At 44.3% G+C, this 70,235-nt stretch overlaps 3 protein-coding genes and 1 non-coding gene across 4 annotated transcripts in view; 1 reads left to right on the top strand and 3 right to left on the bottom strand.

Annotated features, from left to right (window-relative positions):
• Positions 1-13,847, top strand: part of Col9a2 (collagen type IX alpha 2 chain) — a 16,054-nt gene extending 2,207 nt beyond the window's left edge. The window contains exons 3-32 of the mRNA XM_029476399.2: positions 452-487; positions 574-636; positions 1,794-1,847; positions 1,959-1,994; positions 2,092-2,115; positions 2,388-2,441; positions 2,768-2,821; positions 2,926-2,973; positions 3,090-3,146; positions 3,231-3,284; positions 3,575-3,628; positions 4,025-4,078; positions 4,170-4,223; positions 4,329-4,382; positions 8,144-8,197; positions 8,555-8,608; positions 8,834-8,887; positions 9,694-9,738; positions 10,119-10,172; positions 10,447-10,500; positions 10,706-10,759; positions 10,836-10,907; positions 11,061-11,096; positions 11,236-11,280; positions 11,386-11,418; positions 11,547-11,693; positions 11,930-11,984; positions 12,261-12,449; positions 12,744-12,821; positions 13,081-13,847. Coding sequence (XP_029332259.2) covers positions 452-487; positions 574-636; positions 1,794-1,847; positions 1,959-1,994; positions 2,092-2,115; positions 2,388-2,441; positions 2,768-2,821; positions 2,926-2,973; positions 3,090-3,146; positions 3,231-3,284; positions 3,575-3,628; positions 4,025-4,078; positions 4,170-4,223; positions 4,329-4,382; positions 8,144-8,197; positions 8,555-8,608; positions 8,834-8,887; positions 9,694-9,738; positions 10,119-10,172; positions 10,447-10,500; positions 10,706-10,759; positions 10,836-10,907; positions 11,061-11,096; positions 11,236-11,280; positions 11,386-11,418; positions 11,547-11,693; positions 11,930-11,984; positions 12,261-12,449; positions 12,744-12,821; positions 13,081-13,280 — 1,920 coding nt within the window. The 3' untranslated portion in view covers positions 13,281-13,847. The remainder of the gene's footprint in view (positions 1-451; positions 488-573; positions 637-1,793; positions 1,848-1,958; positions 1,995-2,091; positions 2,116-2,387; positions 2,442-2,767; positions 2,822-2,925; positions 2,974-3,089; positions 3,147-3,230; positions 3,285-3,574; positions 3,629-4,024; positions 4,079-4,169; positions 4,224-4,328; positions 4,383-8,143; positions 8,198-8,554; positions 8,609-8,833; positions 8,888-9,693; positions 9,739-10,118; positions 10,173-10,446; positions 10,501-10,705; positions 10,760-10,835; positions 10,908-11,060; positions 11,097-11,235; positions 11,281-11,385; positions 11,419-11,546; positions 11,694-11,929; positions 11,985-12,260; positions 12,450-12,743; positions 12,822-13,080) is intronic.
• Positions 13,848-17,604: 3,757 nt separating this feature from the next.
• Zmpste24 (zinc metallopeptidase STE24) lies at positions 17,605-56,766 on the bottom strand. The gene is made up of 10 exons (XM_021160898.3): positions 56,398-56,766; positions 54,228-54,374; positions 45,749-45,835; positions 41,717-41,833; positions 41,221-41,373; positions 39,399-39,540; positions 32,668-32,852; positions 27,172-27,276; positions 24,636-24,779; positions 17,605-19,595 (listed from the first exon to the last, which is right to left on the bottom strand). The coding sequence occupies exons 1-10, from the start codon at positions 56,518-56,520 to the stop codon at positions 19,371-19,373; spliced, it is 1,428 nt and encodes a 475-aa protein (XP_021016557.1). The 5' UTR covers positions 56,521-56,766; the 3' UTR covers positions 17,605-19,370.
• On the bottom strand, positions 42,392-42,556 carry LOC115030942 (U1 spliceosomal RNA). The gene has a single exon (XR_003836539.1). It is a non-coding gene; the product is annotated as a U1 spliceosomal RNA (small nuclear RNA).
• Positions 56,767-62,259: 5,493 nt separating the features above from the next.
• Positions 62,260-66,486, bottom strand: Tmco2 (transmembrane and coiled-coil domains 2). The gene is made up of 2 exons (XM_021161446.2): positions 66,161-66,486; positions 62,260-62,658 (listed from the first exon to the last, which is right to left on the bottom strand). The coding sequence occupies exons 1-2, from the start codon at positions 66,404-66,406 to the stop codon at positions 62,341-62,343; spliced, it is 564 nt and encodes a 187-aa protein (XP_021017105.1). The 5' UTR covers positions 66,407-66,486; the 3' UTR covers positions 62,260-62,340.
• Positions 66,487-70,235: the final 3,749 nt, after the last annotated feature.

The following is a 70,235-nucleotide window of genomic DNA, read 5'->3' as shown; positions in this document are numbered from 1 at the left end:
ATTTATTTATTTATTTATTTTTGTCATTTGCTTTATTTCTCCCGGTTAACCAGAAGCCCAGGGACTTCACAGCATACCTAGAATCTACTTGATTAAATGCCCCTCTCAGCTGGCTGGATTGGTGTTGATGCACTTTTATTTTGTTTTGTTTTAATTTAGTTTAATTTAATGTAGATGAGGTCTCTTTATGTAACCCTGGCTGTCCTGAAATTTGCTGTTAGACTAGGCTGGCCTTGAACTTACAGATTTATATATACCTCTAGAGGCTTCCTGAGTTCTGGAACTGAAGGCCTGCGTACAGCTGAATTTTGTTTTGAGCAAAGGGAGCTGTTTTTTAAAAAGTGCCAAGTTTCAGCACAAAAGAGAGAGGAGAAAGCTCTTTGGGACCACCCAGCCAGGCTTGTCCACACAATCTCTTAGGGAAGCATGTCTCACGGCTTGTGTCTTGCAGGGTGACAAGGGGCCTCCAGGTAAAGTTGGTCCTCCGGTGAGTACTTTTTTTTTTCTTTGATCTTTGATGGTTCTGCTACTTTCTCTCCTCTGACTAACATCTGTTCTGCTTCTAATTTCAAGGGATCCAAAGGAGAGCCTGGCAAACCTGGTCCAGATGGTCCAGATGGGAAACCTGGCATTGATGTGAGTACCCCAGGCTGGGGAGAGTCTGATTCTGCCTTTGTTCACACATGTTCTGGTCAGAAGGGTAGCAAGATGTCGGCTCTATAGCCAGTCAGGCCTCTTCATTTGATACAACTGTGACCTCACTCTTGTCTCATATCTACCCTGTTGGAAGCCTTGGATATCCGGCAGCTAGGAGCCAGAGTGAGGCAGGTGTGGGTGGAGACTTAGACTCACATTTCTGGCCTCTAGGAATTATACTGCCTTTCTGTGGCCTGTCCACATCCCTCCCACCCCCCACCCCCAGCTGTCACCCCAAACCCATTGCTTTGCTTTTCCATCTGCAGCTCTGGCACAGCTGGGGGGGGGGTGCGCACCTTTACAGGGTTCCCGAGGACCTCGAAGCCACACATTCCTGAGGACAGTTTTAGGGAGGTGGGGCTGGTTAATTAATGGGAGTACTCCTCACCCACACCCCGCTGAGATTGTAAAGCTCACTGCCTCTTTCCTGAGAGGTGTGTGTTCATTCATTTGCAAATAAGAAAATGAAGGCTTTCTGGAGTTACGAAGAGCAGCCACCAGAGCACCTCACCAGTCCAGATTCTTGTCTTCAGTACCTAGACTCCAACTATGAGGAGTGAGGCTGAGCTCGCAGGTGTTTGAGTCTTCATTTCTAGTCTCTCAAAGGAGGGCAATTGCCTTGAGACCAGAGCTCTGTGGCAGCGGGACAGCATCACATTTGGGCACATCTGTAATTTCAGTACTCAGGGGGAGGGAAGGAGTCAGAAGTTCAAAGTCACCCTCGGGTACTCATTGAACTGGGAGCTACCACCTCAACAACACAACAAAAGGATAATTGCAAGGCATGGTGACACATGCCTTTAATCCCAGGATGGATCTCTTTGAGTTTGAGGCCAGCCTGGTCTATATAACAAGATCCAAGGCTAGCCTAGGCTGGACATAATGAGACTCGGTCTTAAAAAATAAATAAATAAAAAGAATAATTGTTTTGCCTGCCTCCCAAGATTCCTAAGTAAACCAGAGAAAGAGAACTAGGAAGGTATGGTCCCCAGGCCTTCATCCGGTGTGGAAGCCTAAGGACTCCCCTAGACTTGCCTTGCCCTGTGTGTTAAGGGCAGGCTGCACCTCAATGATCCTACCGTCTCTCTCTTCCCCAGGGTTTAATGGGAGCCAAGGGAGAGCCTGGTCCCATGGGGACCCCTGGAGTCAAGGTGCGTGCTCACTGAAGACACACTAAGGCCAGAGCTTGGAGGAGCTACAGTAGAGGGAAGTATGGATTCTAGAAGGCTCTAGCCTCTGACTTCTCTCTGTTACTCCTGCAGGGCCAGCCAGGGCTCCCAGGGCCCCCTGGCCTGCCGGTGAGTGCCATGCACAAGGGGGTGGAGAGGCCCTCTAGGGGTTGGGAGGACTTGCAGAGGGGAGCCATTAATCTGATTTCCTCTTTCTCCGTCACAGGGCCCTGGTTTTGCTGGACCTCCCGTAAGTTCTGAGGGCGCGGGGCAGGGTACTCAGAGACTGGGGAAAGAGGGCAGTCCTCATCATGAGAAATGACCAGCATGCTGTGTTGGTGTCAAGAGTGGGCCAGTATGAGTCTGGAATAGTCTGGTCCTTACAGCCTCATAAGCGCTGTCTGCTGGGAGTTGTTTAAGTAGTCACAGTGAAGAAGAGACTTTTGGTACCTGTCCCTACCTTCCCATCTAAGGTGGCTGACCTTGTGAGGCATCTGGGACAGCCATCTCTTTGCCTCACAGGGACCACCTGGACCTGTTGGCCTCCCTGGTGAGATTGGAACCCCAGGCCCCAAGGTGAGCCCCTGTCACCCTTTAACTCTGCCCCTTGCGGTGCACACCTAAGCTGGCAGTCTGGGTCAGGCTTTCTAGGAGTTTCCGGCCCACGAAGAACTCTTCCAGGCTTGGGGCAGAACCTCTCCTGCTGAACCCGGGATTGTGGCAAGTCTTCCTGGGAGGCTTAGGCTGGTGCTGCCTGCCAGTTTCCTGGATCTCCTTACGGTGGCAGCTTTCTGGGGGTGCCCTAAAGGGTGGTGTGGATGGGACAGTGCTAGGAAGTGGGGGGAAGAGAAAGGATAAACGAGGTCCCAGCAGGATGAAATTTGGGCTCTTCTTGCCTCCAGGGGGATCCAGGACCAGAGGGACCATCAGGGCCCCCAGGGCCCCCTGGGAAACCAGTAAGTGTCTTCACCTCTCTTGAATTGGCTATGTGTTCCTGAGGAAGTGGCTTGCTGTGGGGATGGATCAGGTCAGGTCTCATCCTTATCACATCTCCTCTCAGGGCCGACCAGGAACCATCCAGGGCTTGGAAGGGAGTGCGGATTTCTTGGTGAGAAATGGGGTCTGGAGAAATTGACAGGGGTTTTCCGTGAGAGATGGGGAAGTACTGCTCAGCTGGCCTTGACCAGCAAGAAACCTCAAGGCCTTATAGGATTTTCTTTCCAGTGTCCAACCAACTGTCCAGCTGGTGTGAAGGGTCCTCAGGGTTTGCAAGGAGTGAAGGTAAAAGGGTGGCTTTTCCCGGTGGGAGGGTAGAGCAGGCACTTGGAGGGAGCCTGGGGCTGATGAATCCACTCTTCCTTTTAGGGTCATCCAGGCAAACGGGGGATTCTGGGTGATCCTGGTCGCCAGGGGAAGCCAGTGAGTATGAGAACTAAGGGCCAGGGATGAGGATAAGGATTAAAGGGAGACAATCCTACAGAGATCTGCCTTCTTCTTCATCCCTTCCTCTGTCCTTATGGGTTCAAGGGGTCAGATCCCTGAGCTGAGGGGCAGGAGGCCACTGGGTCTCTTATTGAGTCCCTTTTTCATGTGCTGTGGGACTTTGTGGTTTCTAGTTGACCATTTTTGGTTGTCTGTGTTGGAAAGGTTGTTGATATCTGTTTGTCTTGTGTTCTCCTGTTAGTCTGACTGCTCTTCCTTGCTCTTAGGGTCCCAAGGGAGATGTGGGTGCCTCTGGAGAGCAAGGCATCCCTGGACCACCGGTAAGAAGCACCCCACTATCATGCCCCCTGTCATCTTGGGAGCCCTTTAATGCAACCATTCACCCGCTTTGGCCTCTAACTTCTAAAGATATCAGTGTCTGGCTGGGGTACTTGGATCGGTTGAAAGACAGGCTGGCTGTAGGAATAAAGAGGACAGGACCAAGGCTGCCCACCAGAAGGCCAGGTTAAGGTCCAGGCTTGCCACTGTTTCTTTAAATGCTCTCTTTCCTCTCTACATCTGAGCAGCTTTGTACTGTTCAGGAGATAGGGACACTGCCCATTTTAAAGGAGCATCGTGAGAGGGGTGGGATCAGAAAAGGCATAAGTGAGTTGGGCCTCGCAGCTGTCTCCACCACCATTTGTTTGTTTGTTTGTTTGTTTGTTTGTTTTTGATAGGGCCCCCAAGGCATCAGGGGCTACCCAGGCATGGCAGGACCCAAGGGAGAGATGGTGAGTCTGTGGGGGCTGTGAAGGAGTTGCTGTGGCTTCTGGGATCTGAAGTCCATATAGGACTGATCTGCAATCTTTTCCTCTTCCCCAGGGTCCTCGTGGCTATAAAGGCATGGTGGGCTCCATTGGGGCTGCAGGGCCACGGGTAAGCCTGCTTCTGTCTCTAGGCCCTACACTGGAGGTCTATGGCTTCAAACTGGGTGCTGGTCTTCATGGGCTCATGTGACTTGGGCTCTTGTCTTCATTCCAGGGTGAAGAAGGCCCAAGAGGGCCACCAGGCCGAACCGGTGAGAAGGGGGATGTGGTAAGTTCTCAGGCACCCCTTATCTGAACAGACCCCCTGAAGAGTACTGGAAAGGGATTGTCTCCATCCAAGGCTGGTGTGTGTGTGTGTGTGTGTGTGTGTGTGTGTGTGTGTACACTGGCATTTATATATGTGCTTGTCAGTCTGGATGGGGGTGACTTCTGGGTATGGGGGTGTTCTCATGGTCTGTGGTGAAAACCCAGTCATTTTGCTATGTTCAGACTTCACAAGAAGCCTTAGGATCCAATCTTGTAGCCACTGGGGTCAGAAAATGAAAGTCTAACAAATTAACTATGGAACTAATGGAATTTGGTCTGGATCCAAAGACATCTCTAAGAGTTGCTTAACTCTCTCTCTCCCTTCCTCCCCTTCTTCCTCCCTTTCTTTCTTTCTTTCTTTCTTTCTTTCTTTCTTTCTTTCTTTCTTTCTTTCTTTCTTTCTTTCTTTCTTTCTTCCTTTCTTCCTTCCTTCCTTCCTTCCTTCCTTCCTTCCTTCCTTTCTTCCTTTCTTCCTTTCTTCCTTCCTTCCTTCCTTCCTTCCTTCCTTTCTTTCTTTCTTTCTTTCTTTCTTTCTTTCTTTCTTTCTTTCTTTCTTTCTTTCTTTCCTCTCTCTCTCTCTCTCTCTCTCTCTCTCTCTCTCTCTCTCTCTCTCTCTCTCCTCTCTTTCTCTCATCTTTTTTTTCCATAGCCCCTTTTTCTGAGCAGGGTCTGTGTTTATTTGTTTTGAGACAGGGTCTCTTTCTGTAGACCAGGCTGTCCTTTAACTCAGAGAGATCTCTTTTCCTCTGCCTCTCAAGTGCTGGAATTGAAGGCATGTGCCACCACTCCTGTCTTTCTGAGGAGTTTTTAAATCACCGAAAACGGAGCAAAGGGTTCTTGGCTTGGGATTTGGGAATAGATGCCTGGGGACCGGAAGCCATTTTCTTCACCAGGCACAGCAAGTTGCCCTATTCCAGTAAATAACCCCACCTCTGCGCATACAAAGCAACCCTAATTAAAATGAGTTTTATTAAACTCGGATCATACCCATACACATAAAGGGGTGGTGGTAGTGACCTGAGTTCAGTTCCTGGAATCCACCTAACTAAAGGTGGAAAGAAGGAGAGAACCAATTCCACAAAGCTGTCTTCTGATTTCCACGCAAGTACTATAGCATTTGCATGTTCCACAACACACACACACCTACACACACACACACCTACACACACACCTACACACACATACACCACCACCACCACCATCATTGTCACCACCATCATCACAACAACAACAACACATACCCACCAAACAAACAAAAAGACCTGGGATTAAGAGGGGAACTCATTGGGAAGATGAGGTTCAGTAGGAGTGGGAGAGGGATGAGAGTGAGTGACAGGAATTACAAATGACCCAAAATATGTTATATACATGAATGAAATTGCCAGAGAAAATTTTAATTAAAAATATATGAGCAGAACATTAGTAGTGCACATTTTAAATCCCAGAACTTGGAAAGCAGAGACAGGTGGATCTTTGTGAGTTCAAGGCCAACCTGGTCAACATAAAGAGTTCCAGGCCACTTCAGGCTACACATTAAGGCCATGTGGGATAGGGATGGAGAGATGGCTCAGCAGTTAAGAACACTTGTTGCTCTTCCAGAGGACTTGGGTTCGACTCTCAGCACACACAAAGCAGCTCACAGCTCCAGTGCTAGGCGACCCGGTCTTCCTCTGGCCTCCTTGGGCATTTTGCTTACATGTGGTACAAATTTGCCTTTGTATTTAGAGAGATGGAGGTCATTTGTGTCCTTAGACATTGTGATTTCTGTGGAAAGCCCGAGAAGAGTGGGTTTAACAGAACAGTATCCACATTCCTGTGGCACTGCAATGTTAATTGGTATGTCCCAGTTGAAGGACAATTTGACAATGTATATAAGATTCAATTGTGCATCATTATCATATTTGTCAAATGTAATAAAATTCTATTTTAATTTTATTTTTAAAAACTTTTGTACTTAGCCAGATGATGGTGGCAACCCTCACTTTTAATCCTAGGAGGTAGAAATAAATAGGCAGATCTCTGTGAGTTTGAGGCCAGCCTAGTCTATAGAGTTAGTTCCAAGACAAACCCTGTCTTGAAAACCGAAAACCAAACCAAACCAAAAATTTATACACCTGTAGTCTTGTCTGTCGTGCAACTTGATATGTAAACCTGGCAGGCCTTGAACCCACAGAGTCACTTGCCTCTGCCTCCTCCTGAGTGCTGGTATTAAAGGCATGTACCACTACATGTAGCCCAGCATATTTAATTAAAATTTAAAATTTATTATTACTACTGTGTGTGCTTAGTACGTACATGCCTCAGCATGCATACAGGAGCCAGAGGACAACATAGCAGGAATCAGTGCTCTCCTTCCACCTGTGGATTCTGGAAAACAAGCTCAGGTTATCAGGCTTAAATGGCAAATATTTTTCCCCACTGAGCAATCTCACCAGCTCTTACATTTGGGCAAAATGACATATGTAAAGGTAATTTTTGTGTCACTGGTTATAGCATTGATAGACTATACAAGTCACTATGTATCATAAGAAGATATTTCCTAATATGGTAAACCATTGAAGGGCTCTTCAATGTCATGGGTAACCTCTAAGGTTGTTAAGTAGTGGGGTGGGGGATAATTGATGTAGAGCAGATATTCATGCTATGTTAACAGAATGAAAAAAAAAAAAGACTGCTGATTTGCCTGTGTTACAAACCGCCCCCCAAGCTGAAAGTTCAGTTAACTGTATTTCAGTGCAAGTTTAAAAACAGAAGAGTAGAGAGACTGCTACAGAGAATCCCATATGGCTGTCTCATAGGTTCCAGGTTAGACATTTGTCACACGACTGACTCCTTTACTGGCCTGTCCCACAAACACACCTCTTTCTCCATCCCATAGTCCCACAGTTCTTCACTAGATTACTGCTTGGTTTCTTCTTTCCTTTCTTCCTCTCTCTCTCTCTCTTCCTTTCATTCTTTTTTGTTTGTTTTGGTTTTTGGATGCAGGGTTTCTCTGTGTAGCTAGGCAGTCCTGGAACTCTTTCTGTAGATCAGGCTGGCCTGGAACGTAGAGATCCACCAGCCCCTGCTTCCCGGCTCTGACATTTTCAGAGATACTTGGCTCATCTCATTTGCCTCCACACACTTCCTCATAGATCATTATTATCGGAACTGGAGAAAGAGGGCTGGAGAGATGGCTCAGAGGGTAAAGGCACCCACCACCAGGATTGAGAGTCCGCATGGTGGAAAGAGAGAACTGATTCCTGAAAGCTGCCCTCTGACCTTCACAAGCATGCCCACAGGAATAAACAATTAAAAAGAAAACTATGATGGGTGCAGTTATCTTTAGCATCACCAAGTAGCTAATATGTCTATAGCTTATTCTAGTTTTCCCCAAACTATCTTCATAGCTCTTATTCAAATCAAGACACCCTCCCCCCTGCCCAATATGAAGCCCACCCATCACTCTTGGTAACTGTTTCTCTACCCGAATAACCGCTGTCTGTGAATGCCTGGGGCTTCCAGGAACCACTGCGCTGCCCTCCCAACCCAGATACTTAGTGACGATCTGGACACCCTTCCCTTAGCATCAGACCACAGGTCTTGTGCGAGTCCCAGTCAGCCTCTGAGTCTGGCCCATGCCACCAGGACTCTGGGACCATTGCCTCAGCTGTGCCTTCCTCTCTCCACAGTCAGTTAAGCTCAGCAATTCTAAAGGTGACTTCCTCTCTCTCTACTTTGCAGGGGAGCCAAGGTGCCCGAGGACCCCAGGGGATAACAGGCCCAAAGGGAATAACCGTAAGTGTTCAGAGTCCAGGCCTTGGCCCTGGTCACTTTATCTGCATCCCTACATGGAGAGGAAGCTGGGAATCTGCAGTGGGCTGCTGGCTCTGTAACCTGACAGTTTTACAGTCTGAGAGTATCTTCACCTGCAAGTGTGGAATCATGTGGAGGGACAATGGGAAGCTTGAACAATCTTAGCGGTCATCCACACACCGAGGAAGGGTGTGGCTTGTCCTTCTTAACCCTGTCCCCCGTGGGCTGGTGCTTCCCGAGATGCTCGGAGCCTCTCTGCTTGTACACTGTGGCTGCCACAGAGACTCACGTCACAGGTCTTCCCATCGTAAGACTCCCTTGAACTTTATTCCTGAGCAGGGTCCACCAGGCATTGATGGCAAGGATGGGACCCCAGGCATTCCTGGCATGAAGGTAAGAGTAGGGAGCACTCATGGGGGTGGGGGTGGTCAGGCCTGTTCCTCCTCAGGCCTTTGAGCCCTGTCACACCAATCCTAGAGGCTTTAGAACCAGTGGCTCTCAGTCTGTTTCCAGCAGGTCTTCTTGCTCCTGGATCTCTTTCTCTGCTGCACTTAGGTGAGAGCCATGAGATCTCAGGCTGGGGTTCTAATCTCTGTTTCTGGTTGTTTGTCTCTCTAGGGCAGTGCAGGACAAGTGGGACGGCCAGGAAGCCCAGGCCACCAGGGCTTAGCGGTAAGTGTCAGCGGAAGCCACCGAGGCTGCCCACGGGCAAGTTGATCCTCCAGCGCTTCGGCGAGCCAGCCACTTGTTGTCTCCCTCTCTGTGGGGGTGTGAGAGGCTGATGAGGTAAAAATTACACCCGAGCTCTGGCCCTGTCACTATATCATCTTGCCATCATCTGTACAGCGCCTAGCTTGGGTAGGCAGCCTCAACACTGGACAGTTATTTTAGTCTTCTCTTTGGTTGTTACACATCCTCTACATTGGCTAGGTGGAATGTAACCATTTCTGTGTTAATCCCTTCAGACTCCCCAGTGCCTCTATGAAATTCACTCAGTTTAGCCATCCAGTAGTTATTGGTTACTTGAGGTACATAATAATGAGAAAACAGTTTAAAAAGGGGGAGCTGCAATCTTTGACCTCACTAGCTCATCTTGGCATTCAGTGTCCACCACAATTTGAGCTCAGCCTGTCACCCCTACCCCACATTTCTGGAGTGAGGCCTGTGAGTGCTCACCCTTCTCCTCTCTGAGGGCATGGACCGGCCACAGCTTGCTTCTCTGTGCATGTGGAGACTTGTGTTTACTGTGTGTCACTCTTTCCTCATGAACATGGACACTGATAGACAGGTCATTGTCTCAAGCCCACTCTTCCAACAGCAAACTTGGAAAGTCAGCCAAGTTCATGATACCATGGCTGGACCTTTGGTTGTTTAGTTCCCATGATGGGGAGAAAATCTGGACTGGGCACGGAGGCAACATAGCAAGTACACCCATCTCCTTGTGCCAGGGCAGAAATCAATACCAACTTTTCTTTTAGGGTGTGCCGGGTCAGCCTGGAACAAAAGGAGGTCCTGGAGACAAGGTGAGGAGGCTCCCCTTTGCCAGGAGAATTTGTTCTGTCTCAATAAGGGGAGATCAGGGAGTGAGAAATGAGACATGGCTTAAGGATTGTGAGGCCCAGTGCTTTCTTGACACAAGCCCCTTAGGCCAAACCACCTTCTGCTACCATGCTGCCCATGATCCTGGCTTAGTAAAAACAGGATGTGGGCTGGAATCCAGAGAAGAAACAAACCTAGGAAAAGCAAAGGAACCCAGAGGATTTGATTAAGAACATCCCCTCCGCCCTCCTGGCACTCTTCCCTGCTTATTTGGTTGTAGACTTTGTTGAGGTTCCTAGGTCTACATGAGGCTAAGGATGACCAGCAGCTATCAGATTGACAAGAGAACTGTGTTTTCCTGCAGGGTGAACCAGGCCAGCAGGGCTTGCCGGGAGTCTCTGGTCCCCCTGGGAAAGAAGTGAGTAGCCCCCTCTACTTTCCCAGGAGGGCTTTGGTCCGTCTAGGTCTGAGTCTATGACATTAGTGTGGGGCCAGGGTGAAGCTGAGGGATGAAGCCCAAGCCTGGGAAGTGTCTTGAGTTTGTCTCACTCTCTCTAGCAAGTTCTTTCTGTTTTCTAGGCCAGCCTCCTTAATTGAAGCCAATTAGCTGGTCCAAGGGTGGGTAAGACTGAGCCAGGGGTAGGAAGAAGGGTCCCACCAGGCCTGCTGCTTACCCTCCTTTCTCCTCCCAGGGGGAGCCAGGGCCTCGAGGAGAAATTGGTCCACAGGGCATCATGGGACAGAAGGTAAATGGTCTCTCCCTAGGGACCCTTGTCAGCAGCTGGATCCTCTCTGACAAGGCCTCAAATGAATGTCCGTAACAAAGAGTAATAAGAAGGACTCCTGCTGGTGACAGCCAGCATGGACAGCACTTATCCTGCTAGAGTCCTGCCTCATGTAAAAGGCTGGCCCTGCTGAGAGCCCAGGGGTGACCTCCACTTTCCATTTCAGGGCGACCAGGGTGAGAGGGGGCCAGTGGGACAGCCAGGCCCTCAAGGACGACAGGTGAGCACAGCTGAGGGGAACAGTGGGCTCACAACTGCATTCCTTGTTTGTTTTACTCCATTTTTTCCCTCCTCAGGGCCCCAAAGGAGAGCAGGGCCCTCCAGGAATTCCAGGACCCCAAGGCTTGCCAGGCATCAAAGGAGATAAGGTGCTGTAGGAGGCTGGAAAACACCCGGGAAAAGGGCCCAAATCTGGGCTGCTTGCTGTAGGCCATGGGATTGGGTTAGACCAGAAGAAACTGGGAGCTAGAGGAGCTCCCTTCTTGGAAAGGACATTTCACTACACCTCAATCTTTTTCCAGGGTTCCCCAGGGAAGACCGGGCCCCGAGGCGGAGTGGTGAGTACCAGAGCCCCTAGTCCTGCTCGCAGGCATTCATTGAGTGCCTGGGGCCTCGGGTCTGTCCACACTCGCAGACCCTGAGTCCCGCGTTGTTGCTATCACTGCTGGCTCTTGACACAAAGTTCTCTTTCTGCAGGGTGACCCGGGGGTGGCCGGCCTCCCGGGAGAGAAAGGAGAGAAGGTAAGCAGGGCACCTGAGCGGGACAGGAGTGTGGGGTATCTGTGGGGCCTGGGTTCCTCCTCCGCATCCTGACTCCTCCTCTTCCTCCTCCTCCTCTGTTTTCAGGGCCAGTCAGGCGAGCCAGGGCTTAAGGGACAGGTGAGCTTGCCCCCCCCCCCCTCCGAAAAGGATGCTTTCCTCTTTCTGGCTCCGCCCTCTCCCCGCCCCCCCTTCCCTACTGTCCCCTTCCTTCAGAAGCCTTCTCAGTTCACACCGTCCCCTGGCAGCAAGGAGTCCGTGGAGAGACCGGCTACCCCGGCCCCAGCGGAGATGCCGGTGCCCCAGGAGTGCAGGGCTATCCCGGGCTCCCGGGGCCCCGAGGACTGGTGGGAGATCGAGGCGTGCCAGGACAACCCGGGAGACAGGGTGTGGTGGTGAGTGGACCCCCAGGGACAGGGGATTCTAGAGGAAGGGCATCTTCTTGGGGTTACGGAATAGTACATAAAGCGGGGAGTTCCCAGAGGTGTCTTGGCTTCTCGGAGATTGGCCTCAGATCGAGAATAGGTGTGACACATGCCCAAAAATGCTGGATGAAGATGAGAACCAGAGGGTGGGAGTGGTTGGTCTTGGCAGCCAGAGCTTCTTCCTGAATTGTATCCTCTGCTCTCAGGGCCGAGCTGCCAGTGACCAGCACATCGTGGATGTGGTGCTGAAGATGATTCAAGGTGAGGAGAGGACTGCAGTTCCTCCTCATAGCCCACTTCAGTACCCAGTTATCCTTCACCAGCCTTTTCATGTGTCTTTGCTTGAGAGTCTGGAGTCCCTGGTGTGCATTCCAGCTCTGCCTCCTCAGACACCGTGGGACCTTGGGTAGACTTTCATAAAACAGGGCCTAGGGACGGGGAAGCTCAATGCGGGGCTTTTCTGTCTACATTCGTATGGCCAGGATGCACTGTCTTCTCTAGGCTCATCTTAGACCCTTCTTCGCCTCTTCCTTTCAGAGCAACTTGCCGAGGTAGCTGTGAGTGCCAAGCGAGAAGCCCTGGGTGCAGCAGGGATGGTGGGCCTTCCAGGACCTCCTGGGCCCCCTGGATATCCAGGCAAACAGGGACCCAATGGGCATCCCGGCCCCCGAGGCATTCCTGGCATCGTGGGAGCAGTGGGTCAGATTGGCAACACTGGACCCAAGGGTGAGTGCTCCACTGGCACTGGAGCTAAATAAAGCTGGGCAAGGGGGAATTGAGTCAAGGGCAGCTTGGTACATAGTAAATGCCAGTTATGTATTGGACAATTTCCTATAATAAACCTTATCTGATACAGAACCTCCCAAATTTTATCTGGATCTCCCTTTATCTAACCAGTCCTCCATGGTCATTCCCAACCTTCTCCAATAGTATACTTCCACAGTAGATGTTTTTGGAACAAAATAAATAGCGGGAGAAAGACTTGTCAGTTTAGGAAAAGACACTCCTTTTTGTCTGCAGGAAAGCGTGGAGAGAAGGGGGATCGAGGAGAAATGGGTCGTGGCCATCCAGGGATGCCTGGGCCCCCAGGGATCCCAGGTAACAAACACCTTGGTCCTGTCCAGCCACCCTTCTGTCTCAGCTTGGGGATGAATGATCCATGGACATCCGGGTTTTCTTCGTGGAAGCCTGGCATTCAGCCAAGCTGGAGGTGTCTCTGGGGAGGGTCTGGTTGGGAGCTGGCAGTTGGGACTCTTGAGTCGGGCAGTGTCTGAGTCTTTCTTCCATGACATTTGTGGTCTAGTTTTCCTTGCCTTAACAATTTTCTGGCAGTCCTTATCCTATTCTCTCCTTACAGGTCTTCCTGGCCGGCCTGGCCAGGCAATCAATGGCAAGGATGGGGACCGAGGATCTCCAGGGGCTCCAGGAGAGGCTGGGAGACCTGGCCGGCCAGGCCCAGTGGGGCTACCAGGTTTCTGTGAGCCTGCCGCATGCCTGGGAGCTTCAGCCTATACCTCTGCTCGCCTCACAGAGCCTGGGTCCATCAAGGGGCCATGAGCAACCAGCCAGGACAGAGCCTATTAGTGTTTAGGGTCACTTCTGAGTGGACATGTACTCCAGACCCAGGAGGCTAGATTTCTCAGGATCTTGTCTGGAAACCCAAGATCCAGGGGTTCTGAAGACACGTTCAGTGAGGGAGGGGTTGGGGGAGGGAGAGCATGGGAGTAAAGGTGAGGCCAACAGAGCAAGTATTGGAGAGCCACCCCTCCCAAGGGAAGAGGGTAGCTTCTCTTCCTGGAGTACCAACTACCCCTCACCCAGGCCATTCAGCACTGGGCCATCCCACCCTCGGGGCAGGGGGACTGAGGCTTCTGGTGGTCCTTACCCTATTCTTATTCTCTGGACTTATTTTTATTGGGTGTCTATTGGGGGAGAATACCCTGAGGTGGCAGTTCTTAGGCCAGCCCTGTTATTGCCTCTGTCTCCCATCCCAGTATTTAAACATCCATCTTCCCTGTTTCCCAGTCCCTTTTGCCCATACCACTCTGGCCTTGTGTAAATAAAAGTTCCTAAGTTGGTTACAAAGTGACTTCTTGTGGATGAGGCTGGGTCTCCACTGCTTGGGCAAAGTGGCTGAGGGCCAAAGGGGAGGGCAAGTCTGGATCCTCCATCTGGGTACATCTAAGTTGTGAGCACTAGGGTCCTTAGCCTGCTTGAGACACTTCTGTAGTAAGAACCTGAGAGTCGGAGCAGGGTTTTGATTCACTGTGTAACTTTGGGCAAACTACTTATGCCATCTGTCCAGTGGTGACAAGAGCTTAGCCATGTCATATTTATAGAAGTATGCCATACCCCCTGGGTTGCCTGCACTCTCTTTCCCATTCTCTCCCTTTCTCTACTTCCTTTATCCCTTCATTCCTTTTCTGACTCATGTAGTCAGGGTCTCATGGTCTTAGACTGGCCTAGAACTATAGCTGAGGGTGACCTTGAACTTCTGAATCTCTGCCTTTTGCAGCTACTACAGCTGTGTATCACTACATCCTTTTCATGCCACTGGAGGCCAAACCCAGTGCTTCATGCATTGCCTATTAGGCAAGTACTTTACCAACTAAGCCACACCCCCAGCTCTACACACTCCAATCCCCGGACTGTCTCAGCGGCCTGTGGGTTATTTCTGCAACAGCAGCAGGCAGTGGAAGATTGGAAGCTGGGGCTGTTGCCTTTCAGGGGCTCCTCGGGGTGGGGCTGGGGTATGAAACCCTAAGGGACTCAGATCTGGTCTGTATAACCTGGCCCACTATTCTATTGGCTAGCCAGGAGCTTTTGAAATGAGATGATATCCGAGTCAGGGTTAGTACTGCTATGATGAAACACCATGGCCAAAGCATTCTGGGAAGCAAAGGTTGGTTTGGCTTAAGCTTCCACATTGGAGCTCATCATCAAGATAAATCAGGACAGGAATCAACAGAGTAGGAACCTGGGGACAGGAGCTGATGCAGAGGTCATGGAAGAGTGTTGCTCACTGGCTTGCAAGTTCCCCCATGCTAGCTCAGCCTATTTCCTTAATGGGTTGGGCCTCCCTATATCAATCATGAATTAAGAAAATGCTTTACAAGGCTTGCTTACTATGGAAACATTTTCTCAATTGAGGCTCCCTCCTCTCTTACGATTCTAGCTTGTGTTGCCCCCAAATAAAGTGCTCGGCATCCTGCCCCCTCATGGAGGCACACAGCACTGCAGCCCAAAGCTCAGCATCCTCACCCTCCCTCTTCTCTCAACACACATTTACTATCAGGGATTTAACAAGCCAGGGTCAGCCAGAAATATTAGGTATAGTACTTTAGAGCTTTGGCCAATCCTGTTATGACACCCCAGCGCCCACAGAGGGTCCCTGGTGTGTGGCTGTCAAAGAGTCCTTGGAATACAGAGGATTCAGGGCCTAGTGAAGGGATGGAAGAGAGCCTCCCTGGCCCTGAGCGTGTGCTCGGGTATCCACAGGGCATGGTGGCAGCAGTGGCTCTCTCTTAGACACTGGACCCCATATTTGGTCTGGTGCCTGGAACCCTGGGCTGAGAGAGCTGACTCCTCCTTGATGTCTCATGTGCTGGCTTAGGAGCCCTTTCCTGGTCCTCTCGGTGGCTTAGGGAGACAGGACACACTGGATGGCTTCAATGACAAAAGAAGCTGATGGTTCACCAGTCACACCCTGTCACACCTCATCTCCGAGTAAGGCATTTGAAAGGGGGTTAACTCCTAGGGTCCAGTGGTCTCTGCCTTTGTGGTTTCCTGGTGGGTGGGTTTTATTCTAATCACGTCAATGTTATCCCTGAGTCTCCCATACACTTCTCTGAATGCAATCTGGTGGTCTGGCCCCAGTCCATCCTACCCCAGCTATAGTACTCCCTGGGCTGTCCCAGCATGCTGTGCTACACACATGCTGTGCCTGCTGCTTGTACTCTACCAACTGTACTCACTCCAGCACCTTGCTTCCTTCCTGACATGTCAGACACCCCTTTCTGTTTCTCCTTTGTGCTTCTGTTTGACCCAATACATCAGAAATATCAACTCCACAAAGGAAGGGACTTGGCCTCTCTCCTTCACTGCTGTTTCTCAGCACTGCCTGCTACACAGCAGGTACTCAGTATTTGTCAAACAAGTAAAAAATATGTTCAGGACACAAAGAAACAAGACTACTAATTATCAAACTAGGAAGGAAGAGACTTGATTTCAACCTCCGTATGACTGTGTGTTCTGATGGCTCAAGAGTCCCAGTGGTTCTCTGCACCATGAGCAGGATGCTGCCCCCTCCATGACTGAATCTTGAGCAGCCAAAATGACATGAGAATATTGCAATAGAGCACTTGCCTAGTTTGAGTAAGGCCCTGGATATGGTTCCCAGTAAAATACACCGAAAGAGAGACGGGGGGAGGGGGGATGGAGAGGAGGAGAGGGGGGGGGGGAGAGGGAGAGAGGGAGAGAGATAGATTTACTAGAAAGGACATTACAGCTAGGTAGTTCAGCTGCCCAGAGATTTAGCATGGATCCTCCAGGTCATACCTTGCAGTGCCTCTCCAATTATCACTCCAGGGAGCACCAAGATTTCTTGCCACAAGGGTGAGAAGATTCTTCCAACCACCCACTTCTAACACAGAAGTAAGGGCAATCCTGTAAAACTAAGCCACATCATGCCCTAAGCTTTAATGGCCCTACCACACCAAGTAAAAGTCTAAATCTCCCCATCCTTGAAGTATCGAGGGTCAAACCAAGGACCTTGTGCACCCTAGGCAAGTACTCTATCTAGTTGAGCCACGTCTCAGCCCCCAAGGCCTGAATTCTCATAGTGGCACATAAGGCCCAGTAAAGCCTGTCCTTTCTGCTTCATCTCCCAATCCCTCTAGCACTTACCATTCCCACCCTCTAGCCATCTGGTGCTGCTCTCTTGTTTCAAAGCCTTTATTCCTATAGTTCCCTTTCCTAAGATGCCCTCTGATACCTACTGTACTGTCACTGGGATGGATACACACACACACACACACACACACACACACACACACACATATATATACGTATATGTGTGTGTGTATATCTTCTAAATTAGGAATAGTGGGAGAGTAACAGTAATTAACACAACAGTTCTGAAAATATATTGTATGTAGGGTTTTCACTGTGGCTCAGTTTATAAGAGTGCTTGTTTAGCATGAGCAAGGCTCTGGTTTCAGTGCCAAGCATCACATAAATGTGGTAGCACATGCTGGCCTGTAATCCCAGCACTCATGGAGACAGGAAGATAAAGGTTATCCTCAACTACCCAGTAGGTTTGAGGCCAGCCTGGGATACATAAGATCATATCTTATGAGGAAGCTTCTCTCCAGCAACTTGACAAAGGTTATTAGTATTTCTGCCAACAGCCAGAGAGAAAAACTACCGGGAGTGGGGACTACTGTACCTTACTTACTGTTACTAGAAATTGAGGATCAGAGGTGAGCTCCAACTCCAACAGGGCAGTTATCTGCTCACTGGTATAGGCAATCCTGGTTTTGTGGGCTTCAGAATCCACAGGGGTATCTCCCAGTTGATCTGGATGACAGAGGAGGCAGAGGGCAGCCCGAACAATAAAAAGCAAGCCCCAGACAATTTGAGGTTGCAGCAATGGAGAAAGAATAATTCCAAATGTTGCTTCTGAGGGAACATCAGCAAGAACTGGTGATGCACATGCTGGAGAGGCAGGAGGCAGCCATGAGTGGTGTTGGTACTGGTGCTGACCCCATCCAAACTCAGGGCCGTTCGTTCACAGGTCCATAGGTGGCACTGTTTCTGTAGGTGATCAACACATCTGGGAAATGTATGACGCACAAATCACATCAAACCCAACACCAGGACGTAAATCTGCATTGGCAATTTTTAATGTCTCACTTGTGCAGAACTGAAATATGTTTTTAAAGGCACAGAAGGAAGGAAAGGCAGTTATCTGAGCATGAAGTCACAGGAAAGGGTGCTGGAGAGAAACCGTGGGCTGTTCTGCGTAGCTGTAGGAAATAAACAATGCAGTGCTGAGTGTGAGCTGACGCTACTATGGTCCATGTGAAGGCATCGCAGATGCCTTGTCACTTGTCAGCAGAGCGCAGATGCCATAGTGTACAGTCGATTACACTGTGGACTGAATGCCCAGGAGGCGCTCGCTACCAGTGACTGGGAGTGGCAGGCGCAGCAGGACTCTCACTCAGGACGTGGACAGACATTTGAAGCAGTCAAGCATATACCTTTTCCCACTGGAAATCTTTTATGACGCTTTCTCTGCAAGTAAACATCTGCCTGCCTACCAAGAATTATAATTTTTAAAAAATGGAATCTGGTCTAATTATGATTTGTGAATAAAAAATTACAAAAATAAAAGCAGAGACTTCTGTCCTTGAAAAAAGATAGAAAACTATATTTTCCTGTAATAAGAGAATCATGAATATTTCACCTTTATGTCTTTTCAAATGTTATCTCCTCTTTTTTTTTAATATTCTACCATAATTAACATTGGGAGATGTATACAATATGGCAATTTCAGCTGAGTAAAAGGATATACTATTATTTACTGGGAAAAAAATGAATGAGAAAAGGCTAGTTTACTCATAATAAGACCGGTGGAAGGAAGGGTAAAAACCGAGATGGACTTTTACTCTACCACCTTTGAGACCCCTCATTATATAGTCCTGGCTGGCCTGGAACTTGCTATGTAGACCAGGCTTGGCCTCAGCTCACAGGTCCATCTGCTTCTGCCTCAGTTGCTGAGATTAAATGTAAGTGCTACCAAGCCTGGTTTAAAATTAAGACCTTCTTAAAAGCAAACCCAAAGTCAATGATTTAAAAGGTTTCTAATCTCAAGCACTATTGACAACTCCTAAGCGGTATGTGGCGGCTCACAACTGCAATCCCAACATTAGGAAGACTGAGGCAGGAGGCCTAATACAGGTTCTCGGCCACCTTGTGCTAAAGAATGAGTTTGGGGCCAGCAAGGACTAGAGTGAGATCTTATGTTAGGGAAAAAAAAAAGGAAAGGAGGAAGGAGGGAGGGAATTCCTGATTGGTGTGGCAAGAAAGAGAACAGAATGCTTTGTAACTACAACAGTACAGCATGCCTAACAACTCATTTCAGTAGCATTAGCCTTACTAATTTTTACTTTTCTTTCTTATTTAAAACACTGATTGGCTGGGCTAAATTATAACAACACGCAGGTAAGAACAAATTCCATGTAGGTACAGCGCAATGGTTTGGGACCACTCTGTTTCTGCTTTGCAAAAAGTGCTTGGGGGTGATGCTTCCACCTTTGAACATACGACCTAAAACCCGCTGTGCAGATTCCACATAGTGCAGAAATAGAACAAGTTGTGCATTTCCTTAAATCATTTTACAAATTGATGATAAATCAGATACTAGATAAAACTATGCTTTAAAAATATTAAGCCTCAAAATTTTATCCAGTGTTTTAAGAAATGGATTATTAAAATCATTTTTGAAATGAGATAGTAAATGTATTTAAATCTGGACTTTTATGTACGTAATCATTTTTCTTAAAAAAATTAAAAACATCAAGAGCCGGAACATGCTGCCAGGACAGAAATAACCAGAAGAGTATCCAGTCATGGGACCTGAGTGGCTCAGTCTTGTTTTGCGTTTTTCAGAGCCTGAAGCCTCTCTAGAAGCGGAGGGTGTGAATAGTGCCATGTTGAAAACAGCCAGTCAGAAACTGGGAATCCCAGGTTATCTTTGTTCAGCTTGATCAAAGCAGAATATAAGTCTTTAGCCTTCCCAAGTTTCTTGGCAAAAGCATCAGCTTGAAATTCAAATCTGCGGCTCAGGACTGTTAGGCAGAAAGACAGAACCTGCAGAAGGAGATCAAAGGTTTTAGTTACCTGGTGCCTTTGCTATCATGTGAGTCTTCATGAGCCTGGCTGTGGAGGAAGGCTGGTCAGGACATGAAGAAGGCAAGTCAAATCTAGGAGACAACAGCTTAGGGACTCAAGGTGGGGGGCTATCAAACTGAGCTTCCTTCACTCCAAGCTTCAGACCAGACACAGGTATAGAGCTTATTAAAAAGGAGTTTCACATGCTCCTTAAGAACCTCTCTATTCTGCCGGACAGGTCAGGAGGGAGACGCTCAAAGGACTGGACAGTTTTCCAGAGGCCCCAGGGCTGGAGGTTAGTGCTGAACAAGGGTGACTCTGAAGCCAGTGCACACCACCATCTCAGTCAGAGCTGTGCTCACTTTCGGTCTCTGATATGCTTTGTCTGTTTTTCTAAGACTGGGTTTCATACAACCCAGGCCGGCCTCAAACTCCTCATCCTTTGGCCCCCATCCCAAGTGCTAGTTAGGATCATAGGAATCCACTACCTCATCTGGAGTTCTTTTTCAGATATTTATTTATTTTGTATTTGTATTTTGCCTGGTGTCCAAAGAGGTCAGAAGTGGGCTTTATGATCCCTTTGACTTGGAGTTATATTATAGATGGTTGAGTCATCATGTAGATGCTGGGAAATGAACCCAGGTCCTCTGCAAGGCCAGTGAGTGCTCTTTACCACTGAGCCATCTTTCCAGCCCACAGAATCACTCTTAATATTCTTGATCATCTATCTATCTCTAATAAGTCTTCTCTGAGCTATAAAAAATATGACAAAGCCTCTGATAATAGTTTCAAGTTTGGTTTTGTTACGGCCATGGTCTTCCTATGTAGCTGGCCTCACACCCGTGATCCTCCTACTTCAGCCTCCCACATCAGAACTGTTCTCCAAGTGGCTCCTACAACATCTCAGAGTCAGTTCATAATTTCTAAAGACCATTATGAGAGGGAAGCTTTTCCCGGGAAAAATATATATTCTGGGGGATTAAGAAGTTTTTGTATCAACACTCGGGGGGAAGAGGCAAGTGGATTTCTGAGTTTGAGGCCAGCCCGGTCTACAGAGCAAGTTCTAGAACAGCCCCAAGACTACATAGAGAAACCTTGTCCTAAAAAACTGAAAGAAAAAAAAAAAACTGACAAAAATTTTCTTTTTTGCTTTTGCTTTTGGGGACTGGGGAGATGGCTCTGTGGGTAAAGTACTTACTGCGTGAGCCTGAGGGCCCAAATTTGAATTGGTGGCTAAATGTGTATCAGAAGCCCCAGTGCTAAGGAGTGGGGAGATGGGGTAGTTCTCAGGGGCTTGCTGGGCAGCCAGGTTCAGTGACATAGGAAGATTCCCGGTGTGAATGTCTGGCCTTGGAGAGCAACAGAGGAAGGCATCCAATGTTACCTCCTGGTCTCCACAGGCACACACATGGGTAAGCATTCTTATGCATAGAGCTCACTGTCTGTCTCTCTCTGCCACTAACAAATACTAGTTTCCTAATAAAGTTTGTGAGTCTGTTACCATCCAATTCTGCATGAAATTTCTTTCAAATCTTGAATGTACATTTTGATTTGGCTATCTGAGCCACATGAGGTGGACTGTACCTGTCACTCCAGCTACTGGGAGGGTGAGGCAGGAGTCGGAGGCCAGCCTTATTACAAGATAGTGAGACCCTATGTCACGAAAGGAAAGAAGGGAAGGGGAGAAAGGCAACCCCTACCCTAACCTTCATTCACTGGCTCTAATAACCTTATCTCAATGTTCCCCCAGCACATGTGAGGACCTAGGTTCAGTTTTTAGAACTATAAAAAACAAGCCCCTCAAACAAACATACAATCCCTCATTCTTGTCCTTCACCTCCTGTAAGTACCCTAGTCAACCAGCCTTTGATTTTTGCTCTAATACATAAATACACTAAATGACTAATCATCTGTTCTATTGTAAGTTTCCAATAATTTTAAAGAATTTATTCTAATTATGTGTATGCATGCAGCGTGGGCATGGGTTACATGACTATAGGTGTCTGCAGATGGGACTTCCGGAGCTGGAGTCACAGGCAGTGCCTGACGTGAGTTCTAGGAAGAGCAGCACTGACTCTGAAACACTGAGCTAGCCCTCCAGTTGTTTTGAAAGGGCAATCCAAGGACAGCATCTCTCCTGTTAGGCCCCTTAAACTCTGACACTGCTTACAAGACATGCCGGCTAAAATAAGCAGTGCCTCTGAAATAGATCTCCCAGGCAACTCAAAGCGTAAAAATCAGCCGTTAGTACATCTGTGCACTAATCACATTCCAAACCACTCTAATACTACGTTTATCTCAGCATTTGTGAAGTGAATTCAACTAGTGAGTAAGGAGACAAAACAAAACAAATCCTCTGAGTGGCCCAAGTAGACAACAAGCCCTCAGCCCTCTTCCCTGCTTCTGTGGCACTGTCCTCCCAGCCCTCAGCTCTCCTCCCTGCTTCTGCGGCTCTCCTCTACTTCAGCTGGAGCTCCCCTGTAAGCTGGGCTGCCAGTTAAAGAAAACTAAACATGGACTAATGAGGAAGCACAGTGATATTATTAGCCCAAAGGGGTAAGAAAAATATTAGTTAAATAAAACTATTAAAATGCAAGGTGCTCGAGGACTATTTATGACTATGTATGTGCAGTGATTTTACCGAATCTGAGATAAACAAAAGCATTCTGTATTATGTTTTTTTTTTTAATTGTTGCTGCTGCTGATAGTTTTTGAGACAGGGTTTCTCTATGTGGTTCTGGCTGTCCTGGAACTCACTCTAAACCAGGCTGGCCTCAAACGCAGAGATCCACTTGCCTCTGCCTCCCAAGCACTGGGATTAAAGGGTACACCATCACCACCTGGCTCTGAACCATGTTTAAGCAGTAAACTGCATAATGCATTTTATACGTTCCTCAAAAGTTAAAAAGTGTATTTTTAGGGGCTGGAGAGCTAGCTCAGCAGTTAACAGTACATGCTGCTCTGCCAGGGGATGCAGGCTGGATTCCCAGCAGCCATGTCAGGTGGCTCACAGCTGCCTATACCTACAGTTTTAGGAGAATTCACTAACTCTGGCCTCTGCATTCCATGCACGTACCATACACAAACATCATACACATAGTTTAAAATAATAAAAATAAATCTTAAAACCAAAAAACCAATAATTTAATGTCTATAATTTAGAAATAATAAATACAGGTTCTCTGTTACATTTAGTTCTGTGGTGTTGTGGATAGCCCTGGGGCTAATTATATTCGCTGTTAACTCTGTTCTCCTGTGAGTGGTTGTGAATAAGGAATGAGTCAGCACTCAGGTGATTTCCTGTAAACCTGCTTCCTATAAACCTTAATTTGTAAAATAAAGGAGAGCTGATGATTGGGCTGAAAAAAGGGAAGGTGGAGCAGAAAGTGGGAGAAAGAAGGAGAAAATGGAAGAGTGAGAAGACGCAGAGGAGGAGGAAGAAGAAAAGCATAACAGAAGCACACGGCCTGGAGAAACCGCAAGTCCTAAGGGGTCTCATAGATGTGGAAGATGGTAGTATATGGTAGATCTGCCCAATCTAGGCGCACAGCGTGTAATCATATTAACTGAGTCGTGATTTCATTGCTGGGGCATATTTGGGAGGAGATTTACTGCAACACTGTGGACATCACTTTACAGCTATTTCCCTTATAACTTTTACTCTAGAGCAGCCGTTCTCAACCTGTGGATCTTTTTGGGGTCAAATATTTTTGGGGTCAAACAACCATTTCACAGAAGTCTCATATCAGATATTCTGCAAATCATGTATTTATAATTCATAACAGTAGCAAAATTACAGTCACAAAGTAGCAACAAAAACAATTTTATGGTTGGATGTCACAACATAAAGGAACTGTATTAAAGGGTCACAGCATTAGGAAGGTTGAGAACCAAGTCTTTAGAACCTGTCTCAAGGATGAATGGAGGTTCCTCAAGATCACCAATATTATTTCTTGGTTTCATCTGGAAGCCTTAGCAAATGCCAAGAGATTCTGCTCTGAAATATAGTCTCATGAACATGTCTTATCATGAAAGGAAATAAAGCTTGAGACCTGTGATGCATGTAATGTATGTCAAATAGCCCAAAGAGTTGTTTGTGAGCTTTGAAACCTGGGGCTGAGAACATAGCAGAACAGGCCAGGACATGCCCGGGCAGGCCCGTCGTCACATGTCCTGACTGGCCTGGTGCCTCCCTATCTCCCACCCTTCTGACAGTCTGTTGATGTTTAAATGGACCAATCATGTAAAACCACGCCAATTCCTCCCCCCAGCCCCACCCCTTTTCTATAAAAGTCCCTAGCTTCCAAGCCTCGGGGTCGAAACCACTGTCTCCTGCGTGAGATACGTTTCAACCCAGAGCTCGCCATTATGGCTCCACCATGTGGTCAACACCTCTGTCTCCTGCGGGAGATATGTGTCGGCCTGGAGCTCCGTCATTAAACTACCTCATGCTTTTACATCAAGGTGGCCATCTGTTCGTGATTCTTGGGTGCACGCCGAATCGAGAATTGAGTGGGGGTTTCCCCACTAGGTTCTTTCAATCACACGTGCTCCTGATTAGCTCCTAAGCTCACTAGTGAAATACCCACTTTTGGCTTAGTGGGTCCTGGAAGGAACTTTAGAGTTGCTGTGAACAATCAGAGGAACACTGTCACATAGCCCTTTCCAGTCTAGCTGTCACCTATTCAGTTATAATTTGTCTTGTTCTCTCACACACAGATTTCTCACACCCACACTGGTGACCACATGGCTGAGCTCCAGCTACTGCAGCTCTGAGGTACACAACAAGGTTTTGATTGCTAGGCGCCACCTCTCTCATTTTATCTCCTGAAAGTGTTGTGAGCACTCAGCTCCTTCAGTTACTTCCTCTCAGGTTTCCCTGCTACTTGTATACTGTCCAATCTGTCAGTGAGGAACTAGAAGATTATAGAACTTTATTTTTTTACACTACCCCAAAGAGTCTAGATTTGAAACAGGCAAAAACCATATTATATGGTAGTTTTAAAAAGCATACATTACCTCATTGTAAGGTGAGAAAATAAACTGAAAGATGATCAAGAGTCCGATCAGAGTGGGTTGGCTGTCATAAAAACCAAAGGCGGCAAAAAGTTCCCTTCGACCAATTAATACAGCAAACAAGAAAAAACATAGGAAAGAATTCATCTAGAAAAGAGGGCACAACACTGTATGTTACCAGGATGCTAAGCAAGCCTGTAGTGCATTTTCTTGATTGATGTGGGAGGGCCCAGCTCTATGGATGTTGCCACCCCTGGGCAGGTGGTTCTGGATTGTATAAGAAAGCAGGCTAAGCAAGCCATGAGGATCGAGGCAGTAAGCAATGTTCCTTTATGTATTAGAGGTTCTCAACTTAATATTGCAACCCTTTAATATATTTACTTCCTCATGTTGTGGTGATCCCCAACAGTAAAATTATTTTGTTGCTACTTTATAACTATAATTTTGCTACTGTTATAAGTTGTAATGTAAGTATCTGATATGCAGGATATCTGATATGGGACCCCCAAAGGTGTCAAGATCCACAGGCTGAGAACCATTGCAGGCAGATATATATATATGAGAGAAACACAACTTCCCAGGTTGCTTTTGGTCATGGCATTTTATCACTGCAATAGAAACCATAACTAAGGTTCAGAGGGTCTTGCTAGGTAGCCCATGCTGGCCTCACAATCACAATCCTTCTGCCTCAGGTAGGAGGCATTCAAAACATACACTTTTAATCTTTTTTTTTTTTTTTTTTTTGAGACAGGGTTTCTCTGTATAGCCCTGGCTGTCCTGGAACTCACTCGGTAGACCAGGCTGGCCTTGAACTCAGAAATCCACCTGCCTCTGCCTCCCAAGTGCTGGGATTACAGGCACGTGCCACCACTCCCTGGCTTCACATTTTTAATCTTAAAATTTTATATATAACACATATAATAACATGTTATGCTAGCACCAGCTGAAGTGCCAAAATGCCTGCCATGGAAGAAGATTTTAGTGCTGGAGAGAGAGCTCAGCAGGTAAAAGCACTGGCTACTCTTGCAAAGAATTTGGGTTCAGTTCCCAGCACCAATATCATGTGGCTTAGAACCATCTTTAAGTACAGCTTCAGGGGATCCTATGCCTCTGGCTTCTGTGGGCACCTGCCCTCAAGTACACATATCCATATACAGACATACAGACCTTCACTTGAAAAATAATCACAACAACAAAATGTTTTTAAAAATTTTATCTTACAAACAAGTCTTTTAAAACCTTTAAAAAGTAGATAAAAATATACAGAAACCATGCAGTGGTGGCACACATTTTTAATCCCAGCACTCAAGAGGCAAAGGCCAATAAGACCTCTGAGTTTGAGGCCAGTCTGGTCTACAAAGTGAGTTAAAATGTCTGTGTCTTTGCAGCAGTGTGTATGCCATGGTAAGCATGTGGAGGTCGGAAGGACAACCTGCAGGAGTCAGTTCTTGCCTTCTAACAGGTGGGCCCCAGGGATCAATCTAATATTGTCAGACTTGGTGGCAAGTGCCTTTGTATGCTGAACAATCTCACCAAGTTTAAGAAGCATTTTAATGTACAGCTTGCCTGGTTCTGTTCCTCTGGTTTCACACTCACATATCTGAGCAGCTCTGGGAGTAAGAGCAATGATGGTAACAGCAGTGAACGCTAACATGTACTCACCATGCTCCTGGGACATCCCAAACTCTGGCAGGCCTATCTACATATGTCTTAACCAGCACTATGCTGTATGATTCAATGAAGAATGGAGGCAGAGAGAAATTAAGGGATTGCCTCAGACCACTCAGGGAACCTCAAAGAGAAGCCAGGTAGCTTAGCCTCAAAGTTGTGATCCTCCTGCCTCAGCTTCCTGAATGGATTACAAGGCTGTAACACGCTCCTGGCTTGAGGTTTGTCTTAACCCATCATTATATAATAGCTCGGGCCTGGCATGCTGTATGTACTTACTTAGCTTTTCTTTTTATATAGCTCAGTCTGGCCTGGACATTGCTGCATAGCTCAAAACAGCCTTCAGCTTCTAACATTTTTTTACTTATCTTGTTTATGCTTATGTGTGTGCACAAGAACACATGCCACAGTGCAAGAACAGAGGGTCAGAGGACAGATTAAGGGAGTTGGTTCTTCCTTCCATCATGTGAGTCCTGGGGGTCAAACTTAGGCTTGGTAGCAAGTACCTTCAACTCTTAGGCCAGTTTGTCAGCCCCATCAACCTGAGATCTTTCTGCCTGGGCCTCCTGAGCTCTTAAGATTACAGGTGGGCAGGGTGGTGGTGACACATTTCTGAGTTTGAGGCCAGCCTGGTCTACATAGTGAGTTCCAGGACAGCTGGGGCTATATGGAAAAACCCTGTCTTAAAAAAACCAAACCAAACCAAAACAACAACAACAAAAAGATTACAGATGGTAGGTAAAGGCAGAAGGATCAAGAGTTTAAGGTCATCCTTGGCTACATAGTGAACACCAGGCCAGTTTCAACTACATGAGACACCGTCTCAAACAAAACAAAACAAAATAAAATAAAACTGTCATGCCAAACTTACCTGACTAATAATGATATTTTTTACTGTGTGTCCCAACTTCCAGTGCCCCAGTTCATGGCCAAGCACAGCCAGTACCTCCTCATTTTTACATCCTTGTTTCTTATTCTGAATCAAAGAAAACAGGAAAACTGATTAGTAACCTTTAATTCATTTATATCTTTAGCCTTGACCCATCTAATTAAACACCAGACTTTAGTATAGAACTTTGCATAACAGAGCATTCACCCATGTGAGATATTTTGTTATGTCCCAACAACAGAAATATAAACAAGACAGGCTCCAGCTTCACTAAGTTTAATTCCCTAGACTAACTTAGATTGGGTAAAAGAAAAATTGGAAAAAGCATAAATCTTTATCAATAAGATAAGGGTTAAACAAATCATAATGAAACGACTTGGCAGCCACATCCTAAACCCCTTAGAAACCTCATCCTCCAAGTTTGTTTGGACATAGAAACCGATGGTGATCATGATGAGATCAAGTAACAGTTATGTATACATCCATTGGATATGCTGACAGGAAGCACAGCACGGTATTAGGAGCAGTCGACTGTATCAATGATAGATAACAGTGACTTGACTATGTATTCATTAGTTAGTTAATTAATTAATTAATTAAATTATTTATTTATCTCTGGCCTGGAACTCACTCTGAAGACTAGGTTGGCCTCGAACTCAGAGATCCACTTGCCTCTGCCTTTGAAGTGCTGAGATTAAAGGTTTGCACCACCATCACCTGACAGCTTGACTACTTTATACCTTTCCTATTTTGCAAATGTCTACAAATATGCACTTCTCACTCAGGACTCAAAAACACACCAGTAATGGCAATTTAAAAATAGAGCCCCAGGAAGCTCAGAGGTTAAGAGCACTGACTGCTCTTCCAGAAGTCTTGAGTTCAATTCTCAGCAGCCACATGGTGGCTCACAACCATCTGTAATGGGATCAGATGCCCTCTTCTGTTGTGTCTGAAGACAGCTACAGTGTACTCATCATATATATCTTAAAAAAAAAAAAAAAAAAAGAGCCTTAGGAGTAGGGACATAGAGAGCCTGATGGTTGAACACTCGTCTAATGTGTACAAGGGTATGGTTCTAATTCCCAGCACAACAACAACAACAAAAATAGGGCAGGACATCGGAGGGACAAATTTTAGGCACACATTTAATCCCAGCACTTGGGAGGCGGAGGCAGGCAGATTTCTGAGTTTGAGGCCAGCCTGGTCTACAAAGTGAGTTCCAGGACAGCCAGGGCTACACAGAGAAACCCTGTCTCAAAAAAAAAAAAAACCAAAACACAACAAAACAAAAAGCTGGTTAGGATAGCTCATGCATATGTTAACACTCAAGAGCTTGAAGCAGAGGGTCCCAAATTTGAAGCCTGACTAGGCTGTATAGCAAGGTCCACACCAATATGGGCCACATACATCATTCTACTGTCGTGTGTGTGTGTGTGTGTGTACATATTCACATGCTTGTGGTGCATGTGAATGTGCAGGTGTGCATCTTAGCCTTGAGACAAGTTCTCACACAGAAGCTCAGTTTTGGCTGTCAGTAGGACCTGCCTGTCTCCATGCCTGGCTGTTTACAAGGGTGCCAGGGATTCGGATTCAGGGCCTCAAGTTTGTAGAACAACTCTTACCCACTGGGACATCTTCCCAGTCATTCAATATTGTCTTCAACCAATCAACCAACCAACCGACCAATCCACCCACCCACCCACCCACCCACGGGCTGACCCATTTGTTGCTCTTAAAGAGGGCCCAGGTTTGATTCCCAGCACACACATGGTGACTCAAAAATCCTACATAATTCCAGTTCCAGGATATCTGATCCCCTCTTCTGCCCTCTCCAGGTACCAACCATGCACATAGTGCATTCATACATGTAGGCAAAACACACATAAACACACACACACACACACACACACACACACACGCATGAATAAGATAAAACAAAACAAACCAACCAATCAAACTAAGAGGGCTTTCTGCTCTTCTAGAGAATTTGGGTTTGGTTCTCGATATCCATGTCAGGTGGCTCAAAATTGCCTCTAAGTCTGGCTGCAGAGGACCCAGACACTTTGCTCTGGACTATGCACTTACCCACACACAACACTCATACACATAACAATAAATTAGTCCTTTAAAAATTCAAGGGCACTGGGCTGGTCTGGAGAGATGGCTCAGTGTTAAAGGCACTGGATAGTCTTTCAATTCCCAGCACTCAGATGGCAGCTCACAACTGTCTGTAACTTCAGTTCCAGGATATCTGACACCCTTACACAGACATACATGCAGGCAAACCATCAATATCCATAAAATAATAAATAATTTCTTAAAACAAATCAGAGGCACTAACCCCTTTACCATATTATTTAATCCTTGCACAGAAATTGTCTCATCTAGATATTCATAACAGGTACAGGCCCCTTACCAGATCATCCCTTTAAAATGAAAATAAATACTCAAATGACAATCATTATTTTCCAGAGCTTAAAAGAAAAAGCACAAGAGATTTCATGGGCATTTTAACTTCAGCTCAGAACTCTGAACGGCGAGCATCTTGGAATTACCATTTCTCAAACACAAGAGAACTTGCACTATTCTGATTCTGCCCCACTCCCATCCAAGGACTGGAGGGGTTTTGGTTGTAATATGTGAGTGCATAAAAGAAGTGTCACTGAACGGTCCATCCTTTTGTCTCAGCTCCAAACCTTTTCTCTGTAACTCCTTCCATGGGTATTTTGTTCCCTATTCAAAGAAGGAATGAAGTATCCACGTGTTGGTCTTCCTCCTTCTTGATTTTCTTGTGTTTTGCAAATTGTATCTTGGGTATTCTAAGTTTCTGGGCTAATATCCACTCATCAGTGAGTGGATATCAAGTAAATTCTTTGTGATTGGATTACCTCACTCAGGATGATATCCTCCAGATACATCCATTTGCCTAAGAATTTCATAAATTCATTGTTTTTAATAGCTGAGTAGTACTCCATTGAGTAAATGTACCACATTTTCTGTATCCATTCCTCCACTCGGGGATCCATCCCATAATCAGCCACCAAATGCAGACACTATTGCATATGCCAGCAAGATTTTGCTGAAAGGACCCTGATATAGCTGTCTCTTGTGAGGCTATGCCAGTGCCTGGCAAATACAGAAGTGGATGCTCACAGTCATCTATTGGATGGAACACAGAGCCCCCAATGGAGGAGCTGGAGAAAGTACCCAAGGAGCTGAAGGGGTCTGCAACCCTATAGGAGGAACAACAATATGAACTAACCAGTACCCCCAGAGCTCATGTCTCTAGCTGCATATGAAGCAGAAGAGAGAGGCCCTTGGTCTTGCAAACTTTATATGCCCCAGTACAGGGGAACGCCAGGGCCAAGAAATGGGAGTGGGTGGGTAGGGGAGCAGGGCGAGGGGAGGGTATAGGGGTCTTTCAGGATAGCATTTGAAATGTAAATGAAGAAAATATCTAATAGACAATTGAAAAAAAAAAAAAGTAGTGTCACCAGTTTCAAGTGGAGATAAGCCATAGAGGCTGCCAAACATCACAACAAAGTACTATCCAGTCCAATAATGCCAAGGTTGAAAAAACACTGCCAGCCTTACTTTTGCCTGAAGGGATCAGAAGTTCAGAAAGCTTAAATCACTTGTCCAGAGCTATGTAGCTGGTGAGTGGATAGGGATTTATAATCGTCTCACATGGGAACAGATGAAGGGCATATGCAATCCCACATATAATTAACTAGGGGTTATTTCTGAAGACTATTGTTATTATTTCTTGCTATCCCCTCCTCATCCATTTATATTATATTTTAAATTTTATTAGTCAGCATTAGCTGACCTCATCCAGCAATGCTTTTAGATTTTCAGGTCCAATTTAAGAAAAGTTTTCTTGGGGCTGGATGTGGTGGCACAGGCCTTTAATACCAGCACTTAAAGGCAGAGACAGGTGGATCTCTGAGTTTGAGGCCAGCCTCATCTATACAGTGAGTTTCTGGGCACCCAGGGCTATGTATAGAGAACCTGTCTTAAAAATAAACAAACAAATGAATAAACAGGAAAGTTTTCTTGGGCTGGTGAGACAACTCAATGGGTTAAAAAGGTCTTTACCCAAAAGTCTGGAGATCTGAGTTTAGTCCCTGGAACTCAAGAAAAGGTGGAAGCAGAGAATCAGTGCTCTCTGATCTCTAGACATGTGTTATGGTATACACATATGCACTCATTCATAAAATAAATCTAAAAAAAAGTTAGACTCCTCTTCTAACCCCAGTGCTTTCCTGAGTGCTGGATTAGAGGTGTGACCCATCGTGACTTGTGTCTTGTACATGCTAGGCAAGCACTTTACCAACAGAGCTACATTCCTATTCCCTACTTTTGTATACTTTTGACAGCCCTGGCACGTTCTCCGTAGACCAGGCTAGCCTCAAATCACTTGTTTCTGCCTCTTGGGTACTGCAATTAAATTAAAGGTATGCACCACCTTCCCTGACTACTTTTATATTTTTAATGCGAAGCAAAATAGTTCAGTAGAAAGCATATATTTCATAAGTGATAAAAGCAAATAAAACCGATTCAATTACATAATGTACCCAAGGATCCTCACTGACTAAATGACAGGATCAGGTCTTGACTCTGTCCACTGCCAAAGTAAAGCCAGGAAAGCCTATTAACTGGTATGCCTCAGTTACACAAAAGCTAAATGTTTATCTCCTTTGTCTGCAGAAATTCTTTGATCATAAACATAAAAGGAATATGGGCCAATGAGATGGGTCATTGGGTAAAGGTCAGGGATAACAGGCCCCCAGACCTGAACACAACGGACTCCATAAAACTTAGCACATAGACAGCACCACTGGCCAAAAAATGAAAACAAAGGCCTGATCCATCAAAGTCCACAGTTGTGGGAAGTCTCTAAATGTACTAACCTTGCTTTTTTGCTTCTGTAGTTTCACTTGTCACTAACTGTTCTTGTTAACTGAAGCATGTCAACTCAGGTATGGTTTCTGTGCTTGAAAGTTCACCCTAAGAAAGGCTATATTGGGGCTATGGTGAGTACACTGAGTAGTTGCGGCTGCTACAAAGACTTTTATTGGCTTCAAGCTGTGTCTTCCCTGGTGGATACTCCACAATTGTCACCTGTACTGGCTAGCTGAGTATAATCCCCAGGACTGACAATATAGAGAAAATCAACTACAAGTTGTCCTGATTTCCATTTTTACACATGGTGTACACACACACACACACACACACATGCACTCTCGCACAGAAAAAGCTATTACATAATATTAAAAAAAATAAGATCTTTCAGTTTTAATATGTACATCTTATGAAAGTTTGGTGGCTTAGCATGTGGGAATGGCAGACATTTCTCACAAACAGCAGCACCTTAAGAGTTGTAGTGTTTGTACTTGGTCTCTGTGAGGCCCACACACAGCATGGAAACTCGTATTATTATTATAAGTCAAAGGCTCCGAGGAAGAAAGAACTCACTTTCACTTTAGCTTTTACTTCTTCACTGTCCCCTTCACCTTCATTGCGGGGCTCCATGCCAGCCTCCTCCTGGTTGTCTTTGTTTGGTACAGAGTACTCTTCTAGTAGAGTGTCAAACAAAACTATTCTCTTGTTCTTGAAGAAGCCATAAAAGTAAGCATTGCTGTGGGAGGAACGCTTAGATCCTATGGAAGACAGTCCAAAGCAGGGAACAGTTAAAACACCAGGGGTCCTCTGGAACCAGTGGGAAGGGCATTAACACTGAAAGACTGTATTAATATAATTCACTAGCAGCAGTGGGGTGGCTGTCACCCTGCTCCACTTATGTTCCCTGGTGTGTAGCAATAGTAAAATAAGCCAAAGTACCCACCAGTGTGAAATGATTAAACTGCGGCAAAGCTATGGAATGGAATTTTAAGCAGCTAGAAAAAAATATTTATATATAGTGGAATTTAGCAAGAGAAAATCTCACCAAAGTATAGTGAAGAATACAAAATGCCACACATATATAAGGTTATCATATTATTAAAAGATGTGCATGTCAACAGAATGGCATAAATCCAAGTCTATGAGAAAAAATACCAAAGTAAGGAAATATAGTTCATGGGGACCCAGAAGTATGGATTTTGTTTGTCTCTGTTCTCAGTTTTCTTTTTAAAAAAGAAGACACCTGTTATCAGAGAATGCTCTGTTAAGACTGGAAGACAACATACCAAAACTTTCAAGAGAAGCTGAGAGTTCCTGAATTGTGGTACATATTACTTTCTATTTTATGTATTTCTCCAATTTCCAAATGTTCTTCATTGTGGTATGAGAACGGGTCAATTACCAGCAGCCACATGGTGACTCAACCAACTATAACTTTAGTTCCAATGGATCCAGGGATCCAACACCCTCTTCTGACCTGAGAGAGCATTAAGCACGCATGTAGTGCACAGACATCCATTTAAACAAAACATTCATATACATAAAATGAAAAATCTAAAAAATAAAACAACCCATAAAAATCTTTAAAAAAAAAAAAAAAGGAACTCACAAGTTATGACTCCTTCTTTCACCCAACAAGGCCACCTTAGTTCTTCCTAAACTTGGTCTGCTCGGGATTCTCCTGCCTGTACCTAATTGTGAGCATTTGGACAAAGCTTCAAAATCCCCATCTAAGATCTTTGGAATCTCACTTTAAGCAATTTCCTTCAGGATCGCTTTAGGTTATATGGATCTGCCTGCTTCTCGATGTAGTCAGTGCTATGAACATGAACAAGCCAAGTTCATACCCATTTGTAAGCTGCTACTCAGAATGTCGATTAAGGGCTTTCATATGTTTTGTTGGCCATCTTGTAGTCCCTTCCCACAGACCTGAGAAATAGCCCTGTGTGTGATACAAAACCAGCAACTGTATGAGGGGTTTCCAACAATATGCAGCTATAGGAGAAGCCCTGGAATAGACCTCAACTTCTTTGTATTCTATAAGGAATTTAAAATTTTAATTTATGTGTGTGGGGGCAGGGGGGCAGGGATTGGAGACCAGATGACCCTTGGAGCTGCAGATACAGGTGTTTATGGGACTTCCTACCCATTAGGGAGCTGCTCAGATCCAAACTTACTCCTCATGCTTTCAAGGCAAGCACTCAACTGCTGATCCAACTCTCCAGGCTAGATTATTTATTTTTGTGTGTATGCATGTACCTTGGCTAATGTGGAGATCGGAGGACAACCTGCAGGAATTGGTTCTCTCTTCCTACCATGTAGTCCTCAGACGTGGAAGCGAGTGCCTCTATTCACTGGACCACCCTCCACCCATTATTTGTTGTTTAATAAGAGTTAAAAGTTTTTATGAACGTGTATGAGTGTGTGTATACACACATGTGTGAGTGCCTGTAGAGGCCAAAAGAGGGCAAAGAATCCCCAGGGGGCCAGAGTGGTTGTTAGCCAACCAGGGTGGGTGCTGGGAACCAAACTCTGGGCCTCTGGAAGAGCAGCAAATGTCCTTAACTGCAGAGCCTTCTCTTCAAGCCCGAGATGCTCATATCTTTATGCCTCTTCTCCTGTCCACTACTGAATCTCCTTTCAGAGCTCAGGGAATTTCACCCAGTGAAGATCTCATGAGACTACTTCTCACTTGGGAAACTTAAGAGCCAGGTATTTGCTTCCTCGGGAACTCCTGGCAACTAGCCTGTGCAGCAGCTTAGTGGGTGAGATGCAGCCCTGAGAATTCTGAATAGTCAGAGTCACAAAAAGAAGCAAAGCAGTCAAGAATTCATTCTGCACCTGCCAGTGACAGAGATGCTAGGGTTTTACTAAAAACAACACAAACCAAACACCTCCCCCCAAAACAAACAAAATAAAATACTTATTTAAATTATTTTTAGATTTATATGTATGGGTGTGCACCATGTGTGTGTCTGGTGCCTACAAGGCCAGAAGAGGGTGAGAGATCCCCCAGTACTAGAGTTCTAGTTGTTAGTCACCGCACTGATGCTGGGAATTGAATTTGGGTCCTCTGAAAGAGCAACAAATGCTCTTAACCACTAACCCGTCTTTCCAGCCTCCACTACTTTTTAAACAATGTATTTATATGTTTGTGTGTGTAGGTACACATATGTGTGCACATGTATGTGTGTACATGTGTGCTGGGGTGACAAGGACTGCCTGCAGCAGGCTGGAATGGAAACATCTCAGAAGCCTGTGGCTGTTCCTTATAAAAAAGGATGGCATCTGGGATCCCAAGAAGCAGGAGACACATCCCTGCAGGGGACCCACCATCTAAAATAAGCGATTGCCTGCAGTAGGCTGGGATGGAGACATCTCAGTAGCTTTTAGCAACAATTTGTAAAAAAAAAAACAACAAAAAAAACCCAGTTGTTCCCCTTTCTCCTAACCTTAGCCCCGGACAACGGCTGTATAGATTTCATTTGTACATGACTGCTTTTCAGTTGGTCCTGATGTACATAGTTATTCTATTATATCTGACTTTCCTACTTCTTTCTCCTACTGCTTTGGTGAATTCTGTGAAACTAGATGTTCCTTGATGCAATGATTCTTAAACAATTAAAAATCAAGGCATAGGGGCACAGCACAGCACAGTCCTCATGGCCCAGGTACATGCTGTGCACTCAGCTTGGAAACAATGCAATAACTGCACAATGGTAGTTTCAGATTAATGTTTGACTTGCAAAAAAGGTTTGAAGAAATTATTAGAAAATGAAATAGAGCCAACACTGGGACCCCGAGAAAGGAAAAAACTATATTTTGTTTGTTTGTTTGTTTTTGTTTTTTTGAGACAGGGTTTCTCTGTGTAGCCCTGGCTGTCCTGGAACTCACTTTGTAGACCAGGCTGGCCTCGAACTCAGAAATCCACCTGCCTCTGCTTCCCAAGTGCTGGGATAAAGGCGTGCGACACCACTGCCCGGCTAGGAAAAAACTATTAAAGTTATAAAATAAGTTTTGTACAACATTTGAGAGTGGTTCCTGGATAAGAAAGTATAGAATGCATAAAATTATACATTAGTAAAGCTAAGTCAAAACACTGGGACTCAGGAGAGTCATTGTGTGCAATGAACAGAAGCAGAAAGCTAATGAGCAAAACTACTGAGTTAAGGGTTAACTTAATTATTTCTGGCCACTGCCTGGCAGCTTTGCCCATGTCATTTATCATTAGAACTTCACAGGAAAATGCAAGTAGCTGATCTCAGAGTTCTGAATTCTGAAGTATAGTAAGTCAAAAGTTAAAATTTAAATAATGGTAAGTTCGGGCCTGGGAATAGGGAAAGTTTGAAGCTTTGGGGAACAATTGTAATTCTTGATTCTTTGTGGGATGAGGTTATCTTTTGAATTTAATTTGGCAATAATTATATAATCTCTCTCTCTTTTTTTTTTCTACCTGCTACTCCAAGAGTATCAATAAAACTGGGGCAAGAAAAAGGTGAGAGAGCACGTGAAGAGCACATGAAGAGCACGTGAAGAGCACATGAAGAGCAAGTGGAGAGTGAGTGAGGTGAGAGTGAGGTGTGCATGAGGTGAATGTGAAAAGTGAGTGAAGAGAATGTGGAGAGTGTATGGAGAGTGTGTGTGAGTGAAAGGAGAGTGCATGTGGTGTGTGTGTGAGAGATGTGTGTGAAGAGTGTGTGTGTGAGTGAAAGGGTGTGTAGGGGTGTGGGAGTTCAAGAAAAGAAAAACATACAGGACAAAAGCAGAGCGCGCAAGAGAATGCAGAGTGTGTGCAGCCTCAAGTTTTGAGAGAGAGAGAGAGAGAGAGAGAGAGAGAGAGAGGAGAGAGTAACTTTAAGCCTTGAAAAATTGCCTGTCAGTTTGTACCCAAAAAGTAGTCTGTGTGTGTTTATTATGTGCCTTCCAGACATCCCTGCTTCCAGCTGAGAACTCTGACCCCATGTCGAGGCTGGACACACGTGAAGACCACGGAACAATCTCAGGTGTTATCCTCAAAATGCCATCCACTTTCTTTGAGATAAGGCCTCTTATTGGCCTAGGCTACACTGGCTGGCCAGTGTGCTCCAAGGATCCTCTGGCCTCTACCTCCCTAGCACAGGGAATACCACTGAGTGCCACTACACAAGGCATTTTTATATGGATTCTGGAGATTAAACTCAGGTCCTCATGGAAGATAAGCTGCTTGTCAATGAGATTAAGTGATATAAGCCTTGAATAGAGGATTCTGCAGTGGCAACAATGTAACCTCCCCATCCATACTGGCTCCACTCTATGAGTCTGAGCCGATAACCACCCATCTAAAAATCCATTTCTTAAGGTTGGCAAACAGCTTTCTGGAGATGTTGTAGTTATCAATAAGAAATTCCTGCCGGGCAGTGGTGGCGCACGACTTTAATCCCAGCACTTGGGAGGCAGAGGCAGGTGGATTTCTGAGTTCATTTCTGGGTTTGAGGCCAGCCTGGTCTACAGAGTGAGTTCCAGGTCAGCCAGGGCTACACAGAGAAACCCTGTCTCGAAAAAAACCAAAAAAACAAAACAAAACAAAACAAAACAAAGAAAAAAAAGAAATTCCTCTGCTTAAATTGCTAGCTGTTGCAGAGCTATGACTAAGATGGTGTTTAAAGCTATTTCAATACTAGCACAGACATGAGAACTCTTAGTTCCTTATGAATCCACTCTTCTTCAAACTCTATTCCCTCTCAACAAGCTGCCATTTATGACTGTCCACATCAAATCCAGGCTGTTAGTTATCCTAATGTCTCTCCTCATTTCCCTGTATGTAAATCAGCAAGTGGCAGCAACAGTCTTTGTTTTTCTTCATCAACTTTGCGCAAGTCTAAAACATAACAAAAGAAAACAACAACCACAACCACAGCCCGACCCCATCTAGTCTAGACTGCCCAAATAGCCTTCTCACTGCTCTCAGTGCTTCTGTTCTTGCCTTGTCCTATGATGCATTCCTATGCAGAAGCCCAGGACAGTCTCCTGGCTGTGTGTGGTGGCTCACACCTGTAATCCCAACACGAGGGAAGCAGAGGGAATAAGGTCAAGAGTTCACAGTCAACCTCAATTGTAGAGTAATTCTGAGGTCAGGTTTGGCTACTTGTGACGGTCTCAAACTCTTTACCCTGACTTACAGAGGCCTGTCAGACTGACGTACTTTTGCAGCTGCTCATTCTAGTGACAGCCATCTTTGTTCTTCCACTTTGCAATTGCTTCTCATTGGTAACAGTTTAGTTTGTAGTAGGCACCAGCAAACTATGGCTTCAAATCAAATGCAAGGTGGTGCTTGTTTGCATGTAGTCTTACTGGAACACAGCCAGGTTCCATGCTTATGCCCTGTCTGTGGCTGCTTCTGCCATATAGAACTGAACCTCTGAAGAATACTGTAGGCCACATAGCTCTCAACAGTGAATAGCTTGCTTTTTACAGAGAACTACCATTCAGAGGACGCACTGTTGAAAGATAGAGGGAAGAAGTGATTCTTTTAAGATCCCATAGCTAGTAAGCTGCTGAGACAGAATCTTTTATACTTATTTTAAACTGAAATCCTGACACATACCCAACTGTTATTCTCTTAATTTGGCAGCCTCTGTGAAACTTAATCAGTCTTATGAAACTAACAGGTGGCTCAACGCCCCAAGGCAAACAGAAAAACAGTTTAATAATGTGAGGTGTCTGATGGTACCACAGATTAGAGACCCCCTGGGACACTGATGTTCTGCTAGGGGAAACAAAGCCACAAAACTGGTTTTGTTTTACAGCCTTTAAACTAGTGCTATATAGCTAATCATTCAAGAGTCCAATTCAATTACCCAAAGGAGCCAGGCAGACAATAGGGTGAGTTTTGGTCTACTATACAGTACAGGATGAGATAGTAAAAAGGCTTTGACCAAAGATTAAGAACAGTACTATATGGTTAATCAAACAGAGTAGCAGACAAAAACTGGATTTGGCATCAGGCTACCAGTTTCTATACGAAGAAATGCCATAAGTTCCTATAAATCTTTTTTTTTTCTGTATTTTTATTTCATTTCTAAAATTTTACATTACAGGCAATTGTGAGCCACTATGTAGATGTTATAAATCCAACTTGGCTCCTCTGGAAGAACACCCATGAGTCTTAACTGCTGAGTCATCTCTCCTGTGCAGATTCTATAAATCTTAAAAAGCCAACTGTAAAATCTGACCCTATTTTCTAAGTAACAAACATAAACAATAAAGATGGACTGACGTAAGAACAGAGCACTCAGAGCACTCTCCTCACCCCCAGGCGGCCTTACCTTCAACAACATACACCTTAGTCAGAGGGAAGCCAATACCCTTTGCCATCACTTCAATTTCCTGCTTAAGCTCTCCCTCCGGTAGAGGTGTGAATTTGTCAAACAGAGGGGCAATATAGTCAGCATAAATGGTGACAAGAACCTGAAAAATAAGTAACAGGAAAGACTGTTCATTAATAACAACTTAATTATATAATATAATTATGTTCATCCAACAAACACCCAGGACATTATTTAGTAAATTAAATCAAAATAGCACTGTAATAACACCACGCAAGTCAACTGGATTTTAGAAGATAATGCTACTAACAGTGACTAAGAACTCTGGGCCTAATCAGCAGCCTTTCTTGGGGATTTCTGGCACTGTAAGCCAACTATAACACACACTTGTTCATGCTGGTAGAAATGGCACTTCTAGAGTATTTTCTCCGTCTTTGCCATATTACAGGTATTTAAAGACAAGTAGCTCATTTTCTGATCTCGATCCCACCAGTGAGAGATAAAGCAACAAACACCACACAATTCAGGTGGAAATAACCCTCATCACCAATGGAGCTGAAGAACTGACAGATGGTATTTTCTAGGGTCTGTGAATGTTCCCCTTGCCTGTATGATTGTGATGAAGCAGATTAGAATTTGAGAAACAGAGAAGGAAAAGGATGTAAGGAAGGAAAATGCAGTAGAGAGGAGAGAGGGAAGACAGGAGGGAAGGGGAAGGGGAAGGGGAAAAGAAGCATGGTGGGGAATGCCTGTATCAGCACTCAGCAGGCTGAGGTAAGAGGATTGCCATGAATCTGAGGCCAGCCTAGGCTACATAGTAGCTTTGGGGCTAGCCTGAACTGAAGAGCAGGATGCTTCTTTTTTAAAACAAACAAACAAACAAACAAAAAAACAAACAATTAAAGGAGGAAAGGGATACAGAAAAAGGGAATAGGAAGGGAGGGTGGGAGAAAGCTGGGTAAGGGAAGCATATGCTTTTTAAAAGACAGGGTCTCTATCCCTGACTGCCCTCCATATACAGCTGAGGATGGTTTTGAACTTCTGATCCTCCTGTCTTCACACCTGTGTTATGAAGTACTGGGGACTGAGCTAGGATCCTGTGCATGCTAGACAAGCACTCTATCAACTGAGCTACATCCTTACCCCTATGATTTAATTTCTTGTCTCTCGTAAATCTACTAATTCAAAACATTAAGGCCTTTTAGGCACTGGGAGTTGGAGAGGATACATCAATAAAAAAAGTCATCCATTTTGGCTAAACTTACAAGTCCTGTCTCAGTTGCCAGGCAGCCAGATCACTAGCTTCTGGCAAACATTAAGAGTTAGGATAAGAGCCGGGTGTGGTGGCGCACGCCTTTAATCCCAGCACTCGGGAGGCAGAGGCAGGCGGATTTCTGAGTTCGAGGCCAGCCTGGGCTACAGAGTGAGTTCCAGGACAGCCACGACTACACAGAGAAACCCTGTCTCGAAAAACCAAAAAAAAAAAAAAAAAAAAAAAAAAGAGTTAGGATAAAGAGAAGAACATCCGAGGTGGTCAGTCAGTTCTCCTTTATATCCCAAAGCAGGAACTGAGAGGAAAATGTATATGGGCAGCTGGTTACATGGAAACCTTCTCTTAGGAACAGCGGTGAAAACTAAATCCCAGTAATGCCAAGGAACTTTTGCAAAAGAAAATGAAATAATTCAAGAATAAGAGGCCATGAGTTTGAGAGGGAGTGGGAGAACATGGGAAGAATTGGAGGAAAGAATGTACATGTAGTATTAATATATGAAAGTCTCAAATAAATGAATAAAATGAGCAAGAAAGGAAGGATCTACTTACCAGAGAAACAACTAATGTGAACAGCCAGGCATATATAAAAAAGTAGTCACCTCCAATTTTAATAATGTAAAGCAGAAGGGCAGACACAGGCAATAAAATACATTGAGTCACAATAAATTTTTTGATTGCATCTTTCATAAAAAACTCCAAAGTCTGAAAAAGAAAATATTACCACTATTAACTGAGCAACACGTTTATTTTAAAAGCAGCTTTTAAGTGCTTTTAAAACACTTAAAGAACATAAGGTAGGCAGCCTAGGACAATAAGCAAAAGTCTTGCATTTCATAGTTCAGAACAGAATGTAACTACTATTAGCTGGCAAGCAGTAAGGGTTTCTATCAGGACCTTAGACTAAGGTCTTTACCATATCCATGGCTTTTTTTTGTCCTCAGTGGATTCATGCTGTAAGATAGCAGTCTATATCTAAATTCCTGTCAGCGTGGGACTGAAGCACAGAAAACCTTCATACTAAACACCCTGGTATTCCCTGTCATACCTGGTGATTGAAGCCATGCTTTTCTTCTATTACAAAAGTATTATACAGACTCCAGGGCAAGCCAGTCAGTGCACTGAAGAGTGTGGCCAACAGCAGGAACACCAATGACTGAATGATCTAAGCACAAACAAGAAAGGAAGGGAACCATCAAGTGAGCTGAAGCACAAACCAGCAAGTACACACTGAATGCTTGTTCTGCCCCAAGCAGTGCACTCGATCCTGTGGGAAACAGGCTGTAGCAGCCTGCCCTTGGAAAATGTTTACAAGGCATGACTTGAAAGCTACCTGAAGTTATAGGGACAAATGGCTGGTAGGATTTGGACAACAGAGAAAGCAACATATGTTAGATGGATTCAAGGAAGACTTATTCTTGGGCTTCTTGTGTATTGTTGAGGCAGGGTCTCTATGAAGACCAGAGCTACATGGGAAGACCTTGCCTCTGCCTCCTCGGTGTTGGGAATAAAGGGATGTGCTGAATTCAAGAAACATTTAATGAGCTTCGCAACTCATTAAATGCAACTTCGAGGCCACTGAAATGGGGGAAGAGAAATGACATTTAAACATTTTTGTTTGTTTGTTTATTTTTTCAAGGTAGGGTTTCTATGTGTAGCCTTGGCTATCCTGGAAATCATTTTGTAGAACAGGCTGGCCTTGAACTCTTTTTTTTTTTTTTTCCAGGGGAGAGTGTGAACACAGTTCACCACTACCACAAATTATGCAGTTGAGTGTCCCGAATTTGAGGAAAATCGCAGGGATCAGCACATCCTGAGTGGAATGGGTAAGCCTCAGCCTGAGAAAAAGACCTTCATGATCATGGTATCTCCCCTGCCAGGTATGTAGCATTATTGTTTTGAGCAGGTCTCACTATGTAGCCCTGGCTGCCTTGGAACTTGCTGTATAGACCAAATTCACAAACTGCTGTGGCCTCAAATTCACAGATCTGCCTGGCATGGATGCTTTGCCTGCGTGTATGTATGCCTATGTATGCACCAGCACACACATGTATGTGTACTATGTGTGTGTTAGTGTCCGAAGAGGCTAGGGAAGGGTGCTGGGTCCCCTGGAACTAAACTTTTAGTTGTCTGCTATTATGTGGGTGCTGGAAACCTGGGTCGCATTTTTTTGCAGGGGTTGAGTGGGTGGAGGACAAGGTCTCTCTCTAAGGACCAGAGAGACTAGCCTAGAACTTGTAATTCTCCAGCCACAGTACCTGGCATTGTAAAAATAACTTAAATAATTAAAAAAGAATGTGGTTGTCTTGGTCTTTAAAATTTTTGGTCAATACCCAAAATTACTAATCAGCTTTTAATGTGTAGGGAAGTAAAAGAAAATAACAAAACTAATTCAACACCTTGTTATTTTAAAACACGGGACAGGGGTTGGAGAGATGACTCAGTGGTTAAGAGCACTGGCTGCTTGCTCTTCCAGAGGTTCTGGGCTCAATTCCCAGTATCCACATGGCAGCTCACAATTGTCTGTAATTCAAGTTTCAGGGGATATGATACTCTCACACAGACACAAACCTAATAAATCATTAAAAAGATAAAACACTGAGGAACATTCAGGACTAATCTCTCTTTTTTATTCTCTTTTTGCAGTGATTTGAAGGGAATTTAAACAATGCTCAGCTCCTCTCATGCATCTTATTGCACAGACAGCCCTCTCTGGAGAGATGTCATACAGCTGAAGTTAGATCAGCTTTTCATGTTTTATCCTTTGAACTTCAATGTGAAATATCCCCAAAGGTCCTTATGCATGGGCTTTCTAGTATCACTAGTTCTGGGATAGCTCCATCTTTTCATTACATCCATGGCCTTCACTTGAGATGATCAAGTTGCAGTCATACAGTCCTGTGTAGCTCTAGTGGCTGACAGGAGCAGCACTGGCACTCCACAGCCAGCGTTGGGGCTGTGGTGTAGTCCATTAGGCTGGATCTGAGCCTCACTTTCTGCCATCATTTTCACTTCTTTGCTGTACTTTCATTCGTCAGCCAACTCTGCCTTCCAATCATCTTAGCTCCCTTCAGTCTAGATCTGTGTCTCTCTGTGTCTGTCTGTCTGTCTGTCTGTCTGTGTCCGTCTCATCACTGTTGTCCAGTATTGTCTTGAATGCCTAGGCTGAAGCGAGTTTCCAGCCTTAGTCTTCCATATAACAGACCAGAAATGTGCACCACTGGACCCAGATCAACCACTTCTTTTTATAAATGCTGGAAGAGAATGAGGCATTGCGCTTTGAATAACATATACAGTAACCAATGATGTAGACTGATGGAAATACTGACATGACTACTCCTGATTACCACTTATATCATGATCCATATACTGACCAGCTAACAGGGAAGTCTGCAGTTTATGTAACTATTCACATAACACACTCTGGTAACTGAAAATTGGGCCCGTGTTGAGGGCTGGTGTTAAAACCACACTGTGGTAACTTACATATGTATATATCAGAACTACACAAAAATGAGGACTCTAATATCACGAGCCATCAAAGAACAAAGTCCTAGCTAAATAAACCAACAGGAAACAACCCTAAGTCATTATTAAATGCAAAATTCATACCTCAGAACATAACATAAAATATCCCAATAAGATAAAGACTTACTCCCAGCTCAGGAGCTAATGGCAGCTAATGGGTGCTGAGAGAGAGAAAGTCACTTTTTTTTTTGTTAGGGCTGGAAGGGAGAGCAGCCATTAGCTGCCCATGGCCTAGTGGATGTCCCTACACATATATGCACATGGGCTGCACTGACTTCCTCAGTGGGAGATGTGAGTGTTTCTTCCTGGCACATGTAGAAGTTGTATTTACTCATCCAACAAAGTATAACTGCTCTGAGCCTGCAAGATGACTTAGATGGTAAAGACGCTGCCACCAGGCTTAACTAGCTGATTTCAAGTCCTAGAGCACATATGGTAGAAGGAGGAACTCCTTCAAGTTGTCCTCTAACTTAGACACACACACACACACACACACACACACACACACACGTCTTGCTGCTTTAGGAAGGGGTACAGGATGAGCACAGTTAAAGTCAAGGGCAACCCACCCACACAGGAGGTCCATGAATTCCAATAAAGAAAGGAGGTAAAATGACTTGGCAGCTTCCAGGAGAACAGGTTACAACACTCATTACAGATGGAGAATTCGTTTAACACTTTGCCCAGAAGATAGACTTTCTGTCTTAATTTAAAATGCCTGTTTAATGTGCATGCCGCAAAAGTATCTGCTAAGTTCCACAAAACAGGGGTTCCTACCATTGCATAGGGTTGTTCCTAACAAGCAGCTGTGTAATCAAGACTACATTTCCCAGCTCTCTTCCATGTGAATAAGATCAAATGACTGCTTCACCATGTAATGTGAACACAAGCTATCATAACCTTAGCATTACAGAAATTAAAAAGAGGGCATGATCTTCCCAGTGTCACTGGATGATGAACACTTTTAAAAAAGAAAAACAAACAAGCATAAAACAAACCACCTTACTCCCTGACTCAGCACACAGAACAAAGTCACCTGCTAACTAAAATACTTAAATTAGCTATTATGTGATAGGGAAATAAACTGTGAAGTCACTAGAATTCTGGAGTTATAGTAACTAACTGTAGTAGTTGAATGATATGGCCCTCGTAGGCTCACATATTTAAATGTTGGTACTGTTTGTGGAACTGTTTCCTAAGATTCGGAGCTGTGAACTTGTTGGAGAAGGTATGTCACTTCCTCTTGGTCTCAGCTACACCCAAGCATCATGCCTGCCTGCTGCTATGTTCCCCAACATGATGGCCATGGACTTTGAAATGGTGAGCTCCAAATTAACTGCTTTCTTTTACAAGCTACTTTGGTCATAGTGTTTTGTCATGGCAATAGAAGAGTAACCAAAACATATTATGGTTTATGCTAATCCATGCACAGACAAGCAGTGCAGAGACCAAGAGGCAAGTCTACCAATGGTAGGAGCCAAAAAGGCAACTTCAGTGTAAAGCTTACCAAGCAAAATAAAGACTGAACAATCCAGGTGAAGGAATCACATACCTCGTATTCTGGTCCAAAGCCAGCAGAACTACAGAACTGCCCAGAAAGTCTCCAGAGGTAAGGGATTCCTCCAAAGAGAAGAATAAACTGTAAAACAAAGCAGATTGTGATCACATTTGAACAATCTTAGCAACTATCATATGAAAGAATGCATTATAAAGAAAAATAAATAAATTACAGGAAAAAGGGGGGCCATGACTTCATTTAGAATAAAATATTCATTTAGAAGAATAAAAATCACTGAGACACTAAGTTTAGACCACTAAGATATTTTTGCCTAAACAGTGTATATGGGTAAATTGTATACTATGTAAATTACATTCCAAAAAACCTGTTTAAAAGGCAAACCCAGGAGTCTCACTTGTGAAAGTTGAAAAAAAAAATCAATATAGGGCCAGAGAGAGGGTTGAGTCAGTAAAGGCACTTGCCATATAAGCCTTTCCTGGGACCAGTGTAAAGATGAAAGAGAGACCTTACTTCAAAACATGGTTCTGACCTCCACACGCACACTGAAGCCCACCATGTCCCTCTCATCACACACACACACACATACACACATCACCACCACTACCAACAACAAATTAATTAATCTTTAAAAAGATTTAAAAATCATTCTTTTAGGGGAAAATAAAATAGTAGTCGCTAGAGACTGGAAGAGGATAAGAGAAATCAATCTAGAAATACGTTTAATAATGGATATCCAAGCAGTCCGTCAGTAGGGTTTAATTCAGGCATCTGTAATAAGTCAGTACTTTAGTCTACAATTTATGAAGTATTTCAAGAGAACCACAGGCCTAAAGGTTTCTGGCATAAAAATGTTTAAGGAAATGGAAATTCTAATTACCCTGGTCCGATTGTCATACATGGTATACATTTTCTAAATTACAATGTACTCCACAAATGTGCATACATATTATGTGCCAATTAAAACTTAAAGCTAGTAATGAGGAGAAATTATTAAGGAGTACAAAGTCAGAGAGAACAGACTCTGGTCTTTGTATAGTTGAATCTGAAAACAGGTAGAAGAGAGGGTTTTAATGTTTGTATCACACATATACCCCCCACTTTTATGATAATGCTAATTATCTTGATATCACTATTATTACAATGCATCAAAAATGCCAGTGAACCCTAGAAATAAGAATCATATGTGTTAATCATAATTGCTTTAAAAAGTAGGTAAAAACATTTGCCAAGAGACTAAAATGAAAACGTATCAATCACTTAAGCCTACAAGGGTTAAATGGTTTGTTCCAAATCCCACAGGTAATGAGCAACAGATGGAATTCGAACCAGGCAATATGGCTTTATAACTATCTTTTCCACGAGAGGAAAAGTGTCCTTTTCAGTCAGGAAAAAGTATTAGCTTGCAGTTGCTTGTCTGAGATATCATCTCATTATGTTGCCCAGGCAGTAATTGAACTCATGGTTCTAAATGACCTTCCTGCCTTCTACACAGCTGGGAATATGGTATTTACAACATGCCTGGTTAAAATATTGTTACTATTGCTAAAGAAGTGGTGAGTCATGTCCACTTACCAGACTGTGGAACAGAATTGGAGACTCAGACCTCCTGTGGTCAGGAAAAGATGAATCCTAAGGCAGGAATCAGGGCTTCAGGAGTTAGGCCCTTACCACTCTTTGTCTTGGGCAAATACGTAAACAGACATTCACTAAGTCACATTCTAAGAACATTAGAAACCATGAAGTAGCTCAAATCGTGAAAACAATGTATGTTTAGCAGCCTGTAATCCCATCTACCCAGGAAATTGAGGCAAGATCGCCTGTGCTACACAGTGAGTTCAAGTTAGCTCAAGAAACAGTGAGACCTTTCTGCGGTGTTGGAGAAACAGCAACTGGCTGCTAGACAGTTTAGTGGAGTGATTGCTTAGCATGCTTGAGGTCCTGAATTCAGTCCCTAGTTGGAAGGAAGGAAGGAAGGAAGGAAGGAAGGAAGGAAGGAGAGTCAGTCAATCAACTTTGGTGCTAGGGATGTGGCTTACTGGTGGAGTGAGCACTCCATGTATCAAGTCTTGGCTTCATCACTGGCACCACTTTAAAAAGAAACTTTGATGACTGCAATAGGCACTAGTAAGAATGAACCTGCAGAGATCACTTTGTCAAGAACCAATCTAGTTTTCTCCAAATAGGAAGTCAGGAACACAAGATCAAGATCAACTATCCTGGGCGTGGTGGCACACACCTTTAATCCCAGCATTTGGGAGGCAGAGGCAGTCGGATTTCTGAGTTCGAGGCCAGCCTGGGCTACAGAGTTCCAGGACAGCCAGGGCTACACAGAGAAACCCTGTCTCGAAAAACCAAAAAAAAAAAAAAGGGATCAACCAGTTTGTTTGTTTATATATGTATATATATTTGCTAGGGATTGAATACAGGGCCTTGGACTTAACTCTAAGCTGTATCTACAATCCAGTCTGAAGGGCTTGGGAACAGTCCTTTTTTATGGATTTATATCCTTCCATTTTTATATATGTATTGATGAAATACAGAGATCTACTTTTAAGTCTGTATATAAAGGATTGAAGACTGTACTCATTCACAACTTGCTTTTTTAACTACATTTTTTGTTTGTTAAGAGGCAGGGTCTCACTATGTAGATCCACTGTCCTAGAACTTGCTTTGTAGAATAGGCTGGCCTCAAACTCACAGGGATCCACCTGCTTCTGCCTCTCAAGTTCTGGGATTAAAGGTGTGCACCACCACATCTGGCCTGAACTCTATCCGTAATGATCTTTCCATGGTGGCCTCTAACTTTACTTGGGATTGCCAGCTGCTTCCAGCCACATTATACCTTTATTATACTTTCATCCACAGTACATGTGCTCTTATCTTTCTACAATTTCACACACATTTTATACTACCCATCTTTTATATTTTTGTTTTGTTTTTGAAACAGGGTCTTATGCAGCCAAAATTGGCCTAGAACCCACTATGTAGCCTAGGCTGATCTTGAACTCAGAATGATCCCCTCCGTCAATCTCCCCAGGGTTGTGATTCCAGGTGTGCATCCGCACACCTAGCTACCATCTGGAGTTTTACCAGCTGCACTGGTTTGCACAGGTCTCACGCACGGCTTCTAAACAGAACCACGAACAGCAGCACCTGAGGCTATGTCAGGAGTACACATTTTCTGGCCATAGCACAAAGCCTGGGCTGGCACCCAACAGCCTGCAGGTGAATCTAGCACTCACAGGTGATTGCTTAAATAAGCAGCTGACTATGAACTCTAGGTGCAAGCATTTCTACTTTGTGGCCATAAGAAACTTTGTTCCTAAAAGACACGCTCTGGCACCACTACCTGCCACAGGCTACAGCTGCTGAGCTAACTGACTTGGGATGGCATTACCTTTATCTTCCTCCCAATACTAACAAACGCTGTAGAATTAAGGACTTATACTGTTTTTGATAGAAAGCTAAAAAAGCCACTACTAAAATTCCAGCTTTTAAATAAACATTGAAGGTATTTAAACATGCCTTTGAATAATTTATGAACACACTTGGAAACTGCTGTTCCAAACCTTGTTGAGTTTACTTTGGGGACTAAAAAACAAGTACATAAGCTATAAACTTTCCCCATGTTGTACTCCTCACTGAGTATACTCCAGGGAGTCCTAAGAAAAAATAAGCACAACAGACACAACTCCAGTATTCTGACATATATTATCTCATTAGAGCCTTGAAGAGAAGACATGGTAGGGAGGTAACTGGAACACAGAAAGGTTGAAGTAATGCCCAAAGAAACCTGGTGGCAAAGTGCTTGTTAAATGTTGAGGCCTATGTTAAGTGTTTCATTGACTGCCTACTCAGTCCATGCCACTAGCCATACAAAGGTCTGGTGTCTATCCTCCTTTCTTTCTTTTTTTTAATAATGACTTCAAAGATTTAGACACACACACACGCAGAGAGAGAGAGAGAGAGAGAAAGAGAGAGAGTAGGGTATGTGCATGTGAGCACGAGTGTCTTTGAGGCCAAAAGAGGTCACTGGATCCCTGCAGCAGGAGTTTTGGGCAGCTGCAATCGCTTCCAGTGTGGGAACTGGGAAGAAAACTTGGATATTCTGGAAGAGCAAGCAGTACAGGTTCTTAAACACTGAGCCTTATTCTACTTGTCATTTTTCGGGAGAAATGAAGCTTAAAAAGATGAAACTATGCCAGTGGTGAAGGTTTACACCTTTAACCCCAGCACTTTGGGAAGTAAAGGCAGGCAATCTCTGAGTTTGAGTCCAGCATGGTCTACAAATCAAGTTCCAGAACAGTCCAGGCTACACAGAGAAATCCTACCTTGAAAAACAAAACAAAAACAAATAATAACAAAGATGAAAATGGTCATGTAAAAACACGCACAACCCAGAGAGCAAAATCTTGAGTTTAGCTGAGTCTAATGGGTCACTCTTGTAATCCTAGCAATCAACAAGCTAAGAGAATTCTTGCAAATTCATGGCCCATATGGTCTACATAGCAAGTTCTAGGATAGCTATGGCTACATAGTGAGACACACATCCCCCAAAACAAAAACAAAGAGCTGAGACGATGGCTTAGTGAGAAAGCGTTTATCTGCTGTACAAGTATGAGGTCCTTATTTTATTTTTTATTTTTTTTAAAAATGTTTTGCAGTTTGGGTTTGGGGTACTTTGTTTGTTTGGTTGGTTAGGTTTCTTTCTTTTTCTTTTTCTTTTTTTGTTTTTTGAGACAGGGTTTCTCTGTATAGTCCTGGCTGTCCTGGAACTCACTTTGTAGACCAGGCTGGCCTTGAACTCAGAAATCCACCTGCCCCTGCTTCCCAAGTGCTGGGATTAAAGGCGTGCGCCACCACCATGCCCCTGAGGTCCTTATTTTAGAATCTAAACATTTACATAAAAATCCAGGCATGTGTGTGTGTGTGCGCATGCGCGCGTGCATATGCACAAGCATATCCTCAAACCTCTAATCCCACTGCTTAGGAGGTAAGCAGAAGGATTCATGGAACTTGTTGGCCATCTAGTCTACCCAACTCGTTATCTATAGGTTCAGTTAGGGACCTGTCTTAAACAATTAGATGGAGAAGAGACTGAGCAAGACACCCAGTGTCAACCTCTGACCTCTAGACATGCTCATGCACACGTGCAACTGCACTGCAAACATTACACGCACAACCTGAGCTTGTCTACTCCACTCTTCTCCATTCCCAGCCAGACCACTTCTTGCTAGGATTACCAAGCACAGTGCCATAGTGTTAGTCATTCCATTTCTTGGAAGAGCTTTTATGGACACCTGTGAGATATCAGGTAAAGTTGCTCTCAGAGAGTGTGGGCATTTTTCTCACTAGCTGCTTTTTCACTATGACAATTGGTTATACAGGGCCTGCTTAGTTTCTCTTAGACGCAAAGCAACAAGGCAAAATGGTGTGTCTGTGTTTGTGTGTGTATGTCTGTGTCTGTGTGTAGTAAATTAATGTTCTCTGTATGTGTGTGGGAGGGCTAAGTTACTGTCTGCAGAAGTTTAGCCAAGTGGTCCTGAAAGATCCTGACAGAATGTAAAAGGTCACAGAAGCCCTGAAATTGGCAAGATAGATGTCAGTGTTAGCAGAACTAGCTTCACTGATTTAGAAAAATAGAGGTGCACAATGCTCTGGTCACTCCTTGAACCTGTGTGTCTGCCAATGTTTTGACCGTTCCTTGAACCCATGTGTGTGCCCACTGATGCAGCCCATTGCCAGGTGTTTGTGATATCAGTTGCTGGGAAAGAGTTGGAAAATCTCCCCAGCAACCACAGCCGGGCCAATCCGGAGTTGCTACACCTGCACCAGACTCTTTCCTTGTACCCCTCCCATACCCATTTCTTGAGAATAGACATCGTTTAGATCTGGAAATCCCCTACTCCCCCCTTCTCCTTTCCCCCCTGAGGGCCTATAAAAACTAGGACTCCTTTCCCCTTGTGGTCGACTCCTCTACCCCTGCATGGGATATGAGTCGTCCCCAGAGCTCTGGCTTTCTCCGAATAAAGCCTCATGTGGTTTGCATCAAGCGTGGTCTCTCGTGAGTTCTTGGGTGTCCGCTATTGTCCCAAGGCCTGAGCAAAAGGCTCCTCTCGGAGTCTTTCAGTCCAACTGCAATGCTGGTGCACGAACTGCTGATACTTCCTCCCCAAGCCAACCTAGAATCTGCTGGCATGGCTAGAAACCACTGATGCTGGACCAGGCAATGGAGTGAGCTAATGAGAAAGAGGGCGTGAAAGTCAAGGCCTCGAATCTGGAAACCTTCTGGACCGAGGCAGCAGTTTGAGCCCTATGGATCTCTCCTGAGAACACGTGGGAACCTGATTCATGGATGAGGGTTTTGTTTCTGGCCTGGAAAAGGTGAATTCGGGAATAGCCCCACCCCCCCTTTTGTTCCAATTCTTCTTGCCATTGTTACTAGTTTGAAATCTTTTTCCCAAGAGGAAGTTATCGCCTCCCACAACAAATACTGTCAGGAACAGGCAGGCAAGTGTGAACTTATCCATAACTGCCCCCTTCTGGCTCTCTCAGCCACTCAGAGTCCTTGGCTGAAGAGGAAGAAGAGCAGAGGGCCCTTGTTCTGGTGCTGGCAAAACTACCTCATCTTTCAAAGGCATCTGAATGCCTGGAGCTGACTGCAAACTCCCCGCCCCCCCCCCAATCCCCCTGAATCCATGATGTGAACTTTGTGCCATGGATATAACCACCCCAGGCCTCTCCAACACTTACAGCCTTTTGTGGTTGGACTCCCACAACCTCCTGATGCACAGTTGCCTCACTTGGCCCATAGGGCCTGAACAGAGGCTTATCCTGTCAACTTTGGACCTGATGCAGCCAACTGCCCTTGGGTCCCTACACCCCTGGCTGACCTAACTTTAGTCAGAAAAGTGGCCAATGAATTGGGGCGTGACTCTCCCTACTTTGAACAGTGGGCTATGCACTTACAAACCTATTATGGCTGGTATAATCATCTTAAAGTGGTCTTGGAGCCTGCCACATTCTTAAACTGGCAGTCAGCCTATCAGGATCTGGCTGAGAGTCAGGCATGCTTAAATCTTGAATATAAGCTTAACATCACCCTAGACATGCTGACCAGCCACAGGGCATACATTAACCCAGTTACCTAAGCTACTATCTGCCAACATGCCTACTTCAACCAGGTGGCCAATCTGTCTTTCAAGGCCCTTGAGGCCTGCACTCCCAGAGTTCTCTCTGCCTACCTCTATAACTTTGTACAACAATCAGGTGAGTCCTTTACAGACTTTCTCATGAGGGTTACTGAGGCAGTAGAGAGAAGAGTCGATTTGGGAACCACCCGAGACATGCTTGTTTAAACTATCGGATTGGGAGGGTCTTAATGCCCTAACGTGAAATTCGGTTTGCCGAAGTCCATAATGATAACTTTCATAAATGGGTAGTAGCCATCAGAGACCTTGACAGGGCAGGCCCTAGAGCGGCCCTGACTGCCTCTATGATGTCCTGTTGGGTGAGAGGCAAAGATTCCTACATAAAATATCAGGATAGTTCCAAACACATCCTTATAAAATCCCTTCAAGGAGCCCTTGAGCATAGGGCACACCCATGGATCATTTCTCACATCAGATCCCACTCCAGGCTGCCAGGAGTCTTGGCTAAGGGCAGGGATATGACTGACTTATAATGGTTGTTGACCAGGGGCTCTTGGAACAGATGAGAGCATCACATAAACAATTTCACCTGTCCCCACAAAACTTACACAAGCTCTTGCCGGATTATCCATGAAACAACAAAAATATCTTGCAAGACCTTGTGCCATCTGTGCCCCACTTGCACCACTGGGGCCCCTCAACAGGGGAGGTGTCAAGCCAAGAGGGTTATGTCCCAGTGCTATTTGGCAGATGGACTGGACTCACTATCCCTCTTTTTGTAATCTTAGATATGTACATGTTACTGTAGATACTTGCTGCTTCTCTGTATACGCTGTGGCCTTGATGGGAGAAAAAGCCTCCCACACCATCAAGGCTATGGAATCTGCTAATCACCAAGAGAGGTGATTAGAGCATAGCTCACAGAAATTCGAGAGGCCTCTGTTTAGGCTTCGTCCTTACACCCTGATATGCCCTCCAAGATGGCTGTCCTTTGAGAGCTGGTAGTCAAAGATGGATAAGAACCTACTTGGCAGGTCAACCTAAGACAGGCCAGGTCCACTATACTGAAGGCCCCTGAGGTGGGGTCAACAAGGCCAGAGCAAAGAACACCGACTCCCACCAGGTTATCAAAAATAAAAACAAAAGGGTGGAAATGTAGAATGAACTTAGCCAAGCAGGTCCAGCTGCAATGCTGGTGCATACACCATTGATACTTCCTCCCTGAGCCAACCTAGACTCTGGCAGGATGGCTAGAGACCACTGACACTGGACTGTTAAAGGCTGGCCCCTGAAGGCCAGACCAAGCATTATCAAGCTTTAAACAATCTGAGACTTGTGTCTCCAAGAAATCAGTGACTCACAGTGCCTTCCACTTCTGAGTAGAGTCCTGACCAGAAGCTGAAGGTGCTTTTATCCAGTTGATACAGCCGAGATTTCTCAAATGTGTCTGAGTCCATGATCTGTTCTAACTCTGCTGGTACGTGAGTCGTCGTTTTGTATATCCTTCTCTGAAATATTTTGAAGAAAAAACACTTTAATGAATATTTCTTGTTACACAGTAGTAATTTGTGGTCCAACACTGAATGGTCTGTGGCATTAATTTGTCATGTAAGCTTGTAGAATTTGTCACATACATGTATGTCTTGCATTCAGTCAAGAACACTGACCACTGAAACAACGGACACAGGGAATTTTAAGCAGACAAAAACAATTCCAAGGCCAGCTAACTAGGTGGAATGGCCATCTGGGTTGTCAATACACTTTCAGTTTGCCTGTGTGAACCAAAGTTGTGACATCACGAGGAGACCATTCTTTCTGAGTATGAGGTATGTCTTACAATATAGAAAATAATGCATGAAAAAAGAGAAGTATGCTCACAACACACATTAACACATACACTTAATACTTTATTAATGAATTATCATTAAACTTGGTTCTAGAGGTCAACTTAAATAAGAATTAGGGAGTGACAGAAACATCAAATCTTTACAACAAATTTTCTCATTATGTCAAATTCTAAAGAGTAATTTCAGCCCCTGGGACATAACACAAGGAACAGATACCAAAGGTATAACAGACCTTCTATAATAGTTTTATAATAAATACTTTTCCTGTTGTATGTTAACAACAACAACAGCAACAAAAAGCTGAAGGCATTAAATTATAACCCTACAACAATGCAACAATGCCAAGTGGTCGTGGTGCATGGCTTTAATCCTAGCACTCAGGAGGCAGAGGGAGATGGATCTCTGTGAGTTCAAGGCCAGCCTGGTCTACAGAGTGAGCTTCAGGACAGCCAGGGCTAAACAAAGAGAAACTCTGTCTTGGGAAAAAAAAAAAAAGATGCAACTTTATCTATTAATAAAATATGTCAGATAAGTACTCAATTATCTCACCCTGCTGTTTTGATACTACACGTTATGTGTTTGCTTCAAGCAAGGGTACTTATGCAATTCTGAACTAATGAAGCTTTGAGTACCTAGCTACAGTAATTTTTAACATTTTGAACATACTAAAGGAAGAGACTGAGGTAGACATAACCCAACACTGACTGATTTTTAAATTTCAAACTTGCAATCCGGGAGAGTCACGAAGGGCTGGGAAATGTAGTTCAGTGGGAGATCACTTGCCTGGCAAAGAAACTCACATACAGTGTAAATTAGAAGAAAACTGCAGACGAAAAGGTCTGCAGAGCTCAAGAAATAGGTCCAGCAGTTAAAGGGGAAGGTTCTCAAGGACGACACAGACGAGTGTTGTCCAAACTTAGACACTGTAGAGCAGGCATAGACCTGCGCAAGTTTGACGGCAGGGCTGTCCTTTCCTTTCATTAGACACCAACAGCCTTGGGACCCATTATAACGTTGCAGATAACTTGTTTTGTTGTTACAAAGTCCATCTCACTTAAACGTTCACATTTCGAATTAAACTGTTAATTACGGCTATCTCTAGGGAAAACTGTTAGCTTTTCTACTGCACTATTTAACGTTTTAAACAAAAAAAACAAAGAGATATTTTAATGAAACACACACACACACACATTGGGGCCCCAAACAACATTAGCTCTAATGAGGATTTTCAAACGGCGTGCGGTTGCAAAGTATCACCAGAAAAATGGTTTCCTAATTTTGAGGTTGAGCATGGTAACATCAATATCATGGGAAGTTATTATTCTACAAATTTAGCACCTCCACTTAGCCTATACCAACGAGGCTTGGTCAAGTCCCGGTCCAAAGATTCTTAAGACGCTGTAGAGCAGGCATAGACAGGCTCAAGTTTGGCGGTAGGGCAGTTCTTCCCTTTCATTAGCCGCTTACAGGCTTGGGTCCCATTACAACGTTGCAAACAACTTCTGCCTTTCCAAAAACTCCTCAAAGCGGCAGTCACCATTAGGAAAAGTTAGGAAGCTCACCGGGGGTTACGGAGGGCAGGCTGGTGCTACATCCGGGCAAACACTAAGGGGCTTGGGTAGAGGTTCGGGCTGGCCTAAGGCTGTCCAGGGGCTGAGGCCGGGGGAGACACGGCAATGCTCACCTGCCGCTGTGCTAGGAAGGTCTCCCAAAGATACACCGTCCAGGAAAAGAGCAACACCGCCCCGAAGATTCGCTTCTCCGCAGGGAAGTCCCACATAGCGTCCACCGATGCCCACATCCCCATGGTCACACTATCTCACCCGCTCCTTCGGCGTGCACCGGTGCCTCAGCGACACGCGTCCCTCAGAAAGTGCCAGCGGTGTCACAACGATACGGGTCCCTTCCGAGGGCTTCTTCAGACGCCCATTCCCTCAGCTTTGCCAGCAGTGTCACAAAGACACGTTTCCCCCCACTTACTCCTCAAGGACCTACTTATTTCTGCTAGAATAAGACGCCCCACCTTCCTCACTTCCGCCTGAAGAATGAGCAGCGGTGCACCTGAAATATCCCTCCGGATTCTGCGCGCAGGGCTCCAATTCAAAGGTTCCGGCCTTCTTCCTGGGAGCGTCTGTGTGGTCGCTGCCTCTCCTTTGCTTTGGCGGGTTACCAGAGAGGGCAATGGACCCCGGTACTTAACCGGGCTGGATAAACCGGGTCATAGAAATATTCCCCCTAGAAGTAGCTGGGAAGGATGAGAGAGGCTCTAAAACTTTTCCTTCCTTCTATTTAGTGCCGTTCAAAGGTTAATGTGCATCTCCAGGATAACTAACCAAACGGGGCATTTGGGGTTGTTTGGCTTGTCTTGGAAAATTCTGGTTTTGGGAATATTAGAGATGAAAATGACTCTAGTGATTAGGATTTTCATTTACACATTTCATCTCATCCTCCCCAAGTGAAGTCAGAAGAGGCATTTACCTGTGAGTCCTGGGACTGCATTTCTAACCTCAAACAGGCAGGCTTGGTAGCCACTGCCTTTAAGCCTAGCAAGACCTTGTTTCAGACACACACCACCACCACCACCACCCATCATTACACACCATCACAGCTCAGTACCTTTGCCTTGGAATTCAACAATGAAATGGGGTCACTATGACCCCTGTTAATACATTGACTTTACTTGAAACGTGAAGCCAGAATTTTTCTGACCAAAAATATTTAATTAATAGTTTCTGTGAACTAATGTTGTCACTTTGTATAAACATTATTTATAGTGAATTGAAAAATCTTTAGCACCAACTAAAATATGTAGATCCATTTTAAAATATGGTGAGATTGTGATGCTAAAGATGTTGAGATTAGCCGGGCGTGGTGGTGCACTCCTTTAATCCCAGCACTTGGGAGGCAGAGGCAGGTGGATTTCTGAGTTCGAGGCCAGCCTGGTCTACAGAGTGAGTTCCAGGACAGCCAGGGCTACACAGAGAAACCCTGTCTCAAAAAAAAAAAAAAAAAAAAAGTTGAGATTAAGGTTTCAAATTTCTCAACTGTAACTAAATTTATCTGCATGAGCGTAATCAGTAGAAGTTACTTGACAAAGTGAATTACTTCAATATAGGACTACAAATTCTTTGGCAATCAAAAGTTCTTTGGGGGGATTTTTTGCTTTTAGCAAAATTAGTGGTGTACCTGATTGAACTGTTAGCTGAACTTTTGAGTTTTGTTCCCGGGCCTGGGAAATATTTTGTACTTGATTGGGTGTAAGGCAAATGGCATGAAAACAGGGATCACAGGCAAGTAGAGACATAGCTCTAACAAGTGCCATTTCCTCAGGTAGAAGGTCTCCAGAGAGAGGCTTCGTCTCTGTCCTCCTTTTTCATGGCTGGTTGGATGTTTTGTACTGGCACCCATTATGGTGTTGTAGAGTCCTGTGGAAAAACACAAGCATAGCCTAGCCCTTGTGTCAACAAAGGGTGACTGCCACTGTGATGTTGTACCAATGGAAGAGTGGTATTCCTAGGTAGGTAAACCCAATGTTTATAGGCAGGGCTTAATCCCTGATCATCAAAGGTGAGGAAGTTTAGGTGAAAAAGGGCCTCTGCCAGGGCCAGGGGAAGGTCATGTTTGGATTCAGGGGAGGTAAACTGAGTCAGCAAGTCCTTTAGAGTCTGAGTGGACCTTTCTACTATCCTCTGACCGTGAGGGTTACAGGGAATCCTAAAAGTGTGGTTAATCTTCCATGAGGCATCAAACTCATTGAATTGTTGAGAAGCATAGGGAGGGTCATTATGTGTCTTCAAAACCCAAGGCACTCCCATAACCAACATAGCAGATTCCATAGCCTTGATGGTGTGGGAAGCTTTTTCTCCCATTGAGGCCACAGCATATACAGAGAAGCAGCAAGTATCTACAGTAACATGTAAATATCTAAGATTACAAAAAGAGGGATAATGAGTCCAGTTCATCTGTCAAATAGCACTGGGGCATAACCCTCTTGGCTTGACACCTCCCCCATGGAATGGCCTCAATGGTGCAAGTGGGGCGCAGGTGGCACAAGATCTTGCAAGATGTTTTTTATTGTTTCGTGGATAATCTGGCAAGAGCTTGTGTAAGTTTTGTGGGGACAGGTGAAATTGTTTGTGTAATGCTCTCATCTGTTCCAAGAGCCCCTGGTCAACAATCATTACCCTTAAGTCAGTTATATCACTGCCAAGACTCCTGGCAGCCTGGAGTGGGATCTGATGTAAGAAATGAACCATAGGTGCACCCTATCCTCAAGGGTTCCTTGAAGGGATCCATAAAGACGTGTTTGGGACGATTCTGAGCTTTTATGTAGGAGAATGATAGTGTTCTAACAGCCTGTATTACATATGGGCTATCCAAAAATATGTCAGGCTCAGCCTGACAGAGTTCAAAGAGCCTCAGAAACCCCAATAACTCTCCTCATTAGACTGAGCCAGGGTTTCAAAGGATGTGAGTAACATCCTTCAAACCTGGCCTCTGTAGTAAAATCAATATCTTTGTTTGTTGGCACTGGAGAAGGCCATAGTGGCCTTAGGGATTGGGCTAGAATTGGGTAGGCTACAAGGGCTCAATTTCAACAGGTAAATGGGGAAGGGCCAACAGGTGGTTATCTGGGGATGGGTGGTTATCAACAGTGCCTGTCATCATTTCTTGAAAACGAAGGGAATCTGCCCATAAAGACTGAGAGTGCTTAAGAGAAAAGGGCAGTAGTATCTTATCAGATTCCTTATTATAAGTTCTTCTCATCAAGCCCCTTGTCTTAAGAGCAAGTTTAAAGGTGATTTCATATTGGAAGGCTACCTTATGTAGATCTGAGCTTAGTGCAGCCAGATGAGGGGCCCATTTTGCCACAGGGTCCCTCTGTAGTCCACATAATTATTGCCAGCAAAGGCCTTAAAGGGTTATGTCTATTAAGGCTTGAGTCAGACAAGTAGGTCATTATCTTCTGCAGGAGTCTCTTAGTGTCCTGGGTGAGGGTGTTCTTAGTAGAGGGGCTATTAGGGCTCTCCAATACGGAGAAGAGACTTCTCATCTCTTGATTGGGGATCAGGAGAAATAACTTTACCCAATTAACAGGCCCACACAATGATTGAAGCTCCACAAGGGAGTAGGTCCGAGAAATAGAGAAGGCCAGCAGTCTAATCTGCTAATCCCAGAAAGGCGTACGAGGGGGGAAGGGGAGGGGACAACTGATTGCATTTTTTTTCGGGCCAACCCACAGATTAAGCTCTTCTAAGTCTTTTAGGAGAGCTCTGAGGTAGCTCTTTGTGAAAGAGATGAATCAGGATGTGCCACCATAATGTTGTCCATATAGTGGATGATCAAAATATCTTTAGGGGCTGCCCGTAGTGCCTCAGACACATAAGGCTGGCAGATGGTGGGACTATTTTTCATTCCCTGTAGGAGGACTGTCCACTGGTGTCTCTTAGCTGGGTTTTGCATATTAGGTTCCCACACTGTAAAGGCAAAGCGGCATCTGTTCTGTGGTGCCAGGGCATTTGGAAGAGGCAATCCTTAATCTCCATCACCAGTCTGTGGGAGGGCACCAGGATGAGGCAGTCCCTCCTGAGTAGTCTCCATTTCTTCCATTTGTTCACTAATAGCGCTCATATCTTGTAAGAGTCTATATTTTTCTGACTTCTTTTTTTATGACAAAGATAGGGGTGTTTTGTCTACTGGTTGAAGGTTCTAAGTGACCAAGTATAAGTTGCTCCTCAACCAGTTGAGTGTGGACAATTTTGGTTCAATGTTTGGCCATTGATCAACCCAGATATTGGCAAGTGATACCCAGGTCAGTGGTATGGGGTCAGGTTCCGTGATGGCAGGAGGCCCAGGGTGGGCAAGTCTCTCTTAGACTTGGGGGCGATTCCCCTTTTAGCTGGATCCATGATGTCATCAAAGAAGGCCCAACTGTTGTAAGAACGACACCTATATCCCCTAATATGTCCCTGTCCCAAAGTGTACGAGACATCAGCAACAATGGAATTCCATCTAGGTGTATAGTCATTATGGGTGAATGTAGAAACATGAGGAGAGCTTAATATACGGTAGGCTTGGAGAAGTCCCCTCTTATTGACAAGGCTGAGGGGCACTCATTTTAGAATTAAATCATATCCGAGTGTACCAGAGTTCTGAGACCTGCAGTCTCGTGCCCAGCGAAATCCTTTATTACAGCAAGGGCACTTTGTTCTTGGCCTAGCGTTAAGGGCAGTCCCTACAGACTTGTCTTTCTGCAGCCCCAGCTGCCTGCCCTAGAGTCAAGGTCTTTGGTGGCTGCTACCCATTTATGAAGGTCATCATTATGGACTGCTGCCACCACATTGCAGATTGGGGCATTAAGACCCTCCCAATCCAATTGTTTAAACAAACATGTCTCAGGTGGGTCCTAAATCGACCCTTCTCTCCACTGCCTCAGTAACCCTCGTGAGAAAGTCTGTAAAGGACTTGCCTGATTGTTGTACAAGGTTATCGAAGTAGGCAGAGAGATCTCTGGGAGTGCAGGCTTTAAGGGCCTTGAAAGACAGATCGGCCACCTGGTTGAAGTGGTATGTTGGCAGATAGTAACTCCTCACAACTGGAGGCTTTGTTAGGATTCTTATGAACTATCATTAACATTATTTTTATTTATGTATAGTTAAAATGACATGATTATAAATTAGAATTCTTCTGATTATCATTGCAACATTCATAAGTAGCTGATCAAATTAAAAATAGAAATTTTGATAACATAAACATAAATTGTAAAATTCTATCATCAGTCTGTTAGTGAGCTGGATATACTGGGGCAAATCATAGTTTATAAAATAAGAGCATATTTGGGGATGGAAAGATGGCTTAGCAGTTAAGAGCACTGTTGCTCTTGCAGAGGGCCCAAGTTTGATTTCTAGTGCCCACATGGGAAATGCCTGTCACACTAGTTCTAGGGTATCCAATAACTTCTTTTGGCCTATATAGACACCAGGAAAGCAAGTGGTTACAGACATGCAGACAGTAATGCTCCCAGCCCCTCTCTACCCCAACACACACACACACACAAGTTCCAAGCCATGCTGGGGCTACCTAGTGAAACCTTGCTTAAAAAACAAACACCACCACCCCCACACACACACCACATTCTCCTTCATGCATATTCTCACCTTTACTCATCTCTGAGTAATTCAGGAGTCCCCAGACAGACTGCATATACTTCTTACAACAAGGACCAGCTTGAGACAACCTATTTGCAAAACATGGCCCTCTGTGACTGGCTTCTCCAATGTCTTCAGCATGGACCTCAAAATCACAACCCTGACCACCCTCTCTCCTTTCTCTATCTGCTCCAGTCTGGCTATCTTGCATTACCATGAGGTCCCAAGCCTGCTGAATCAGCACCCTACCTGTTTGTGCCAGGCAAATGTTTTTACCACCAAGCCATAGAACCCATCCTTGGAGACATTTCCAGCTATCATTACCCCCACATTACCTACTGCATACAAAGTAGATACTGGGCCCTGCTGAAGAGAGAACCAGATCTTTGCAGTGTGGTTTCAATATAGTTCTCTATTTTATTGATACACCACTGCACACATGAGGGAAGCAGTGCTTTTCTGGAAAAGATTGGAGTTCATCACATTTCAGATGTGGAAGTGAACCCTGATGTGGGCAAGGGACTCTGACAGTCAGAGCAGCTGCAGTAGGGTTCAGAGGAGCAGTCCCGCTTCACAGCAGGTTTCCGGGCGACGATTATCCCCTCCAGGTCTCTCACTTTGTTCTCCACCATCTGAAGCTTTTTCAAAATTTTCTCTTGCAGACCCAACGACAGGAAGATATTATTATTGTCTTGAATCTGGCGACCGCTTCCTTCTGGGTTGGCTAGCAAAACCTGAAAAAAGTCTGAGCCCTTCTTGTAAAGTTGGTAGAGTGTGATCACAAACATCACTATTTTCTAAAATGAAACAAGACCAGTGTCACTCAGTCATGTGCGTGAAATGTCACAGTTAGCCACAGAGCCAAAGCAGAATAAAGATCTCCTAGTAACAACCATCCACCCCCCATTTCTAAGCCAAGCTTTCCCTTCAACAGAACATCTCACACCTACTTTTAATTGTTTTTAAAAATCTTTTAAAGATATACCTTACTATTTTATGGGTATGAGTGTTTTGTTTTCATGTATGTAAAGATACCAGTTACATGCCTGGCTGGTGCCCAAGGAGGCCAAAAGAGAGGCTTGGCTCTCCTGGAACTGGAGTTACAGATGGTTGTGAGCTGCTGTGTGGGTGCTGGGAACCAGACCTGGGTTCTGTGGGAGAGTAGCCAATGCTCTTGTTTTTGCCAAGCCATCTCTCCAGCCTTTCTACTTTTAATCTTTTGATCATCATCAACTTACAAACTGTAGTGTTAGATAGGCCAGGGACTCAATTTGTATTTACTTAATAAAAAGTATGATAAGGGACTGGAGAAATGATTCAGTGCTTCAGAGAACTGGCTGCTCTCCCAGAGGTCCTAAGTTCAATCTCCAACAACTACATGGTAACTTACAACCATCCATAATGAACTCTGATGCCCTCTTTTGGCATGCAGGAATACATGCAGATAGAACACTCATATAATAAAATAAATTCATCTTTTTTTTTTTAAAGAAACAAAACAAATAAAAGGCAGAATATTAGATACCATTTGCTCAGTCTGTTACCATGTGGTGGGTTCTGTGTTAGAAGTTAGCTTGCCAGCTTATGAGCTATTCATGCAGGAGAACCCAGGACTTGACACACCTGTGTAGACACTTTCCAGTGTGCACCCTGTCAATGTTCAAGACCACAGATTGGAACTGATAAAGCCAGGACTGGGGTTCAGGAATTCTCCCCAGCATAGAGACCTAAAAAAGTAGATTTACTGATTGTGCTGGATAGTTTTATGTCAACTTGGCACAAGTCATTGGAGAAAAGAGAATCTCCATTGAGAAAAAAGGCATCCATAAGATGGGGCTGCAGTCAAGCTTGTAGGTCATTTTCTTACTTGATATTGGATGGGATAGGGCCTAGTCCTGTTGTGGGTGGGTCCAACCCTGGGCTGATAGTCCTGGGTTCTATAAGAAAGCAGGCTGAGCAAGCCATGGGGAGCAAGCCAGTAAGTAGCACCCCTTCATAGCCTCTGTATCAGCTCCTGCCTGCAGGTTCCTTCTCTGCTTGAGTTCCTGTCCTGACTTTCTTCCATGATGAATAGTGATATGGAAGTGTCAGGCAAATAAACTCTTTCCTCCTGGGTTGGTTTGGTTATGGTGTTTCACCACAGCAGTAGTTAACCCTGACTAAGACACTGGTCATGAAAAAATTGCTTTAATATGTTACAACAGATTCCTTGTAGGATTAGAGTAAAACCATAACTCCCCCTCTTATAGCAATCAACACTAGGCTAAGTTACACATTCTATCACTTTTAAACCTCAGTAATCCTATAAAGCAGCACTTTTAGCAAGCCCATTTTACAGATAAGAAAACTGGGGTAGGGGTTAAATGAGTGATCTCAGTTCAGAGCAGATAGTCCACCAAAAATGTGTGTATAACAAGCAGTCTAATTCCTGAGTCCACAGTGTTACTTACTCTGATATATTACTCCTTTTTGTTTGTGTATCTTTCCCCCCATTTTTCTCCCGTCCATTAGAGATAGGTTTTCATGTATCCCAGGATGACCCTCCAACTTGCTCTGTAGCCAAGGATGACCTTGAATTTCCAATCATCCTACCCCATATCTTCCAAACGATGGAATTATGGTGATGAATGTATCACCACACCTGATTTCTGTTTTTGTGGTTTAGCTTAAAGTGTTCAAGTGTCCAACCATCTCTCTGATTGCACTAAACTAGAAAGTTTGTGTTCTTACTTTACACTTTTATTAGATAACTGAAAAGTGTCTATGTTTGTGCCCGCACACATAATCTTGTATTGACAACTTATGTTTATTTGTTGGATTCTATTATATGAGATTTTGAATAAAAATTAAATTTGAAATCCTAAAAATGAGGTTTAGACTCCAGCCTTGCCAGCTCTAACAAAACCGTATAAATTTGGGCAGGAACCAAACTACTCCAATTCTAAAGTGGACATGGTAATCCCCGCTCTGCCTATTATGTGGGGCTTTCTGATGTTAAACTTCAGATTCAACCATGATTCCTAAATGGAAAAAGAAGAGAACTACAAAGTGATCCTGTAATAGTGCTTCTGTACAATCATAAAAACAACCCACCCTTTAAGAAAGCCCTCAGGATTGTCTACAATTTCAACATTTGGTAGGTAGAGTGATGAAGAAAAGAAGTTCAAAGTTAGCCTTCACTATCTGGTGAATCTGAGGGCAGCCAAGCTACAGAAGTCCTTCTTGACAAAACAGAACAAGAACCCTCCTTAAATTCTATCTTCTCATATTTACATCAAGCCTCCACACACCCCACTTTCTTCCTCACTCCTCATGTGAAAAATAAACTCCATCTCATGGAGTTATTAAGATTTCCCATAACTCCAAGGACAATTTTATAAATGAGCTATTATTATCATTGAGGGTTAAACGAAATTATACAAATTCCAAATGCTCCTTAAAATCTCAGTGTTTTAAACTTACGTTTCCCCTAATGAGCCCTAGTATGTTTCTGGGAGCTTAGCTTGTTAAAACATAATAACAAAATGAACTAGGATGTCTTAATGCACACACAACTCCCTATCAGTTAAATAGCAGAATCATTAACATCATTGGCAGTAATGTGCGAGTCCCCCCACCCACCCCGCACAGGAACCTGGTTGTCCTACACTGCTCATCCTATGAAAAGTGTAGGGCATGAAGGGCTCTGAGAGACAAGCGATCAATTAAACTTTGGCTCAGATAACTTTTTCAAGTGATGAACTTGTTCAAAAAGTTTTTTGAGACAGGGTTTCACTATGTAGCTCCAGCAATCCTCATTCTGTAGACTAGGCTGTTCTCAAACTCATGGATCTCCTGCCTCTGTCTCCCAAGTGTTAGAATTAAAGACGTGTGTCACTACCACCCAGTCAAATCTATTTTGTATTAGATACAAGCCAAACACCATTGTGAGAAAGTATTTTTGCTCACAACCTAATTGGTAGAGGTTTTCAAAAATAGTACAGTTTCAATCAACTTAAGAGACAGAGACAGTGGCTTACCCCTGAACACTTACATGGACTTTTAAAATTGGGTAGCAGCAATATGAAAGACAGGTAACCAAAATTAAACTTTAAGTCAGGAATGGTAGTGTTTGTTGCTCTCTCAGCCCTTAGTGAGGGATGGGGGTTGGGTGGGGTGAGGGCTTAACAAAGCAGGAGGATCCTAAATTTGAAGTCAGCCTCGTTCTACAAGGCCAGCCTAAAGTACCACTCTGTCTTAGACCAACAAAACCCAACAAACACCCAGCAAAAGACTTAAATTTCTCTATAAGTATACAACCTGAATTGACCGAATGCTTCGTTTCCATAAGGCAAATAGTCCAATTGCCAACAAAGTCAAAAAGGAAATCCCAAGGATGATTTGCACAGCGGGAGCGAGATTATCTAGTATTCCCAAGTTTGTTGGCTGAGGCACACTAGTAGTCTCTCCTATAAACATTGCTTGTAACCAATTCCATACTGAGCTGCGAGCAAGAGCATTTAAGAGGTTGTCCCAAGAAGAAGTTGTAGTTGGAAATGTTGGCATTTTAAAACAGCAGCTCCAGGAACTACATGTGCAGAGACTTCAGGAATCTAGACATAAATTAGGGAAAGCGGCCAGGGAGTTCAGATGTTCTGGAGCCATTATGAGCTGTGCTTTGTGATGTCACTCACCAGTGTTCTCTCAAGAGCAAGGAGGTACAGGCCTGTGTTTTCAGCTCAGTCATGCTGTTTCCTCGGATCTCTGGCCAGTCTTGGGTCTGGCACAGCATTCTCCCATCCTACGATGACAGAAATGCTCAGTGTGTGCCTAGTCTGATACAGCAGCCAATATCACTAGAAGTGGGGACAGCTTGGGCCAGGAATGACTCAGTTGGCAGTGTTCTTGCCTACTACACACAAAGGCTAAGGTTTGACCCCAATCACTATAAAACCAAGCCAGTTAGTCTTCTATTGCTGTCACATGACCAAAAGCAACTTGTCCTAGAAAGGGTTATTTCACATAGTAGATTCTAGTCCATGATCGAGGGAAGTCACAACAGGAACTTGGAAGGAACTGAAGCAGAGGCCATGAAGATATATCGCTTGCTAGCTTCCTCCTCATGACTTGCTCAGCCTGCTTTTTCTTTTTCTTTTTAAATATGTATGGGTATTTGGCCTGCACATATGTCTGTGCACCATGTACCTGCATAGGCCAGAAAAGGGCATTGGATCCCAGGAGACTGGAGTTATAGACAAATAAACCACCACATAGATGCTAGGACTCCAACCTGAGTCCTTCAAACAAGTTAGCTAGTGTTGTTAATGGCTGAACTATCTCTCCACCCCTCAGCCTGCTTTCTTATACAATCCAGGACCATTTGTTGAGGAATGGCATTTTTCAATGTGAGCTGACCCCTCCCTTACCACTCATCAATCAAAAAATATCCCCAGATTTTCCTACAGGTCAACCTGATGAAAACATTTTCTTAGTTGACATTTCTTCTACCCAGATGACCCTAGCTTGATACAAGTTGAAAAACAAAACAAAACAAACAAACCAAAAAACTAGCCGATATATAATCTCAGTGCTATTGAAGGTGAAGTAGGAGGATCTGAAATTCAAGGCCATCCTAGGATACATAAAAGTTACAAAACCAGACAGGGCTACAGGAGACCCAACCTCAGAACAACAAAAAGGTGGATAGTGTTGCAGAAGAACTTTTTACTTTCCAGCTTCATTTAAATTAAGTACCCACATAAGTCCTCTTACATAGTGTCCATACAGAACCTTTTCAGTACTTCTGTACAGGGGAGCAGTTATTTTCTTCCGAATGGGAAAGCCCAAGTTCATTAAGGCTGAGAGGAATTTGTAGGTAAGATTTAGAAAGGGCTTTTGGTGGGGGGTGGGGGGGTGGGGCACAGAGGCTCTTGTAGTCGCAGAGAAGCAGTACTCATTTGTTTGTTTGCTTGATTTTTTTTTTTTTTTTTTGAGACAGGGTTTCTCTGTGTAGCCCTGGCTGTCCTGGAACTCACTTTGTAGGACCAGGCTGGCCTAGAACTCAGAAATCCGCCTGCCTCTGCCTTCCAAGTGCTGGGATTAAAGGCGTGCGCCACCACGCCCGGCTTGTTTGCTTGATTATTATTTAAAGAGTTTTTTGTTTGTTTGTTTTTCTCTAGTAGCAGGAATAAGCCAATATCAATGGTCCCTTCGTGGAGAGAAAAAAAAAATCGAAACAAGCCCAACTTCTAGTACAGAAACAATCACAATCCGGCATAAAGCATTCAGCTGATACTGCCTCAGTTTCTTTCCAGAGGTTATACATGACTATTCAGTATATGGAGAATGTCCTCTTCCCCAGATCACCTAATTAATGCTTAAATAAATGCTTGATTTATTTAGACTAATGAAATAGAATTAAATAGACTAAAGGAGGAAATTTCAGAATTTTGAAAGCTTTTTTTTTTTTTTTTTTTTGAGACAAGGTTTATTTTGCGTGGCCCTGACTGTGCAGGAACTAGACGAGGCTGACAGTGAACCCACAGGGATCCTCCTGCCTCTGCCTCCCAAGTGCTGGGATTAAAAGCATATGCTACCATGCCTGGCCCTTGGGTGTGCTTTTATCTGTTTAACACTACTGAGTATTTGGCTCTTTAAGTTGCTTTCTGGAAACTCTTGGTTAAATTCTATGAAAATATGATGCCCAAAAGAGAGCAGGTTATTAGCTTATAAAGTAATGTGGTTGCTAAGACAGTAGCTCTTAGAAATAATCACTTACTAATAAAAAGCCTACAAAATTATTTTTCTACTAAATAAAATTCAGATAAATTATTTGCTCCACATTGCTAATAATTGGCAGGGCATGTTAACATGTTACTTGAGAGCTATAAAAAAAAAATCTCTTAAGATTTTATAAAACTACTCCATAAACAAGAAAAACTATTCAAAGAATCAACCAATCAAGGAGCTGGTTCTTTGAGAAAATCAACAAGATAGATAAACCCTTAGCCAGACTCACTAGAGGGCACAGGGAAAGCATCCTAATTAACAAAATCAGAAATGAAAAAGGAGACATAACAACAGATCCTGAAGACATCCAAAACACCATCAGATCCTTCTACCAAAGGCTATACTCAACAAAACTGGAGAACCTGGATGAAATGGAGAAGTTCCTAGACAGATACCAGGTACCAAAGTTGAATCAAGATCAGGTTAATGATCTAAACAGCCCTATATCCCCCAAAGAAATAGAAGCAGTCATTAATAGTCTCCCAACTAAAAAAAGCCCAGGACCAGATGGGTTTAGTGCAGAGTTCTATCAGACCTTCAAAGAAGATCTAATCCCAGTTCTTCACAAACTATTCCACAAAATAGAAACAGAAGGTACTCTACCCAACTCATTCTATGAAGCCACAATTACACTGATACCTAAACCACAAAAAGACCCAACAAAGATAGAAAACTTCAGACCAATATCCCTTATGAATATTGATGCAAAAATCCTCAATAAAGTTCTTGCTAACCGAATCCAAGAACACATCAAAACAATCATCCATCCTGACCAAGTAGGTTTCATCCCAGGGATGCAGGGATGGTTCAATATACGGAAATCCATCAACGTAATCCAGTATATAAACAAACTCAAAGACAAAAACCACATGGTCATCTCCTTAGATGCGGAAAAAGCATTTGACAAGATCCAACACCCATTCATGATAAAAGTCTTGGAAAGATCAGGAATTCAAGGCCCATACCTAAACATGATAAAAGCAATCTACAGCAAACCAGTAGCCAACATCAAAGTAAATGGTGAGAAGCTTGAAGCAATCCCTCTAAAATCAGGGACTAGACAAGGCTGTCCACTTTCTCCATACCTATTCAACATTGTACTTGAAGTCCTAGCCAGAGCAATTCGACAACAAAAGGAGATCAAAGGGATACAAATTGGAAAAGATGAAGTCAAAATATCACTTTTTGCAGATGATATGATAGTATATATAAGTGACCCTAAAAATTCCACCAGAGAACTCCTAAGCCTGATAAACAGCTTCGGTGAAGTAGCTGGATATAAAATTAACTCAAACAAATCAATGGCCTTTCTCTACACAAAGAATAAACAGGCTGAGAAAGAAATTAGGGAAACAACACCCTTCTCAATAGTCACAAATAATATAAAATATCTTGGCGTGACTCTAACTAAGGAAGTGAAAGATCTGTATAATAAAAACTTCAAGTCTCTGAAGAAAGAAATTATAGAAGATCTCAGAAGATGGAAAGATCTCCCATGCTCATGGATTGGCAGGATCAACATTGTAAAAATGGCTATCTTGCCAAAAGCAATCTACAGATTCAATGCAATCCCCATCAAAATTCCAAATCAATTCTTCAACGAATT

The sequence above is a fragment of the Mus caroli genome, unplaced genomic scaffold, assembly GCF_978045245.1.
Source record: "Mus caroli unplaced genomic scaffold, Mus_caroli_1 scaffold_6, whole genome shotgun sequence".
Classification (NCBI taxonomy): Eukaryota; Metazoa; Chordata; class Mammalia; order Rodentia; family Muridae; genus Mus; species Mus caroli.
Note: the sequence above shows the minus strand (reverse complement) of the source record. Positions and strands in the feature narration are given on the sequence as shown.

Excerpts from the sequence above, each read along its gene's own strand:
- Zmpste24 (XM_021160898.3), bottom strand. The coding sequence starts at position 56,520 with ATGGGGATGTGGGCATCGGTGGACGCTATGTGGGACTTCCCTGCGGAG. Across the intron at positions 41,834-45,748 it reads GCTTTGGACCAGAATACGAG|ATCATTCAGTCATTGGTGTT; the intron begins GTATGTGATTCC and ends GTTTGTGCTTAG. Across the intron at positions 41,374-41,716 it reads AGCATGGCTTCAATCACCAG|ACTTTGGAGTTTTTTATGAA; the intron begins GTATGACAGGGA and ends TTTCTTTTTCAG.
- Tmco2 (XM_021161446.2), bottom strand. The coding sequence starts at position 66,406 with ATGCCAACATTTCCAACTACAACTTCTTCTTGGGACAACCTCTTAAAT. Across the intron at positions 62,659-66,160 it reads GAAGCATTCGGTCAATTCAG|AAAATAGTGATGTTTGTGAT; the intron begins GTTGTATACTTA and ends GTTTCATTTTAG.